Source organism: Bidens hawaiensis, unplaced genomic scaffold, assembly GCF_021521415.1.
Source record: "Bidens hawaiensis isolate Kalapana, Puna unplaced genomic scaffold, B.hawaiensis_p1.1 tig00007469_1, whole genome shotgun sequence".
NCBI lineage: Eukaryota > Viridiplantae > Streptophyta > Magnoliopsida > Asterales > Asteraceae > Bidens > Bidens hawaiensis.
The window spans coordinates 4,822-73,000 of NW_027504971.1; the positions used below are offsets into that span (position 1 = coordinate 4,822).

At 41.8% G+C, this 68,179-nt stretch overlaps 2 pseudogenes across 2 annotated transcripts; one reads left to right on the forward strand and one right to left on the reverse strand.

The window, feature by feature from the left end:
- The first annotated feature begins 47,275 nt into the window (after positions 1-47,275).
- On the forward strand, positions 47,276-51,909 carry LOC143609636 (receptor-like protein kinase FERONIA pseudogene; annotated as a pseudogene). Its single transcript, XR_013149451.1, has 2 exons — positions 47,276-47,364; positions 48,865-51,909. The product of XR_013149451.1 is annotated as a receptor-like protein kinase FERONIA pseudogene (transcript).
- A 4,063-nt stretch (positions 51,910-55,972) lies between these two features.
- LOC143609635 (uncharacterized) lies at positions 55,973-60,498 on the reverse strand (annotated as a pseudogene). Its single transcript, XR_013149450.1, has 4 exons — positions 60,371-60,498; positions 59,108-59,231; positions 57,730-58,653; positions 55,973-56,804 (listed from the first exon to the last, which is right to left on the reverse strand). The product of XR_013149450.1 is annotated as an uncharacterized LOC143609635 (transcript).
- Between the last annotated feature and the right edge of the window lie 7,681 nt (positions 60,499-68,179).

Genomic DNA, 68,179 nt, shown 5'->3' on the forward strand with positions numbered 1-68,179 from the left:
TAAAAAATTCGTTAAATTCAACTATTGAATTAAACAAGTATTAAATGAGGAGATTCAAAGCTTTTCTTTTTCAAAACGTACAATTTTTAACTTTTTCCCACCTACTCATATTTTCCATCCTTTTATCTTGAAGACTTTTAAACTAACTTCATTAGTTCTCTATTTATTCTCTTCATCATTATGGTTTAACCCGAAACCGACCTACCCAAACCGGGACTGACCAAAGCCGAATAAGGTATATATAATATGGTTCTCGGTCTCAATATTTTCATATTTCAGGTTGATCAGCCCTTTAACTTAAAATCACTTTTCTTTAGGTAACTACTTTTGGTTTTTAGCATGAAGATGTGTTTGTATAGGAGCATTTTCTATTACAAGGTCCCATGGCTATTATTTCTCCGATCTTTTTGTTGGAATTTGTGGTCTCGAAATACGGGTATAATAATCTATTTTAGTTTCTTTCGGTCTTAATCACTTTGTATGCATGAAATTTTCTGTTCTCTTTATGAAATTTGGTTCTTTTTCGATAATTCTTTTAACATCTTGTCTTTTTAAAGGTTCTTTTTATTAACTTAGGAGCATTTTCTGTTCATTGAGTTTTATTGGTGATGTTGTGTCGTTGTTTATTGTTTTTAGTGGTTTTGTTTGACATCGATTTGTTTAATACTATGTATGCATGTATGTTTGTAAAATGGTTTTCTTGAATGTTGTTAACTTATTATGTTTGTGGTGTTAGAATTTTGTTTTTAGAACCTTTTTAAATACATTTAGGGGGCATTTGAGATTGCTTATTTTCATCAACTTATAACTTATTAAGTTTTTAAAAAATTAATAAGATGTTTGTGACTTTTTTTAGTGTGTAAGGAAAAAGTTATGAGGAGTTTTTATAAGGAATCCCAAAAGCACCACTGATGTAGTACTTTAAATGTGCACAAATCGGTTTTCAACCCTAAAATTTCTATATAGGGATTTGTAGTCACTTGAGTTGCTGGTGGTAATGTGAAGAGGTAGGTCCCAGCAGAGCCCAGTTGGACCCGCAAGACTCACCTTGAACAGGGACGTCTGCACAACGACCAACTGCTCCAGCAGGACCCACCATGCTCAAAGAACCTTACGCGCAGTACGCCAGCTGTACCCGCAGGGAAAGCCTCCCAATGGTGAAGTACCCCGCCTGTTCCCGCAGCTGCGGATACAAGCCATCAGGGAAGGCTACCCGCACTAATAGCAAGGCTACACGCACAAGGTATTAGCCACTTCAGTAGTCACATGAAGGAATGAGCAAGGCAGGAATACTCCCGCCTAAATGAGCCAGTCCGTATGCTTCTGGAAGATCTTTCGTACCATACCTACTAAGGTATGGGAGGAATAGACAATTTGACCAGAACAGCCCATGAACCAATCACAGGGTGACAGCTCACCGACAACAATACGAGGAGGAGCACCCTCTAGTACTGTTTGTCACTATTAGCCGCTGCCTACTCACCAACCCTTACGATGGGACGTGCGCAGCCTACAGTTGGTGGAACAGTGCGTAGCCGGCAGTAAAGGAACAGTGTACAGCCGACCTTTACTATTGGCCGTAGCCTATCCACCAACCAGCATGGCCTGTGCGTAGTCCACTGTTGGTGGAACAGGAATACTATTCAGCCGGCTGTACCTTCTAGGAAACCTACCTTCGGCTATAAATACTCCAACACCTTGGAATGGTAAGGACATCATCTGATATCTCAATCTTATCTAGCAATCTCTTAATATACACTTATATTCAGAGCAATCTAGTCTGATTCTCACGCCGGAGGGTGGTCACAAGGAGGAACCCCCCCTTCTCAGTGACGAGCTTACGGTGTCTGTTTTGCAGGTCCCCTGAAGAACAACCTTCTCTGCTAGACCTCATCCTCGTGGGAAACATTACTTAACCCCCAAATTATCTATAATCTGCCCGTGGGTTCATCTAGTGTTTCTTCATTGGCGCCATCCGTGCATAAAAGCTAGAACTAATTCTTAGTTTTTTCAAAATTTCTGAAGAAATGGTTAACGTTACTCCGGTCCAAAGGCCAGTAATCGACCAAGAAACCCCGGCAACCACAACCCCAGCAACTGGGGGGAACACCGGTGGTTATACAAATCTTACGAACACTACCCCGACTACCCAAGCCGGGGCAAGTGCAGTAAATATTCCACTGGGGTTCACTGATGCCCAGTTGGAAAAACGAACGAGGGTCCCTCGCCAAACACTAGATCAAGTGAAGGCGTGGGCCGAAGCACGTCAGAGAGAGTTCCAAGCTGAATTGGATGAACGCTTGCGTTCAGTTCAACAGGCTGACGAATTCGGCAGTACTCGCCAACATCTCAATATGAACAGTGAATGCGAGTACTCAGACGACGAGAGGGAAGAATCCGATACCGACGCAAACCCTCGCCATAAGGCAAAAGGGAAGCGTAAGGAAACGGACTTCCAACCGAAAAGGAATTTTGGGGAAGCTTTTAAACCAACAAATGCGGAGAGAAACCCGCGTGACTTCTCCAAAACCTTTAGACCAACTGCTACAAATGCAGGAAAGTCAAAGTTCGCAAGGGACATTGCGGAAGCAATCACCCCGAGAAGTGCCAAACAAATGTCCAACATTGGCACTTATGATGGTCTATCCGACCCAGACGACCACTTGAACAGATTCATTGCGGGGGCAACCGTCAGTAACTGGACGGAACCCACGTGGTGTTATATGTTCCAGATGACTCTGGTTGGAGCGGCCAGGGCGTGGTTCGACCGTTTACCGGTCCACCACATTTATGATTGGGCGGACTTTCAGAACAAGTTCAGCCAGCACTTCAGCCAGCAGAGGAAATATACTGAAGAACAGTGGACGATCCTCAACTGCGTTAGAGAGGAGGATGAATCTTTACTAGACTTCATCACTCGCTTCAACTCCAAAAAGCTAAGTCTCGGCAACATAAGTGAAGATCTGGTTCGCGCCGCTTTCATCCAGGGCGCCGAATACCCAGAGCTTATCCGCACATTGACGGGTAAGGATGGCATGCCATCAACATGGGATGCCATCATGACGGCGGCCAAGCGCTTTGCCGAGACGGAGAAGCAACTGGGAAGAGATCTTCCCCAGAGTACACACCTCTACACGCAGAGGACAAGAGAGAACAATGTTCGGATCGCCCGGCAGAACAAAAAGAGGAAGCTAGGTATCTGGCAGTCAAGGGTAAACTTTGACACCTCATCCAGCTCTCACCCTCTTGTTGGCGGAAGAAATCACACACACCCTTCAAGCCAAAAGCACCGGTGGACGCCACTCACCAAAAGCGTCACGGAGATATTTGCCACTGAAAAGCTACCATGGCCGAAAGCTCCAATGATCCGGCAGCGACCTAATGCGGATCAGAGCAAATCCTGTGACTTCCACGGGACCAAAGGTCATGGTACGGAAGAGTGTACATCCTTGAAGGATATTGTTGAAGCATTCGTCAAGGATGGAAGACTGGCACACCTGGTGGCATCAATCAAGAAGGGAGGACGGAACGACAACCGGTACCGAGGCAACGGACAAAAGCCCGTTGACATCAGCATCAACATGGTTCATGGTAATATCAGAGGAAGAAAAAGGCGAACGACAGAACCATGTGCGTGGAAGGAAGCAGAGGTGCGCTTCCCGCGAGTGCCAGGAGGACCCAGCAAAGAAGGCCCTATCGTCATCAAAAGCCAGCTGGGGCACTACATCACTTCCCGCACTCTTGCTGACAACGGCGCCTCGTCAACGGTGATGTACAGGCAGTTCTTCGACAAGCTAGATGACGAAGACAAGGAACGCCTGGAAACGATCTGCACCTCGATGGAAGGGTTTGATGGCAGCACAAACACCCCCCTGGGTATCATATCTTTCCCCGTCACTCTTACGGATGGGAAACACTCCCGCACAGAAGATGTGGACTTTGTCGTGATGAGGAAGCCACACCACACATACGACATTCTCTTCGGGAGAGACGGGATGGCAAGATTCAACGCCGTGGTATCCTCAGTCCACGGCATGATGGGATGGCCAACAGCTGAGGGTGTAGCGATGATCACCGGCATTCCCCAGGTATGCATCGCATCTGTCTCATCTAAACCCAAACCAAAGATGGCTAAACCAACCATCACCGAACCAGAAAGATGGGCCTTCAACGGCAAGTACCCTGACCAGGCCGTCTCCATTGGCCCAACAATTGTTGATCCCACACGCACCTTACTCAAGCGCTTACTGTAACACCCCGACCAAAGGCGGATTATACATCGGGGCGCCACATATTGTTTCATTACTCGTGACACTATTGGGTGTCAATATTTAATAAATACATTCATTCGCGCAGGCGCAAAGCAAAAATAAGATAACATAAATCATCATAAATCAATATATTATCAATCATAATATTCGAACAGCAATAACTTGTCTTGATACATTTTAATCTAGGTCAAAAATAAAGAAAACTTCCTACGTGTCCACAAGCTCCAAAACAGCTACTGCAAACCTGAACATGTGTTAAAATAAACGTCAAACACTTGCGTGTTGGTGAGAAATCAAGTTTAATACAATACATAGATAACAATAAATCTGCGCGCAACATGTGTATGTCTGGTTTTCAACAAGGGTGTAATCTGATCGGGACCAACTCTAAGATTCATAAGACTGCCAGTGCTCACAATTGAGCTCACAAACAAAACAAACTGTGCATGTGTAAACAAAAGAGAAAATCATAAACGATAGTTCTCCCGTGTTCATCTAATGGTACCATGAAAACTGCGGAATAGACCGACAAGACGGTTAATGATCCACACATACAAATAAACAGCCAAGTCTACGTCCTCAACACATGGGATACTGCGCGACTAAAGTTCATAAACAAGTTTAAGACTCTAAGTTTGTATGAACACATGAACATCCCAAAACATTAAAAGCAAAAAGGGATTAGGTACGAGATTACTCACTTGATAAACGATGCGGTGTAAGATAAAGCAAGAACCAACTTTAAACAAGCACAAGTTAACCTATAAATAAGATTATTGTTTTAATGATTTGTTTTAAGTCTTGATTATAAGTTAGCATAATTAATAAGTAAGTTATTATATATAATATATATTACCGGAAAACAGGGCAGAACAGGGAGGAAGACGGAGGCAGAGAGGGAGGCGGCAGAGAGAGCAAGGAGGAGGACAGGAGAGATTAAGTGTTTTGTGTGTGTAGTGTTAGGAAAATAATACTATTATTTATAGAGAAACCCTAGGGAACACAATCCCTAGAAAAAGGGGAAAAGATCTCAAAAAGTAAAAGATTCCAAAAGCAAAAGATATCAAAAGATATGGCAGCTGCAGAGGCAAGATAAAGCTGTCAGGGAACAGTAAAAAGGCATGGGCGGTTCAGAAAAAGGTACTGGTCAAGCATGGCAAAAGCAGATTCTCAAAAGATTATGTCAGTCACTTTATCTGTCAACCAATGGGGTTGGTGCGCATGCTGCGCCGAAAGTAACTTTTCAGACATAAAGCAGATTAGGTCAACAGCTCAAAAGATAAGACAACACAAAAGCAAATGGCTAGATTTAAACAGAAGAAAACTCGAAGGATTCAGCGCGAGAAGGCTAAGGCGCGAAGGCAGACACAGAAGGTCAAGAGAGCGCGAGCGCGAAGGCAGACAGAACTAACCTTAACGCGTCGCGGAAAGAACTACATTTCTAAGCGCGCCGCGGGAAGAATCACATTTCTTAGCGCGCCGCGGGAGGAACTAAAATTCCTAGCGCGCCGCGGGAAGAACTATAATTCTTCGCGCGTCGAGAGATGAACTACGATTCTTAGCGTGCTGCGAGAAGAGTTCATCTCGCGTATCGCTGAAACAGGTGGTCTTCACGCAGGATTCCTTGTAAGGGATCTGGCGCGTGGAGCTGCGCAGACAACCTTAGGCGGGAAGGAACAAAGGACAAGCAAAGAGTTAGAAGAAAAAAAGGGAAACAAGGCTTAAGGGCGGGACGGCGACAAGAGGGAAAAGAAGGCGGAAAGAGAGAAGGAGAGGGACGGGACGGCGGAAGGAAAAAGAGAGAAAGAGGCGGGAAGGAAAATATATATATTATTATTAAAAGTAAAATATAAGTATAAATAAATATTAAATCATAAAAGAAAGAGATTGGGTCAGAGAAACGGGTACCTGGGTCGGGTCGGATCGGGGCAGATGTCACAGTCTCCCCTACTTTAAGAAATTTCGTCCCGAAATTTATCTCGAAGTAGGTTGCGCAGAGAACAGGTGCGGGTACTTGATCTTCATTTGATCTTCCCTTTCCCATGTAAACTCGGCTCCGCGCTTGGACTCCCAGCGAACTTTCACGATAGGGATGCGACTGCGCTTGGTTTGCTTAACCTCGCGATCCATAATTTCAACAGGCTTCTCAACGAAGTGCATAGTTTCATCAACTTGAACTTCATCAAGTGGAATGTGAAGGTTCTCGTCAGCTAAACACTTCTTGAGATTGGATACATGGAACGTTGGATGCACATTACTGAGCGCGGGCGGCAGGTCAAGTCTGTAGGCAACTTTTCCTACACGCGCGAGAATCTTAAATGGACCAACATAACGAGGAGCAAGCTTACCTTTCTTCCCAAAGCGGACAACACCCTTCCAGGGCGACACTTTGAGGAGAACAAGATCACCAACTTGAAATTCGAGAGGCTTCCGTCTACGATCTGCGTAACTCTTCTGTCGGCTTCTGGCAGTCAGCAGATGATCACGGATCTTGGCGATTTTATCGGTTGTCTCTTGAACAAGTTCGGGTCCTGTGATTTGAGTTTCACCCACTTCGCTCCAACAAATCGGGGAGCGGCACTTACGACCGTAAAGTGCTTCAAATGGGGCCATACCGATACTGGAATGATAGCTGTTATTATAAGAGAACTCAATCAAAGGCAGGTGTGAATCCCAATTACCTCCAAAATCAAGAACACAAGATCGGAGCATATCCTCAAGAGTTTGAATAGTTCGCTCAGACTGTCCGTCGGTCTGAGGATGATATGCCGTACTCATGTCCAAGCGAGTTCCTAGTGCAGATTGGAGAGATTTCCAAAAGCGAGATATAAAACGGCCATCGCGATCGGATATGATGCTCAAAGGGGTACCATGGCGGCAGACAATTTCCTTGACATAAAGCTGCGCGAGTTGCTCAACACGGTAGTTTTCACGAATGGGCAGGAAGTGAGCAGACTTAGTCAAACGATCCACTATTACCCAAATGCTATCATGTTTGCTTGCTGTCAAAGGTAACTTGGTAATAAAGTCCATCGCTACACATTCCCATTTCCACGTAGGAATTCTGGTTGTTCGAGCAAACCAGATGGGCGTTGGTGTTCAGCTTTTACTTTAGAACAAGTCAGGCATCTAGCTACGAACACAGCAATATCCTTCTTCATACCGGGCCACCAATAAGTAATGCGCAAATCCTTGTACATCTTATCAGCGCCGGGATGAATAGAATACCGAGATTTATGCGCTTCACTCAGGATATCAGCGCGAAGATTCTCATCAAAGGGAATCCAGATGCGATTGAGATAGCAGAGAATTCCACTCAGATTAGGGACAAAGTGTGCTTCCGCGCCACACGCTAACTCGGCGCGAAGGTTACCATTACTGATGGATGCGCGCTGCGCGTCACGAATACGCGATTCAAGGTTGCTTTGAATCGGCGCGAAGTGAAGCTGGGTGCGCGGCAAGATACAGTTAAGCTGGCAGGGTTTTCGGCTGAGCGCATCGGCTACCACATTAGCCTTACCAGGATGATACCGGATCTCACAATCGTAATCGCTGATGAGTTCGTTACATCGGCGTTGCCTCATGTTAAGTTCCTTTTGATCAAAGATATGCTGAAGGCTTTTATGGTCAGTGTAAAGGATACACTTAGTACCATAAAGGTAGTGTCTCCAGATCTTTAAGGCATAAACAACTGCACCAAGTTCGAGGTCGTGAGTTGTATAATTCTTTTCATGAACCTTAAGTTGCCTTGATGCGTAAGCGATAACCTTGCCTCGTTGCATAAGAACACAACCGAGACCTTGGTTGGAGGCATCGCAGTACACGACAAAATCATCATTACCCTCAGGTAGCGCAAGGACAGGAGCTTCACACAACAATCGCTTGAGCGTCAGAAAGGCTTCTTCTTGCTTCGAGCCCCAAATATACGGTTTACCTTTGTGCGTTAGAGCTGTTAAAGGCAAAGCGATCTTCGAGAAGTTCGAAATGAAGCGCCGGTAATAACCAGCTAAGCCCAGAAAGGAACGGATCTCAGAAGGAGTGGATGGCGTAATCCAGTTCTTGATTGCTTCAATCTTGGATGGGTCGACATGAATACCCATCTTGTTGACAACATGACCAAGAAACTGTACTTCATCAGACCAGAATTCGCACTTGGAAAGCTTAGCATAGAGTTGCTCAGCTTTAAGCTTTTGCATCACCAACCGAAGATGTTGCTCGTGCTCGGCCTTGGTCTTAGAATACACCAGAACGTCATCGATAAACACAATCACGAATTTATCCAAGAAAGGCCTACACACCCGGTTCATTAGATCCATGAAAACGGCGGGTGCGTTGGTTAAACCGAAGGACATGACCAAGAATTCAAAATGGCCATAACGAGTTCGAAAAGCAGTCTTCGGAACATCTTCATCGCGGATGCGCAACTGGTGATAGCCAGAGCGGAGATCAATCTTCGAGAAACAAGAGGCACCTTGGAGTTGATCAAAGAGGTCGTCAATACGCGGTAAGGGATATCGGTTTTTAATGGTGAGTTTGTTCAACTCGCGGTAATCAATACACATGCGAAACGATCCATCTTTCTTTTTAACGAACAACACCGGAGCACCCCAGGGCGAAGAGCTAGGGCGAATGAATCCTTTAGCGGTCAGCTCTTGAAGTTGGCTTGCCAATTCTTGCATCTCAGCGGGTGCAAGACGATAAGGAGATTTGGCTACGGGGGAAGCACCAGGGACAAGATCAATACGGAACTCGACTTCACGAGCGGGAGGGATACCAGGAAGATCATCAGGAAAAACTTCAGGAAAATCACGCACAACAGGGATATCGCGAAGCTTCTTCTCTTCAGCAGGTTTAACCACATGGGCTAAGAATGCAACACACTTCTTCCGCATGAGCCTTCGGGCTTCGGCGCAAGACATAAGCTTAAGACCACTGGAATGTTTTTCGCCGTAGATATGAAGATCACCATTTTCTCGAGGAATGCGAATCAACTTCTTGGCGCAAATAACTTCGGCGCGATTATGCGAGAGCCAGTCCATACCAATAATAACATCAAAGCTTCCAAGAGGCATGGGGATGAGGTCGATTAGAAAATCGTTTTCGTTAAGGTTAAGCGTACAATCTTTAATCACCGAGTTAATTAAAATAATGTTAGGACATGAAATGTCATGTATATGTCCCCAGTTCTATCAGGATGGTTCGATATGAAAATAACGATCGTGAAACCAAGTTAACGGACTGAAAATGTCAAAAGAAACTGATTCGATCGAATCAGTGACTGATTCGATCGAACCAGGACTCATTCGATCGAATGAGATACTCATTCGATCGAATCAGTATTCGATATATAAGCGAAACTTAGGAAATTTCACGAGAGAGAGCACACATTACACACAGTCACGAACCTGCTACTGCCGAAAAACCTCTCTGCCAATCTTCGTCGTGTCGGCCTTTTCCTCCGTCCCTAGGTGTCAAACCGTCTTAGGAATCGTAACCGTGCGTTGTTGATCACCACCGAATCGCCGTGTTAGAGGATTCCGCACTCTAACACGTTGCCCCGTGAATCGTTGGGAAACCGTGTCCCGCACCGGTCCGACAAAGTGGTATCAGAGCCTTTGGTTCTTGATTCACGTTAGATTCGTGGTGAAATTCGTGTTTTTCTCGCGAAAATCGTAATTTTTGCCGGAAAATTCCGAATTTTTGGTGTTTTTGATCTTGGTGTTCGTCGTGTTCTTGTCAAAAACTGTTAAAATTGTCATATTTTGGTGTTTTGATCTTAGAATTGTGTGTTAAAAGTTCGAGTTTCGTCAAGAACGTTCTTCGCGTTCTTCGTGTTCTTCGTATTTTTGGTGGTTTTGATCCGTTTTTTTTGGTTGGTCTTAAGTTGTTTTTGTGTTAAAAGTCATATTTCGATCTTAATTTGCCTCTGGATCTTTCAAAATTCGTGTTTTTGATTCAAAATTCGAAAATCCGTCAAAATCTTCTAATTTTAGAATTTCCAGAAATTTCGATCGAACCAGTCTATTTTTGGAACTCATTCGATCGAATAGCCTTCCTATTCGATCGAACAAGTTTGAACTTTGACCGAATCAGTTTTTCCCGCCGAGAATTACTCCTAGTTCATTCGATCGAACCAGATTTGTTCATTCGATCGAATTAGTCACTATTCGATCGAATAAGTCTTTTATTCGATCCGTCGATTCGATCTTTGTCTTATTCGACTGTCAGAACCCGTTCGATTGAACCAGAAACTCTTTCGATCGAACTTCTCAACCCATTCGATCGAACCGATTCACATTCGATCGAATAACTTTCGGAAGATCAGATCTGTATTTCAGAGAGACATTCGATCGAACCAGAACACATTCGATCGAATAGGTCACTCATCCGATCGAATCAAACTCATTCGATCAACAGTTCAACGTTAAAGCAAAGAAACAAAGATGGCTACAAGTTCGAGTACCAACAAGAGGATTCAATCGATTCTCGAAAGTGATTCTGAATCGGGAAGCTATAACAAGCCACCAAAGCTAATGACTTTAAACGAATTTACAACCTGGAAGACAAGATTTCAAATTCATATAACAGGTGTAAATCCTGGACTTTGGGAAGCTGTCCAGACAAGTTGGGTGCATCCAACGAATGATGATGGTGAGTCGTTGAGCTACTTTAGGCTATCTGAAGAACAAAAGATAGCCTTCGATGCTGAGAAGAAAGCCTTCTCCTTACTATCACAAGCACTCTCCATTGATCTTTTTCATCAGTTTAACCAGTTTACTACAGCGTCAACTCTTTGGAACGCACTGGTTGACCGATGTGAAGGATCTGATTCCCTTAGAGAAATTCACGCACGGGAGCTCAAGCGTGAATTTGATCTGTTTAGTCCAGAGTCGGGAGAAGATATTGAGTCGTTACTGTCGAGATTTTACCATCTAATGTCAGAACTCAAGTCCTATAACGTCAAAACTACAGGGACTGAGAAAGTTAGATGTCTTGCACAAGGACTTCCACCTAGCTGGAGCACCTTCCTGACAGTAATGAGAAGAAGTCATCAGCTGGAGACTATTCTCCTGTCTGATTTTATTAAAGAAATCAGACACGAAGAGGCTGAACTAAGAGCCTCCTCCAGAAAACCGAGATCAACTTCTGACAAATCACTTTACATGTCAAAACCTCCTATGTCAGATTCAACTGATCATGCTCCGATGAAGACCGCTTTTGTCTCCTCAACGTCAAATCAATCAAAGGGGACTGAAACGAGATCTTCCGTCCCACCATTAACTTCTGGAAACTCAAGTACTAACTCCGGACCCAAGTCAACGGAGAAAGCAACGTTGAATACTGAAGGCTTGGGAACAGTAACAGTGGAGGTTGCCAAAGAACACATGGCAACTCTAGGCACGATAATTGAGTCCTACAGTTTAATGGTGGCGGGTAAGCTAGGAAATAGTCATCTGGACAGCGATGACTATGAACAGCTTGACGAAGATGATATGGAACGCATAGACATTATGTGGGCTCTTGGCAGTGCGTTCCGAAGGGCCAGAAAGTGGACGAAGAAAACAGGTCAGGCCCTCTCAATAAACAACAAATCCAAGTTCGGCTTTGATAAAAACAAAGTAAAATGCTACAACTGTGGCGAACTTGGTCACTTTGCCAAGGAGTGCTCGAAGCCAAGAAGGGAAGGTCACCAATATCCCTTCCGAACCACTTCATCATCATCCACTCCTGCTGCAGCAGCTGCAACTGTCAACCTTGAGAGACAACTGGTCCCTCAAAATCAAACCGCAGCAAACAACGTCGACATCAACAACGAAACTGCTCTTGCAGTTCAAGGGGATGAAGGCGAGACATGGAACTTGAGCATCAACATGGCTGATGTCACAGTAGTAGATGAAAACTCTGAAACAGAGTCTGTTGTTTCCTCGACCAATGAAGAATATATTGTCGATGAACCAGCTGCTGAAGTCCATGAAGGAGAACCTGAGGTTGAAGTGGTATCTTTGGAGATTAAGGAGGATCACGAAAAAGAGTCAAATGTTCCTCAAATATCTCCATGTTCGACAATTCCCGCAGAGGCTGCTAAAGTTGAAGAAGTCAACGAAGTAGAGTCTAAAGCAACTTCTGCATCGTTTCTGGAAAAAGCTGGGAATCTTTGCTTTGCATTCATGGCAGAGACATCAAATGCCAAGGTAAGTTCTAACCCATCAACTCCCAAACCAGAAAATGTTAAATGTTTAAAATGTGAATTGTATGAACAAGAAATTCAATTTCTAAAAGAGAGAATTGAAGATCTCGAGGCTTACAAACAAGCAGCCTCAAGATCTTTAATGGAACTGACTGACGCGCTTGCACAGAATAAGGCTTGGAAGCAGAAAGAGTCTGTTTTTAAAGAAAAGACTGATAGCCTTAAGCGTCAGAACAAGGAACTTGAAATATGTGTTCTGAATCAACAAGACTCTATCAATTTTCACATAAATAAGAATAATGTTTTGAAAAAAGAATTGGAAAACTTGAAAGCTGATTTTGAATCATTGAATTTCAAATTAAAAAGTTACTCAAATTCATCTTATTTATTAGAACACATCATTCCCGAGTTCCGAGGCAAAAAGGAAAGAGGCGTGGGATATAACAATGTCCCACCCCCGATCCTGAATCAATTTTCAAGCACACCAGGAGCTGTGCCGGATGATGAATCAAATGATTATATACCCGAGGACACAAACCAAATTTCTAAGTCTAAGGGTAAAGAAGTCATTGACCCGGCTCCTGAGTCCAAACAAAATGTTGTTGCCACAGACTTAGGTTCCACAACTAAATCGGGCCCACCACCATCTAAGTCAAAGGCAACAACAACAAGAAATTCTCAGAAGAAAAAGTTTAATCCTAAATCTGAGAAAGTCTATGTGGAACATAGTACCCAGTTTGTAAAGGAGGGTAACGTTAATGAAAAACATAATTTCCCAAAACACCCTCCTAGACAAACTACACCCCAAAATGTCAAATCCAGGGGGTACTATGATAACAGACAAAACCAGAGTTATTTCTCTCCACCAAGTCAAAGGGGGAGAAACTACTGTTTTTCGTGTGGAGAGGTAGGGCATATAGCAAGATTTTGCTATAAGTACACGGATCCTAAGCAGTACATATCGACTCCGGATCCGAGGTATGCCAAGTCACCTCCTAGGAGGCAACCGACCATTGACGTTCAAGGTCAAGAACGGTTTCACACACCGAGGTCGGTTTCTCCTCGGAAACCTCAGCCAACCTCACCACACCAATCCCCAAACCCCTCAGATCCAAATGTTTCCACTTCGACAAGTGAAACTCAGTCTTCAACCAGCTATCTCAAACATGTTGAGAAGAAGACTGACTTTTGGAAACCAAAGAAAACTAACACTGTTGATAACAACGTCAAATCTGAAAACAGTGTTAATGAGGGTAAATGGATTGAATTGTTCATTCGTGATGAAGATGGAAAACCCAAGACCGTAAGGGCTTGGGTTTCCAATGATATTTAAACCTTTTGTTTTTGTGTGCAGGTTGCTCTATATGATCCAAGATTCAACATGTGGATCATAGACTCAGGAGCTTCCAGGCACATGACTGGAAACATGAATCTCCTTTCAAGTGTCAGACAAATAAAAGGAGGTGCAGTTTCCTTTGCAGGAAATCAAGGAGGTTATATCACGGCCCAAGGAATTGTGTCTAATGGGCGAATTTCGTTTGAGAAAGTTAATTTCATCAAAGAGTTGGAGAACAACCTGTTGTCGATAAGTCAAATCTGCGACAAAGGTTTCAAAGTTATGTTTGACGACCGAGATTGCCACATCTTGGCTAAGGATTTCAACTTTCCTGAAGACAAGGTTTTAATGTCAGCTGCACGCCAGAGTGATCTCTACATTCTGGATATGGCTAAGGCAGGGTCATCGTCTCCAACGGCGACATGTTTTGTGTCCAAGGCATCCGAACGTGATACTGTCTTATGGCATAGACGGATGGGACACATAAATGTCAGGAACATGAACAAGCTTGTGCACCGCAGACTAGTTGAGGGAGTTAATCTGAGAAGTTTTCGTCTCCCTGATTCGTGTGTGCAGTGCAAAGCCGGAAAGCAAATAAAAAGGTCCCACAAGTCTAAGAGTTTCCACTCAATTGATATTCCGTTGGAACTCCTTCATATGGATCTTTTTGGCCCAATAAGCGTCAAAAGTATCTCTGGGCACTCATACTGTCTAGTGGTTACTGATGAATATTCTAGATTCTCTTGGGTGTTTTTCTTGAAAGTAAAATCAGAAACGTTTGGGTGTATACAACTGCTGGTTACAACTATTGAGTCTCAATACAATCTGAAGGTTCGAAGAATGCGGTCAGATAACGGTACAGAATTTAAAAATGCGAATGTTGAAAATTTCTGCAAAGAAAAAGGGATCGTTCCGGAGTTCAGTGCCCCATATGTTCCACAAATGAACGGGGTTGCTGAAAGGAAAAATCGTACGTTAATCGAGACAGCAAGAACAATGTTAGCCGACTCAGTGTTACCTGTTACGTTTTGGAGTGAGGCAATTGCCAACGCCTGTTTCACATTAAATCGGGTAGGCATCGTCAAGCGCCACGGCAAGACAAGTTTCGAGCTTCTTCAACGACGAAGGCCTAACTTAGAGCACCTGGAACCATTCGGGGCTCTTTGCACGTTACTTAAAAGGCAAGTCGATAATAAGTTCGAGGAGAAGATCATCAACGGCTATTTTCTGGGTTACAGCATACCTCTCAAAAGGGTCTTCAACAGAACAACAAAATTAGTTGAAGAATGGTACCATGTCGATGTTCAACGCTACACAGAACCAGCCAAGGGGACAGGAGAAGACTGGTTGTTTGATTATGACAAATTGTTCAAGTCATTCAATCTGTATGAGATTGCTATTCAAATGATGTATGAGGCGCAAAATGCACCTCCTGATGAATCTTTGCAATCTTCAACTCATCCTGGTCCGTCATCATCTTCCTCCACAGAGTCTAGCGATCAAGTTCAAGAATCTTCCGAATCTGAATCTGAAGATGAATCTCCAGCAGATGATGTACAATCGGCACCAACTCAGGTTACTTCACAACCTTCATCGTCAAATCAAGAAGTGCCGAATGCAGATCAGCCTCTAACGTCTACTTCAGAGGCACCACAATCCGCTCCAGTTCCTGAGCCGAACTTAACTAACTTGGAACAAAATGTTGTCGTTCCTGACAATCCGGTTGTTAGGACTGAACGTGATCATCCACAAGACAACATTATAGGGGACATTCAACAGGGTGTCAAAACTCGTCGACAGCTGAATTTTGGTCTCTACACAGAAATGATGGAGTCAGGATCAGTTGCTCTTAATGCCCATGAATGCTTCTTAGCACAAGAAGAACCACACAGCACCACCGATGCGCTGAAAGATCACAACTGGGTCTCAGCCATGCAAGAGGAATTATTGCAGTTTAAAAGACTTGGTGTGTGGAAGTTGGTGGATCTCCCCAAAGGACAGAAGAAAATTGGCACTAAGTGGGTACTAAAATGTAAACGTGACGATCGTGGAGTGATTGTTCGCAACAAAGCCCGCCTGGTGGTCCAAGGGTTTAGGCAAATCGAAGGCCTAGACTACAATGAGGTATATGCTCCGGTTGCTCGTTTGGAGGCAATCCGGATGTTCTTGGCGTATGCATCTTTCAAGAATTTCAAAGTATATCAGATGGACGTCAAGAGTGCCTTTTTGTACGGTCACATCGAAGAGACCGTATATGTGGCACAACCTCCAGGTTTTGAAGACCCATATCACAAGGACAAAGCCTATTTGCTCAACAAGGCTTTGTACGGTCTTCACCAAGCCCCGAGAGCTTGGTATAAAGAACTATCCAAACACCTTCTGAACAACGGGTTTAGAAGGGGAACCATTGACTGCACGCTATTCTCAAAAGAAAAAGAAGGAGATCTAATTATGGTACAAGTGTACGTGGACGACATCATCTTCGGGTCCACGAATAAAACACTTTGTAAGGAGTTCGAACAAGTGATGAAAGAAAAATTTGAAATGAGCTCCATGGGTGAGATGAAGTTCTTCTTAGGACTTCAAGTTGATCAAAAAGATTCCGGTATCTTCATTCACCAGACAAAATACGTCAATGACATCTTGAAACGGTTTGAGATGTTGAGTTCTTCTTCACAGGGAACTCCTTTAGAGGTTAATCACGGGATTAATCCTGACGAGAAGGGTGAATTGATCAATCCAACTCACTATAGAGGGATCATCGGATCTCTAATGTACCTGACTGCTTCCCGGCCAGACATAATGTTTGCTACGTGTCTCTGTGCACGTTACCAGTCAAAGCCGAAGGTCTCCCATCTGATTGCAGTCAAAAGAATTTTGCGTTATCTGAAGGGTACTCCAGATTGGGGTCTTTGGTATCCTTATGATGACAACTTCGATCTTCATGCGTATAGTGATTCGGATTATGGTGGTTGTAAACTCGATTACAAATCAACAACAGCAGGATGTCAGTTCTTTGGAAGTCGTTTAGTAACGTGGCAATGCAAAAAGCAGACGTCAGTCTCCACTTCAACAGCTGAGGCGGAATATATTGCGGCTGCCAGTTGCTGTTCTCAAGTTATTTGGATTCAGCAACAAATGCGTGACTACGGTATTGAATGTTCTACTACTCCCATATATATTGATAATTCTGCTGCAATTTCAATTACCAAAAATCCGGTCCATTTTAGCAAAACGAAGCACATCGAAATTCGATATCACTTCCTTCGTGACTGCTACGAAAAGAAGTTAATCGATGTGATAAAAATCCCCACTCAGGAACAACGCGCTGATCTCTTCACTAAAGCATTTGATAAACCACGGTTTTTATATTTACTAGAGATCAACGGCGTTAAACGAATATCAGATGATGTTCCTGAAGATATCATTTAAATTGTTTTCATTTTTCCTTTTCTTAAAAATTTGAAAAATCCAAAAAGATTTTGTTTTTTATAAATTCTAGGGGGAGAAAGGTTTCAAGAAAAACCAAAAACAATATAAAATACAAAAACCCAAAAACATTAAAAAAAAAAAAAAAAAATTTTTGAGAAGTTGATCTTGTTACAAGAAAGGTGATAGTACACAGACGCTATCATACTGAGACATCAAAAAGATTTGTTATTTCTGTACAGCTTATTTTCATTTTTCTTATATTAAATTTTTATACATCACTATCGCTTAAAATTATGTCGGTTACCTCAGTTTGATGGACACATTTTCGGATGTGTTTTGGTCCTTACTTCTACTAGTAGATTATGAGGATAGCCATTAACCAGATGACTGAAAGTGATCGGGGCGGGTTTTGATGGGTTTTTATTCTTTCGCTGAAAAATAGTCGGTTATACTTAGTTAGAAGGACACATACTCGTATGTGGTCGGTCCAGTTGATCCATTGGATCTTCAGGATAGCCGTTTACCTGAAGACTTTGACTTGATCGGGGCGAAATAATTTAAACGTTATTTTTTTTTAAAAAAGACATTCATATATATTCAGAAAATGAGAAATTGATCCAACCTTGGAAAATGATAGATACACTGATTCTGTGTGCTTAACTAGTGAAGTTATTAGGCTTAAAAGGCTTTAGAACGGTCATTGTGTGTCATGGTAGCTTTTTATGGTGCGTAAAAGTAGATGTGATACAAACTAAATCTACTCGATTTTAAGTGGAAACTCCTTAAGAGTTTTGTATGTCTTCATATATATCTTTCCGAATGATAGGCAGAAAAGCGATTACCCAGTCATACACGAGCCCATAAGTGTTCTGATTCCCGTAAAGATAGTGTGTGAAGAAACTGCAGTGATCCAGATTCGGGACTTGCAATTGTTTACTACTCTGAAGTCTATGTAAAAAAAAAAAAAAAAAAAAAAAAAAAAAAAAAAATTACCTTATGAGTGATTGAAACATTCTAGAGTTAACAATGTCAAGACTTCTCAATCATGGAGTAAGAAAGAAAACGGGAAGCAGATGAAGACACTTACAACCTTAATCAGACACTATGGGTCAAGGTCAATTCGGGGTGACTTGGGGAAAGCCAAATACGCTTTGAGAATGGATAGGAGGCATCATAATCTCTGAGTTGTTACCCACTTAAATTTTGAGACATAATTGAACCTAACTCGTATCACAGAAACGATGAAAACCATTTTAAGTTATTTACATGCTCACAACCTGTTTCTTTATGTCATAATACAGCTAAACACGGATCTGTGTGACAGTCACGTAATTAGTATGATTCCTGTTCGGATCTTTCTCACAAAAAGAATATTCATTAAAAAAAAAAAAAAAAAAAAAAAAAAAAAAACATACAAAAAGATTTTTATTCTTAATCTTATTCTGCTTTAATGTTGATGAGAAATCATCGTGACAGGTAGTCTGATCCCTGTCCCACCCTGTAAATATTTTGATAAAAACCAAAAAGATTTTATTTCTATTTATTTTTCATTTTATCTATTTCTGTTTGTCTGAGAATCGATGAGAAATCATCGTGACAGGTAGTCTGATCCCTGTCTGTTCCTACTAAATGTTTATCCAGTGTGTAGGAATGAAAGAAAACTTCATGCAGGTTGCTAAATGTTCATCTGTGCAACAGGCTGTGCATGAAAGAAAGAATGAAGTGACAAGAAAACCCAAAGATGTTTGAGCCTGATATTTTTCCATTTGTTACTAATGTATTATGATCTATATGTTCTGTAGGAACGAAGCTCTCAGGATTGGAAAATGTCTAAGAAAACTAACCAAGTGTCAAAAGTTTATGTTTTCGTGCAGGTTCAAAGGCATCACGATCGATGGACGGGAAATGAGAAATTTATAAAATTTATTTTTCAAATGTTTTCCCTCATTCGATCGAATAGGTTGCTATTCGAATGAATAACTCGATCGAATGAACTGATTCGATCGAATCAGTGTGTGAGAGAATGCGAACAGTTGTGAAGAGACTCATTCGATCGAATAGAATCTCATTCGATCGAATGATCCAAACGAACAAGTCCATTCGATCGAATAAGTCCAAAAACAGTATAAATATTCAAACTTATTCGATCGGACAGAATTATTCGGAAAAATATTACGGATTCTCTCTCAAATTTGTTTTTCTCAAACCCTCTTTTTGATCCGATCATTTTATCCAGTTTTTCACGTAGATTACAAAAATGTAAGTTTTACTTGTTTTTAACCGTGTTTTGATCGGGTTTTTGGTCGTTTTGGTTCGGGTGTTCTTCATTTCCGGGTTTCTGCTTGAATGAGTCGAATCAGTCTATTCGATCGAACGAGTTTCTTATTCGATCGAATGTGACTTATTCGATTAGTAGTTCGATCGAATCAGAAGTAAATGATAAGATCTATCTCATTCGATTGTCTGTTATCGAACCAGATCTCATTCGATCGAATGAATAGCTCACCCGATCGAATGTGTTGCTCGTTCGATCGAACTAGTCCAGAAAATTTGAAAAATTTAAACGCATTCAGTCGTTTCGATATATGTTCGTTCTAACACGTTTAAGTTTACAGATTCAATGGCTGAAGTTGCAGAAGTGGTTGCTCCATTCAAAACGTCTATCAAGCACAATATCGTGGCTTTCCTGGACGAAAAGTCTAGCCACGGGAAGGATTTTGCAACAATTATCAAATTTCTGAAGAGGTCGAGGATTTCTGGACCTATCTCGAGGATCGTTGAACCTATAATGTCAATTCAACAAGAGTTCTGGAGGAATGCCACGCACGACAAAACAGTCATGCCGTCGGTTATTCGCTCCACGGTCAGAGGGCATGCCATCGTAGTATCTGCCCAGGTAATCCGAGAAGTCTGCGGTTTTGAAGACTTAGAATCAGATCCTACATCCTTACATCCTGCGGCAACTAGAGGATGTTTTGCAAGAATGAAGTATGACGGCGATCTCAATGCCGGTCTGCTTCACAAAGCCAACCTGTGCCCCGAATTCAAGTATCTGGCACACGTGGTGATGCATTGCTTGGGGCCTCAACGAACTAGCTTTGACAAGCTGAGGGAAAGCATGCAGTTCACCGTAGCTGCTCTGGTGATGAACCGCCCCTACAACTTCTCTCAAATGACGTTTGGTCATATGGTGGAAAACATCACGTTGAAACAAGGGAAGAGCGAGAAGTTTCTTCAGTACCCGAGGTTCGTTCAGATGATAGTTGATACTCAAGCACCGGGTCTACTGAAAGAAAATGAAGGTGATGTGGTGAAACTGGACCACATGAAGAATGAGACTCTCAACCGTCTCAAATCCTACAAAGAACGTCCCACCAGGCCACCACTCAAACGATGCTTCGGGCATATTGTCAATCCGTCCTACAGGGCCCCTCCGAAGAGGAAGTGGAGAAATGCTGCCAGTGATTCAGACGTCGAGAATTTACCGTATCAGGAATCCAGCGACGATTCTGACACTGAGGAGGTGGCGGTCACGGAAGACACAAGGACAGAAGCTGAAAAACAGGCTGATTGGTATTTAAATGTTGAGGATCTGGAGGCAGGTGAAGAAGTTAGAGCCGAGAAACAACCGGCTGAGGTAGATGCGAGTGAAGAAAGGCCTGCAAAGAGGCAGAAGAAGAAGGTTACAAGAAAGTATCGGAGTTTATTTTCCGATCAACCACGTCCTTCAGTTGGGACTTCTGCTGCCCCTCCTGCTCAACCAGCACAGCCACCAACACCGCAGTCAGCACCACAACCTACTCCTCAACCTCAACCGGAAATGGCTATACCTCAAAAGGTTGCATCTGAAATTGCTGATCTTCACAAGGCTATGATGAAGATGTTATTGTTCAAGACAGAGCAAGAAGAACAGAATCGACTCAGAGATGAGCAGATTGCTAAACTTCAAGCTGAGAACGAAATGCTCAGGCTTGAAAACAGTCAGCTAAATGCTACTGTCGCTGAACAAGGATCTTCGATCAACGAGCTGAAAGAGTCAAATCTAAGCCTTGAAGCAAAGATCACCGAGCTGAAAGGAGATGTTCTTCGTCTGGAAGGTCCAACCAATGTCGATGTGGACACAGACGAACTGGACTCTTCTGATGATGGAGGTGAAGGTATTTAAGAGTATTTTGAGTGAATGTAGTGAGGACTTAAATGTTAAATCTTTTTAATTAATGATTTGTGTGTAAATTTAGTTTCATATGTAATGGTATTGTATTTCATGTTTATGATATTACATATGTTTATTTAAAATTTGTGTTACATTGTGGTTTTTAATCAACCAGGTGATGCTGATCCGTTTAATGTCCAACCGCTGCAATCAAAAACAGCAGCGGAATATTTCACGTTTTTACTGGACAATCCATATGAGCAGCAAAACTTCGCAAGTGGAGACTTGGAAGAAGGTGAAATTTCACACAATTTCACAGAAGAAGAACTGGAACAAATGTTTGAGCTATACAATGAAGAAACAGGCAAGTATCTGGCTTTGCCTTCAACAGAACAAACATCTTCTTCGGCTGCTACACCTGACTCAACATCATCTACGGCCGCTGATCCCTCTCAATTTGATGAAGTTGAAATGGAAGACTTGACACAGGAAGAATATCCAGAATACTACACGTCTCAAACTGACAATCTTCCTAACTCTGCAAGTTTCTTCCAAAATGTAACAGAGGAGGAAATACAGAAGAAGGCTGACAAAAGGTCAAACACAATGAAACAGCCTTCTGAAGCAGATCAAGCCGAATTCGTTGAAAAAACAGAAGAATGCAAGAAAGCTTTCAACGCTATTCTTGAGAAGATAAGGTCCAGACGACAAGCAAAGCCGACCATTCCTCACACAACGTCTTATAAGATGAAGGGTCGTAGAACTTCAGGAGAGATTATTGCTTGGGCGTGTCTGAAGGATCTTAATTGCATTGCTATCAAGAGAGAAAAAGGGGTTGAGTACTTTCAACGTATCACTGACTTGAAGACTCTTCCTACTTATGATCTAAACCGTCTGAACTATCTTGATATGCTTTACGCCAGTTCATCTCCATTTGCCACGTACTATCAGAGTGTATTGCGAAAGGAATACAACTCAAAATGGAAGATGATCACTCCACAGAGGCCAAAGAGATATACAAGTAAAAAGGAGATCGATCCGATCACCAACAGGCCAAAGATTATCTTGAAGTACATGCCACCACTCACGATGAAGAAGATTCCTCTAAGAAAGATGAAGCAGGACTTCTACAAAGCATTCAGGCATTGGTACTATGATGGAAGACTGCATGAAGCAGTTATCGTGCTCAACGACAATGGAAATTGGAGCACAATTCGCATTTTTGATCCTATGTGGCTCACAAACTTGTCACGGGAGGATGTCTATACGCTATACAAGACAGAGATTCTTTATGCCCCCGAAGACAGAGAGCAAGCATTAACGTATAGAAATGTCATTAGGATTTGCTTTGCCTATGACATACATGCAGGATCAAACTGGAAAGAGCAACAGAAGAAGTATGCACAAGAAACTGAAGCTTAATTGTCATGTTTATTTTGTTTCTTGTTGTAATTCAAGGTTTAATCTTCTGATTGTAATTGTTCTTGAGTTGAATGTAATTTGTTTTGGAACATTGGGATAGATTGTGCTTAAATGTTTATCTAAAATTCCAATTGACAGCTTCTCAGGATATGCGGAACCTATGGTAAGTCTGACTGACTGAACCATTTGATCTTGAGAGAACTTCATGAAGAAAGGAGTTCGTGGATGCAACGTGCGCACCACTAGCTTTGAGAAAATAGAGAGTGAGATAACTCCAAGGGGGAGTTACGATCGAGCAAGAGAACTCGATTGATTATAAGTAAATAGAACTGGCTCCAAGGGGGAGTTTGTTAGGACATGAAATGTCATGTATATGTCCCCAGTTCTATCAGGATGGTTCGATATGAAAATAACGATCGTGAAACCAAGTTAACGGACTGAAAATGTCAAAAGAAACTGATTCGATCGAATCAGTGACTGATTCGATCGAACCAGGACTCATTCGATCGAATGAGATACTCATTCGATCGAATCAGTATTCGATATATAAGCGAAACTTAGGAAATTTCACGAGAGAGAGCACACATTACACACAGTCACGAACCTGCTACTGCCGAAAAACCTCTCTGCCAATCTTCGTCGTGTCGGCCTTTTCCTCCGTCCCTAAGTGTCAAACCGTCTTAGGAATCGTAACCGTGCGTTGTTGATCACCACCGAATCGCCGTGTTAGAGGATTCCGCACTCTAACACGTTGCCCCGTGAATCGTTGGGAAACCGTGTCCCGCACCGGTCCGACAAATAATTTCACCATTAGCCAATTCAACTGAAAAATCTTCTTTTAAGTTATCGCGCGGTCGCGCAAGCTTCAGCTCAAAGGCGCGAGAGATAAAACTTCGATCGGCGCCAGTATCAAAAAGTACAGAAGCATAAAATCCGTTAAGCAAAAATGTACCATTAACTACGTCATTATTCGCTTGCGCTTGGTGCGCGGTTATGTTAAAAGCTCGTCCACGCGTCACTTGGTTTGAAATCTGGTTCACCGGATTCGCTTGTGTGATTTGCACTTGTAGTCTCGGGCACGCGTTCCGGAAATGACTGGGATCACCGCAGTTAAAGCACGATCTGGGTCGTGGGTTTTGGTAGGTTGGTTGTGGGTTCTGCGGGTAGACTGGTGGTGTTGGCGCAATTGGATTGGCGAGAAGGACTCTACAGTTTTCTGCAAGGTGACCAGTACGGCCACATCGGGTACAAAGTCGACACGGGGTTTGGGTTGGGTGGTGAAATCTACAGGTTGGGCAAAAGGGATGGTTTCCTGTGTAAGGTTTCTTAGTTGGTGGGGCAGGGAGTGCTGGATTGGTTAAGGCATAGTTGTGGACTATAGGGGGAGTTGGGTAGGCTGATAGTGGGTTAGGCGTGTAAACTGGAGGTTGGTATGCGGGTTGCTGGACAATGGGCGGGTTGGTAAGCGCATAGGCCTTGCGCCTGCGCTTGAGGTTGTTACGGTTTGAGGGTTCAGGTTTGGTTTCTGTTGGTTCAGGGGCAGTCTTGGTGAGTTTGGTCTTCTCAGCTCCCCGCAGGAACAGGGTTCCTGCTCTGACATGGTTGTCGCTGAGCACAGCGGCCAACTCAATGGCGTCAGAGAGGGTTACTGGGTTCCTGGCCCATACAGAATCTTGAATTTCCATGGGGAGACCCCCAAGGAATTTCTCTATGGCTCGGCGGGAAGGGGTAACAAGGTGAGGGACAAGCAGGCTTAGTTCATGGAAGCGCGTCGCGTACTCGCGCGCTTCACCGCTGTATTGCTTCAAGTTCCAGAATTCCTCCTCTAGGCGCTTAATTTCGTTGGGAGGGCAGAATTCTCGCGTCAGAATTTCCTTGAATTCCTCCCATGTCATGCTAGAAGCAGCCTCTGCGCCACGCGCATGAGCTACTCCATTCCACCATGTAAGCGCTCTAGATTCCAGGACACTGGAAGCATACAGGGTTCGTCTGTCTGAGGGGCATTGGGTATGGAGGAAAGTGTTTTCGATTTTCTCAAGCCATTGGAGCATCACGGTGGCTCCTTCAAGACCTGTGAACTTTGGAGGGTTACCCGCGTTAAAGGACTTAATGTTATAACTGGAGGTGTTGGTATTGTTTTGGCTCAAAGCTTGGGCTATTGCGGCGGCCATTTCCTGGGAACGTTGCTGTCTACGCATGCGCGAGGCTTCTCTTTTCTGAAATCGGCGAGATAGCGGAGGCATTCTATAAAAATTTTAATTTTAGTTAATATCTTGGTTTTAGCGCAAAGTTTTAATCTTATAAAGCTTGGTTTCACGGAGTCAGTTACAGTCAAAAGTTAAAGTAAAATAAATGACCCTAAATGCAGACTTAATAAAGGTAACAAATTCGAATCAAGAATCGACAATTCATGTATCACCATGACTTTCCGAATTCCCAATTTAAAATATACGAGCAAACGAGTATTGGAGATTGACGATTCATGTATCACCATGACTTTTCAATCTTCAATATAAAATATACAAGAAAATGAGTATTGGAGGTTGACAATTCATGTATCACAATGACTTTTCAAGTCTCCAACCTCAGAACATAATCGTAAATGAAAATTGAAAATCAACTATTCATGTATCACCATGACTTTTCGGATTTTCAAATCCAACAAACGAATATGTAGGTAAAATCAGTAAAAATCGAAATTCAGCAAAAATCGAAATATCGCGAAATAAAACATAAAATCATATACTGCGCAAGCGCGAGCATATTTATAAATAACGAGTAATTAACAATAAGCGCGCAAACATGAGATTTCTCTCATGCGCGAGAGGGGACTCTTAGGTATTCTAGGCCGTTACGTCTAACCACCTATCCTAAAGTCAACGAGCTCTGATACCAATCTGTAACACCCCGACCAAAGGCGGATTATACATCGGGGCGCCACATATTGTTTCATTACTCGTGACACTATTGGGTGTCAATATTTAATAAATACATTCATTCGCGCAGGCGCAAAGCAAAAATAAGATAACATAAATCATCATAAATCAATATATTATAAATCATAATATTCGAACAGCAATAACTTGTCTTGATACATTTTAATCTAGGTCAAAAATAAAGAAAACTTCCTACGTGTCCACAAGCTCCAAAACAGCTACTGCAAACCTGAACATGTGTTAAAATAAACGTCAAACACTTGCGTGTTGGTGAGAAATCAAGTTTAATACAATACATAGATAACAATAAATCTGCGCGCAACATGTGTATGTCTGGTTTTCAACAAGGGTGTAATCTGATCGGGACCAACTCTAAGATTCATAAGACTGCCAGTGCTCACAATTGAGCTCACAAACAAAACAAACTGTGCATGTGTAAACAAAAGAGAAAATCATAAACGATAGTTCTCCCGTGTTCATCTAATGGTACCATGAAAACTGCGGAATAGACCGACAAGACGGTTAATGATCCACACATACAAATAAACAGCCAAGTCTACGTCCTCAACACATGGGATACTGCGCGACTAAAGTTCATAAACAAGTTTAAGACTCTAAGTTTGTATGAACACATGAACATCCCAAAACATTAAAAGCAAAAAGGGATTAGGTACGAGATTACTCACTTGATAAACGATGCGGTGTAAGATAAAGCAAGAACCAACTTTAAACAAGCACAAGTTAACCTATAAATAAGATTATTGTTTTAATGATTTGTTTTAAGTCTTGATTATAAGTTAGCATAATTAATAAGTAAGTTATTATATATAATATATATTACCGGAAAACAGGGCAGAACAGGGAGGAAGACGGAGGCAGAGAGGGAGGCGGCAGAGAGAGCAAGGAGGAGGACAGGAGAGATTAATTGTTTTGTGTGTGTAGTGTTAGGAAAATAATACTATTATTTATAGAGAAACCCTAGGGAACACAATCCCTAGAAAAAGGGGAAAAGATCTCAAAAAGTAAAAGATTCCAAAAGCAAAAGATATCAAAAGATATGGCAGCTGCAGAGGCAAGATAAAGCTGTCAGGGAACAGTAAAAAGGCATGGGCGGTTCAGAAAAAGGTACTGGTCAAGCATGGCAAAAGCAGATTCTCAAAAGATTATGTCAGTCACTTTATCTGTCAACCAATGGGGTTGGTGCGCATGCTGCGCCGAAAGTAACTTTTCAGACATAAAGCAGATTAGGTCAACAGCTCAAAAGATAAGACAACACAAAAGCAAATGGCTAGATTTAAACAGAAGAAAACTCGAAGGATTCAGCGCGAGAAGGCTAAGGCGCGAAGGCAGACACAGAAGGTCAAGAGAGCGCGAGCGCGAAGGCAGACAGAACTAACCTTAACGCGTCGCGGAAAGAACTACATTTCTAAGCGCGCCGCGGGAAGAATCACATTTCTTAGCGCGCCGCGGGAGGAACTAAAATTCCTAGCGCGCCGCGGGAAGAACTATAATTCTTCGCGCGTCGAGGGATGAACTACGATTCTTAGCGTGCTGCGAGAAGAGTTCATCTCGCGTATCGCTGAAACAGGTGGTCTTCACGCAGGATTCCTTGTAAGGGATCTGGCGCGTGGAGCTGCGCAGACAACCTTAGGCGGGAAGGAACAAAGGACAAGCAAAGAGTTAGAAGAAAAAGAGGGAAACAAGGCTTAAGGGCGGGACGGCGACAAGAGGGAAAAGAAGGCGGAAAGAGAGAAGGAGAGGGACGGGACGGCGGAAGGAAAAAGAGAGAAAGAGGCGGGAAGGAAAATATATATATTATTATTAAAAGTAAAATATAAGTATAAATAAATATTAAATCATAAAAGAAAGAGATTGGGTCAGAGAAACGGGTACCTGGGTCGGGTCGGATCGGGGCAGATGTCACACTTATTACAAAAAAACGCTGACATCTTCGCGTGGACACCAGCTGACATGACTGGTGTACCCCGAAGTAAGGCAGAGCATAAGCTCAAATGCGATCCGGCTGTTACGCCGATCGTACAAAAGCGCAGAGTAATGGGGCCAGAACAAACTAACGCGTGTAGAACCCAAGTTAAGGAACTCCTTGACGCAGGCATCGTACGCGTTAGTAGATATCAAACTTGGGTTGCAAATCCCGTTATAGTACCGAAGAATAACAAACAATGGCGCATGTGCATAGATTTCAAAGACTTGAACAAAGCATGCCTCAAAGATTGTTATCCGTTACCTGAAATTGATCTTAAGGTGGACTCGTTGGCACCATTCCGCCTTAAATGCTTCCTGGACGCGTATAAGGGGTACCATCAAATCCACATGGCCGTTGATGATCAGGAAAAAACCGCTTTTCGGACGCCCGATGGCACATTTTGTTACCAAATGATGCCATTCGGACTTAAGAATGCCGGGTCCACATACCAACGCCTGATGGACAACCAGTTTCATACCCAAATTGGGAGGAACTTGGAAGTCTACATGGATGACTTGGTCATCAAAAGCCCTGACCCAGAAGCGATGTTGAAAGACATCGAAGAGACTTTCAACACGCTCAGGAAGATAAACATGAAGCTCAACCCGAGCAAGTGTGCCTTTGGAATGGAAGAAGGGAAGTTCTTGGGGGTCATCGTCACTAAAGATGGCTTCAGAGCGAACCCCGAAAAGGTCGAAGCCATTATCAGAATGGAATCACCTACTACCATCAAACAGGCTCAGACACTGAATGGACGACTAGTGGCACTTAATCGCTTTTTGGCAAACCACGCGGATAAGTCGTTTCCCTTCGTGTCAACGTTGAGAAACTGTTTAAAGAAAACGCACTTCCGCTGGACACCAGAAGCGGAAGTAGCTTTTCAGGAGATTCGGTCACGCTTGATCGAACTCCCAACGCTCACAGCACCAAAAGCGGGAGAGGAGTTAATCCTATACCTTTCCGCAACAGATAGAGCAACCGGGGCAGTCTTGCTAGTAGAGCGAAAAGGCATCCAGATGCCAATCTATTATGTCAGCCGTATCCTAACAGACGTAGAAACCCGGTACTCTACCCTCGAAAAATTAGTCTTAGCACTTATACACGCTTCACGCAGGTTAAGATGATATTTCCAGGGTCACCCAATCACCATTCTCTCCAACTTCAAACTTGCAAACGTTCTAGGCAAACCCGAGTTATCGGGACGCCTAGCCAAATGGGCAATTGAGTTGGGGGAATACGCGATAAAGTATAGGCCAAGACCAGCCATAAAAGGCCAGGTTCTGGCCGACTTTATTGCAGAAGTGCCTGCATCGCGGGAAAAAGAGTGCCAGGAAGAGGCTCAACCCTCTCCAGCACAAGACATCAATGATGTCTGGCGACTCTACACTGATGGAGCAGCCAGTAACGAGGGTTCAGGCGCAGGGCTGAAACTAACCAACCCAGCAGGCCAAGAATACACTTACGCTATTCGACTGGATTTTCCAAGTACGAATAACGAAGCCGAGTATGAGGCATTCTTGGCTGGGCTGAGAATTGCGCGTAAGATGGGAGTGAAAAACTTGGAAGCCCACGTGGATTCCATGTTAGTAGCCAATCAAATCAACGGGACGTACACGGCCGTGAACGACACAATGGCCCTGTACCTCGCACAAGCAAAATCCCTTATGCGCGATTTCAACGACTGCAAAGTCATACACGTCAAGCGAAGTGAAAACAAATCTACGGATGCGTTAAGCAAGCTTGCATCGTTAGCCTTCACCCACTTAGGAAACGACAGCCGCATTGAACTCCTCGAGACACCTTCGGTCCCGCACAAGGAAATTTGTGTCATCCAAACCGGCACAGAAACATGGATGACACCAATAATAAAATACCTTGCGGCAGGTACACTACCAGAGTCAAAAACACAGGCAAGAAAACTACGCTGTAAAGCACTGAATTATCAACTCATCGATGACATCCTTTACAGACGTAACTTTCTTGGCCCACTCTTAAGATGCGTGGACAACCAAGATGCTGACTACCTCCTAAGGGAGGTACACGAAGGCATCTGTGGAGTACACGCAGGTCCTCGCGCTGTTGTAGCTAAGCTAAACAACGCGGGATACTTTTGGCCGGGGATGCATACGGATGCGCTGGCATACATCAGAAAATGCAGGTCTTGCCAGCTTTACGCACCCAACACGCACCGCCCGAAGAATGAACTTGTTCCAGTCACCTCTTCATGGCCATTTCAGAAGTGGGCCATCGATGTGACAGGCCCATTTCCTACAGCAGCAGGAAATGTTCAGTTCCTAGTGGTAGCCATCGACTACTTCACCAAGTGGATAGAAGTAAAACCCTTAGCCCAAACAACCGCAAAACATATCAAAAAATTTATTTGGGAATTTATTATTTGTCGTTTTGGACTTCCACAGAATTTGGTGAGCGATAACGGCACCAACTTTGCTGACAAGAAGCTACAACAGTGGCTGAAAGAACTTCAAATCACCCACACCTTTACCTCAGTGGCACACCCGCAAGGTAATGGTGAGGTGGAAAGAGCAAATAAGAGCATCGTCGAAGGCATCAAGAAGAGACTCTTGGAACACAGATCCGGCTGGGTGGACGAGCTTCCGCACGTCCTTTGGGCAAACAGAACGCTGAAGAAGGCCAGTACGGGAGAAACCCCGTTCAGCCTCACTTATGGCACTGAAGCCATGGTCCCGGTCGAAATTGGTTTACCCTCACCAAGGGTCTTGATTCAGCCAGAAGACAATGATGCGGAAAGACGGTTGGACCTTATGCTAACCGAGGAACGCAGAGATTTAGCCGCAGTGCGTGAAGAAAACTACAAGCGACAAATGCAAAAGTACTACAACACGCGGGTAAAACTCTGCAACTTCAAAGTAGGAGACTACATACTGCGTAACAACGAGGCTTCGAACCAAGAACGCCCAGGAAAGCTGGCCCCGGTCTGGGAAGGGCCATACATTATCAAAGAGGTCCTGGGAAAGGGCGCATACACGCTCGAAAGGCTCGATGGCACTCCCATCCCAAGAACATGGAATGGAGCTCAATTACGCAAATGTTATATGTAGATCAATTCCAAACTTGTAAAGAAAGGGCCTAGAGCCACTTCTAATGGAAATGATTCTCCTTTCACAATGTGTTGATAGCCTTACCTTTATACTTACGAACTTCCCACACTAATGTGCCGGTATTCACCGCATAAATGGGGGAAGAAGTAAGTCGTTACGTGTGGAAGGCGGCAAAACCCGCATAAACACAACGCTAGAAATCTCAAGTTTTAAGGAAAACCTACACGCAGGTCAGATGTAAGTAAAGTTTAGCCATCCTTGTAAGTGCAAGTGACGGTCTTACCCGCACAATCACGAGCAAGGAAGCAAAACTTCAACCTATCATCTACCACGTTCAAAGGTTAACTTATTCTGAACACTTAGAAAATTTCAAAGGAAAAGATGAGGAAAACTTCCACGCGGGTCAGATATAAGTAAGGTTAAGCCATCCTACTAAGTGTAAGTGACGGTCATACCCGCACAACCATGAAGGAGGAAGCGAAACAAACTTATAATTTACCACGTTAAAAAGTTTGCTGCTGGATTGGCTGTAAGGCTTGCTTCTATTGGACCTGGAGTTGGTCAAGGTACTGCTGCGGGTCAAGCTGTAGAAGGTATCGCGAGACAGCCCGAGGCGGAAGGAAAAATACGAGGTACTTTATTGCTTAGTCTAGCTTTTATGGAAGCTTTAACAATTTATGGCCTGGTTGTAGCATTAGCACTTTTATTTGCTAACTTATCTAAGTACTAAAGAAATTACTAAGTTAGATCAAAACATGCGTAAAATAAACAAGGCAAAAAACAAACACAATCTTTATTTCATCAAATTCAAATATTACAAAGATAGCTGTACAAAAGCAAAAATCTACGCTAATGGTGGAAAGGGATCTTCAGAATCAAGCTTCAGGACCACTTCCACTTGGACCCGCTCCATCAGTAGAGCGTGGTGGTCCAAGGAAGGCTTTAAGAATAGCTAGCCCATCATCAGCAGCAGCGACTTCGTTCACCTTCTCCACCACAGGATGCGGGAAGGCGGCATACTGGTTCACTGCTTGGTCGTAAATAGCTTCAGTATCCACATCATACAAAGGGAAGTTGGAAGGCGGGATGCCTTTCTCAACGAACCCTAGACCAAGCAGGAAGCCGGCCTTTTCCCCATCCTCATGAGAAGCGTTGAGGGCTGCGCTCATAGCATCGTCATAAGACGTCTCTGAGAAGACCCGATGCACAACCTACAAAGAAAAAATACAAGTATCAGAACCTTTTCTTATTACAAAGAAAAGCGTGAAGACATGAAGCTAAACATACCTGAGACAACGCTTCTCGAAGAAGCCATTCCTTGGCAACCAGAGCTTCTTGGAGGGCAGCTTGAGCTTCGTTACGAGCGCGTTCGGCTTCACTCTTGTTGAGGTTGGCAAGCAACACATCTTTAGCCGCAGCCTCTTCGACGCCCTTTAGCTTATGCTCGGTATGGTCAAGCACCCCCCTCTGGTCCAGGATTTCTTGAAGCTTCTTAGCGTCCTCCATCGCCAAGGCATCATGAGCCTGCTGGAGAGCCTCTAATTTGGCTTTAAGCTCTTCATTCTCCAGGCGTAGAGGCTCAGCAACAGCTTCAGCCTTGTTGGCCCTTTCAGTTGCGTTCCTAGCAGTCTCCTTAGCCAGCCGAAGCTGTTCATTAACAGCTTGGGCAGCCTTGGAGCGAGCCTCGAGACGGGACTGAACCTCAACTTCAAGGGCCTTGAACGCCTTCTCCTTCTCCGCAGCCGCGGCGGAGAGCCTCCTATTCTCCTCCCGGACAGCCCGCGCCTGAGCTACTTCCTGAATGCGAGCTGCTTTTAACTTGTCGTTTTCACGACAAAGCAGCTCGACGCGCGGCTGCATCCGGGCCAGGAGAACCCGAAGCTCATTGCTTAGCCTACCCTCCTGGTAGCTAGCCATGGCTTCCCCCAACGCACCACTAGGAGCAGCGTGACGAGCCCACTCTACGCACTCCACAGGGGTGCGAAGGGTTGTTCCTCGGCGAATGTTCCATCGTGGAACATACACTTCATTGGAATCCGACACTGCAAAAAACAAAGAGCAGTTAGGAAAAGATGATTGAAAAATATAAAATAGGCCAAAAGAACCCTACGCACCTGTAGGGTCAATAACAGGCCGATAGCCGCCGAACCCATCACCTGAACCCAAGGGAAATCCATCCAAGAGGTCAGGCAGATGGGAAGGTGGCAGAGGTTGGCGATACGCCCCATGCATACCTGAAGGATCGGCCGTCGTTGCCGATGACGGAGGAGGCATGGTAGCGGCCGCCGCGGTCGCGGCTGTGGAATCCGCAGCAATAGTAACCGCCGGCTCGGTGAAAGATGCTGTAAAAATAGCACTCACAGCCGGCGGTGACGTCATCACAGCTGGAACAGTCGGCTCAAATGAGTGAGCAACTGAACCAGCGGAAGCAGGCGCAGGCGCCTGGGTCGTCGCCTCAGGTAGGCTGACCAAGCCTACCGTCATTGGCGGAGAAGTACTCCTCTGCGCTCCACCCTGGAATGCGTCAACATCCACGCCTGCGTAAAGAAGATAAGTGTTAATGATAAAGCTATGAAGTTAAAGAAAGGAAGTTTGTACTTACGGGTTTTCTTGAGCCTAAAGGTACGGAGAGGCGGGGACGAACCCGATGGAGCCAGCCTCTTTGCGCCGATCACCGTCGTCTTCTTGGGCTCTCCGGAGGTGACAGTCGCAGCCTCCGGAAAGGTGGTCTTATCACCACCGGGATTCCCCGCCACCTCTTCGCTCTCGGTCTCCGAGTCAGACCGAGGCGCCGGATCGGCAGTGGAGGCCACCTTCTCCTTCCCCTTCCCGCCGGCAGCCTTCTTCTTCCGCACCAACGGAGGACCATCTTCATTTCCTCATCAGAACATACGATTAAAGGAATTCCAGCAGAGGTTTCAACATTGAGGGGTCGAGGGTCGAATAGCGCCTTACCTGGCCGCCTGGCGCTAAGGATCTCGTGGCCTAGCGGATAGACCTCCACGAACCGATCCGCCGTTTGTTCTAGGATGGGCAACTCGTTCTCGTCTAGAGCGCGAGTACCCATCCGAGCGGGACCGTCAGCCTCCCGCGGGTTCAGGAGCGACTTCAAGTCGTTCCCCTCTGAAATAAACAGGAAAAAAGTTAGAAGAAATTCAGAATCAACAAAAAGAAACAAAGCATACCGTAAGGGACAGAGTTCGAACCGTATTCGAGGACGATCGGAATCTTTCGCGCATCCGCCTCCTTCCACACCCGGCTCATCCCCAGCATCACCATCCCGGACTCCGCAAACCGGTAAACCGGAGATTGGACTCGGGATATCTTCGAAAACCAATCCGCCTCCTCGTAGTTGGAGGCGTGAAGGCTGGGAAGTGCTTGCCCGTTCTTGAATTTCATGGCAATGGGGATTGGGGATGGCGCGAGCGGATATGAAGAAGAACTCCCGCTTCCACGAGCGAAGACTGCGCTCGGTCGCGCAGATCTTTAAACCCTTAATCCGGGTTATCAATGTATACCACCCCTGGATGCACCTCCAAGTGTAGAAGGTCATCAGGCGGTCAACATAGGGCTCAATGCCCAGAATCCGGCACACCCACTCGAAGTGCCGAACCTTGGCAATCGCCATCGGGTGCACCTCGGTCAGGTGCACACCATGCCTCTCAAGGACACGGTAAACAAACTTTGTCAATGGGAACCTAAGATTCCCATAGACAAAGAATGCAGCATAAACCCCGATCTTGCCTCTGGGGGCATCATACACCGTCTGGTGGGGTTCAGGAAACTCAGGCTCGAGAGACTCGAGCATGAACTTCCTGACGATGTACTGATACAGATCGCCAGGCAGAGCACACTGGCACTCGCCAGCAGTACTCTTGTCATCGACTGTAGATTCGAGATCACGAGACATCTTGCAAAAAGAGAGAAGAAAACGATTTCAAGAGAATGCTCGACTGAAAGATGAGTATTCGCCGGAAATCGTTCTTAAGATGAAGAGAAGAAGTGAAAGTGTGGATTACAAAGAACCCTCTCCCCCTTTATATACTAATCGCAATTAATGCGATGAATTTAATGCGGAGGAGAGAGAAATCGAAGGTGCAATGAAACTATGATACGTGGCAAAAAGCAAGCTGGCAACAGCTGTTGAAAGGACGCGTACCATTAATTTCGCGGCCACGCGCCCGAAAACTCGCGCCCACGCGCCTGAAAAAGCGTCTGGAATGACCATGTACTGTCACGTCACCATAACTTCCTGCACGTCCTGACACAGTCAGAAGAAACCGTCGCACGACGTTTCAGAGGTTTGGACTGTTCTTATCCTTTCACCAACTCTTCAAATTTCAAAAAAATTCAAAAAACAGATTCAAAAGTAGGCGGGAAAATACCCCTTACCTTGGTAACCAAGTAACCATAAGACGGGTGCGGGTACAGTGTCAAGGCAAAACCCTTCACATACTTAGCACCCGCAGGGAATTGGCACCAGGAATACCTTGGGAATAAAGTAACCGTAAGACGAGTGCGGGTACAGTGTCAAGGCAAAACCCTTCACATACTTAGCACTCTGCAGGGAATTCAAACCAAGAAGGATCTTCTGGGCCATGCTTGCGGAAACATGAATAACATCCCCGCATGACGGGAACGTCGAGAACTATATTGTTTGAAACTCCAAGATGGAATTGGTGGTTTTAGCATAATTGATCACTATGTTGAAAACTATCAAAACCCCATGGAGAATCCACACAAGTGGGACTCAACGCTCCTGACTTGCGAGAAGGTTACAAACCTACCCGCTTCATACCCTAAGATCAAGCAGAAAAGTCGGGAATTTCTGCGTGACATCAGGAAAACCGCGGGGAGAATCACCACGGAAAACCTAAGATCTAAACCCTTTTCAAAACCCCTTGCTAAGTCCAAAAGTTCACCTCACTTATTGATAATTCATGAGAAGAACATTGGACTGGGGGGACTTGAAGAGGTAGGTCCCAGCAGAGCCCAGTTGGACCCGCAAGACTCACCTTGAACAGGGACGTCTGCGCAACGACCAACTGCTCCAGCAGGACCCACCATGCTCAAAGAACCTTACGCGCAGTACGCCAGCTGTACCCGCAGGGAAAGCCTCCCAATGGTGAAGTACCCCGCCTGTTCCCGCAGCTGCGGATACAAGCCATCAGGGAAGGCTACCCGCACTAATAGCAAGGCTACACGCACAAGGTATTAGCCACTTCAGTAGTCACATGAAGGAATGAGCAAGGCAGGAATACTCCCGCCTAAATGAGCCAGTCCGTATGCTTCTGGAAGATCTTTCGTACCATACCTACTAAGGTATGGGAGGAATAGACAATTTGACCAGAACAGCCCATGAACCAATCACAGGGTGACAGCTCACCGACAACAATACGAGGAGGAGCACCCTCTAGTACTGTTTGTCACTATTAGCCGCTGCCTACTCACCAACCCTTACGATGGGACGTGCGCAGCCTACAGTTGGTGGAACAGTGCGTAGCCGGCAGTAAAGGAACAGTGTACAGCCGACCTTTACTATTGGCCGTAGCCTATCCACCAACCAGCATGGCCTGTGCGTAGTCCACTGTTGGTGGAACAAGAATACTATTCAGCCGGCTGTACCTTCTAGGAAACCTACCTTCGGCTATAAATACTCCAACACCTTGGAATGGTAAGGACATCATCTGATATCTCAATCTTATCTAGCAATCTCTTAATATACACTTATATTCAGAGCAATCTAGTCTGATTCTCACGCCGGAGGGTGGTCACAAGGAGGAAACCCCCCCCCCCCCTTCTCAGTGACGAGCTTACGGTGTCTGTTTTGCAGGTCCCCTGAAGAACAACCTTCTCTGCTAGACCTCATCCTCGTGGGAAACATTACTTAACCCCCAGATTATCTATAATCTGCCCGTGGGTTCATCTAGTGTTTCTTCATAATGTAAACATTTTGATGTTGGTAAGTAGTAAGTGTTATATTTGTGTATTTTCTAAGAATTATGTTTTACAAATTTTAATATGTCATGTATTTGATATATGTAACAAGCTGGATAGTATACATGCGTGATGCATTTGATTTTGTTGTTGAAGATGTATTTAATTAAAACGATGATTATGTTTGAGTGCTTGACTTGCATCGATTATTTTCTAAGCTTAATGTTATCCATGTATTCTAAATACCTTGCATCATGTTGAAAGTTGGTGCTCTAGTTTGATTGTTGAACATGTAGATTTGTTCAATCAGATTAGGTTTTTGTTTTCTCGTTAATAATTGTAACGGTATCATTTTGCAACATCAGATCTGTTTACATATATGATTTTTTGATGGTTTATATACATCCCAGGTGTATGGCTTAATGTGGAAAGTGCTTAAGTTTTGTGAGAGTTGGAGTTTGAGAAGATTTGGATTAGAAATCTTTATCCCAAGAGAAGTGGATCATCAGAATCTACATTCAAGGGTGCAAGATCAAGGCTCTCTCCCAAACATGTTGGTCGTTCGGACCTCTAGCCGCCATATAGGTCGCTTATTGCATGATCACAGGAAAAGTTATAAAATTTTCCGAACAAGAAATAATTGACTCTTATTGGGCAAAGGCTGGACGAGTTTGGAATTTGGAAAAATGCTAGTCGATCCATTGATGCGTGGCTACCTACAAATACCAAATGATGAGTTTGCCCTTAAGTTGGCGGTGGCAACTCAGCCTGTGATGGTTGTTTTAACTGTTGATGATGAGTTTGAAACTTATGATGGAACGATATGTTATTCTACATGTATTTAATTATACATCTAATTGAGTTTGACTTTTTTTTATAAATTTTATATGATGTTTTTACGCGTGAGTTGGTGGGTGAACAATATTATCATGCGGTCTACATGGTTTTGCGAATAGATATAAAGCCCGAATTTTTGCAAAGGGATTTTATTAGACTGAAATAACAAGCGTAATATTATACATGATGTATAATTATATAACAAGAAATATTATAATTTAAAAATATTGCATATTTAATACAAGCACATTATAAACAATTTTAATTTGAAATATAAATCATTACTATTTTGAGAAATTAATCGACATCACGACTATAATATTATAAAACAAAAACGTATAATAATATTATCATAAAAGAATTTAGCCGGCTCGATTCATGACTCTTAATATTTCATATTAAGTTTTCTACAAAATCTTCCTATTTTAACCATAGACTGCAAAATCTTCCCAGAACTCTTCACGGTCTCCACTGTATTTCAAAACAAGCTCAGCGGTTTCTCCACCATGAAATAGTGTTTGATCAGAGCTCAAAAGCTCTTTTTTATTCACCAAATCGGTGAAGTACTTTACGTCAAATGAGCTTGGTGTTGGGTCAAGTGGTGCGACCATGAAATAGTGTTTGATCAGAGCTCAAAAGCTCTTTTTTATTCACCAAATCGGTGAAGTACTTTACGTCAAATGAGCTTGGTGTTGGGTCAAGTGGTGCGAGCATTGAGTCTCCCCCTACTTGTGGGAAAATGGTCCGAAGATGGCTTGCAAAAACTGGATCTATGTTGGTATCGTTGTAAATACGAGATCTAAAGGTAAAACACTAAGCTAAACCTAGGGTGTGTGCTCCTGAAACTTCATTACGCAATGTGTCAGGGTTCGTTACATGGTGTGTTAGCCTTTAATGTTCCATAACCCGGATATACAATGTTGAGCCGTGTAGAGGTGCGCAACCAAGTCGGATCCAGATCTAGAATTGATCTTGATTTTATTTGACGTTCTAGATTAAAATGGGCGTATATAATTGGAATCTTTTTAAGAATCTTTTTTTGAAACCGACAGAAGGCGGTTTTTGAATGCTTACAAGGTCCGCATGCCCAAGATTTTCTGACCGTTATCTCGATTGATGGCTTGGGCCAAAGCATGTCTGCGGTCGAGTATAGGGCCATTCTTAAGTAGCGTTTGACGGTCCCAATGTACCCAGAAGACGAAACATGTCCGATCTGCCGTAAGGCCTGCCTGGATAAATTCGGAGAGCATGCGGTTCATTGCAAGGAGATGCCTGGGTTCAAATACCGACATGATTGGGTGCGGGACGTTCTTTGGGACATCTTAAGGCGAGCTGGGATATCAGCTAAAAAGGAAGCCCCCGTAAACTTCCTTACAGACCCCACGGAAGGGAGATCCACTCTACGACCGGCAGATTTGCTCGTCTTTGGTTGGGCCGGGGGAAAACACGCTTGTGTTGACCTCACAGGGGTATCTCCCTTAGCTGGTTTGAGGGATAATGGGTTTGTAGCTGGGCAAGCAATGAAAAGAGCTGAAACGAAGAAGGTGGAGAAACATGCTAAAGCCTGCGAAGAGAACCAACATGTTTTTGTCCCTCTGGCTTTTGATACATTTGGCTCTTTGGCACCGGAAGCTATCCGTTTTCTAACCAGGGTCCAACAGGTTATGCATAGCAATGTGTCGACTTCAAAGGGGCAGGGGTATGTCTTTATCAGGTTAGGGTTTGCAATTCAGAAAGGGGTGGCGGCGCAGCTTGTTGCCCGCCTACCTGCTATATTGATGTAATATCTATGTTTCTACATATTGGAACCCAATTTTTGACACATCTAAATAAAGAAAATTGCTCGATCAGGGGATGAAACCAATTTTGACTTTGTTTGACTTAATCTGAACCAACTTTCAAACCAAATTAGTTTGGCCCAAAAACCATTTTCATGCATCACTAGACAAATAAAACAATTATAACTTAAAACAACTTTCATCAAGTTCCTTCGATAGATAAAGGAACTAAACGTTCCTTTCATACAACTAAACTCGCCAAATAAATTAAGGGTGTGTTGGGGATTTCTTATTTTCCTCTCCTTATGATAGATAAAGGTTGAATAAGTCATTTTTATGTTTATGAAGTTTTTGGGGACACATAAGACCTTTTAGGTTTCTTCTTATCATCAAGGCTAAAAGATGGGTTTTTAATGAGTTAGGATTTGGTAACTTATCTCTTATATGTTTAAAATACCAATTCCACCATTCCATTCCACCCAAACACTTTTAAAAATAACTTATTCACTTATACAAAAATGTCATTTTTGGTCATTTACATCACTAAGTTAAAGCAAACACGTTTTAAAATACAACTTATTGACTTATGTTAATCCAAACATTTTTTTTTGAAAACTCCTTATTAGAAAATCATAAGTTATTTTTCATTTATCACAAGAAGATCTTTTCAACTTAAATAAAGAATCCCAAACACACCCTAAAATCTCATTTCTGGCCACCACTAGTCCACCACCATGTGTAATGCCCCCACCAAACACCACCTGTTGCCTTTGTCTCTGCCACTACCGCCACCCGTGCTTTCTAGCTTATGTATAAACTATGGTGAACACTTAAAGCTATTATTATTTGTATACATGTTTTTAACAACATTTGACTTCAAGACTATCACCACATTGTTGGGCCACGGACCTGATCCAAGGACACCGTGATTGAGACAGTCAAAATCTATATTTCGATGTCCTTATCAAAGAAAACGCACAAGAAAAATATTGTGTTAATATATAAGTAAAATAATGTTTTTACTCAACACGTATATATTGGGAGGCCATAAAGTAATATTAATTATTTTGGTGGGCCGAAAATCCATTAAATAGAACTATAGAAGTCCAAAACTTAGGCCAGCTAATAGTTTGAAAATGCTACAACAAGATTTGTTATTTGTATGTCCTTACATTATTTAAACTAAAAATGCTAAAACAAGATTACATAATTTATTTATTTTTAACGACCAACTAAGTAACGTCGAGAACTCCGTATACGGCCAATGAGGTAGCCCGAGAAATATTTTAACTTTGTACCATTTTCAAAGTATAATAATACCCTATATTTTTTATGTAAACTACCAATTATTTTTATAATAATACCAATTATTTTCAAGATTACATTATTTTTATTTGGAATCATATAAGTAGACTTAAAAAATCAAGCTTGATTGGTTCGTGTATTGTTATTACTTATTACCTGTTTATTTTTTTATTTTAAAAAATGCTACAATTGTGCAACTAATTCTCTTACAAGTTTGATTGTTAATGAAATTATGTCGTTATAAATTCATTTTATATTGATTTTAAGTAGCTAATTTCTTATTTAACATATATAGAATACATATACAGTTGGATCTGAGTGTGGGTAAAGTTAAAATACAAAGGACAATAAAAATGAGAAGGGTGAGAATGAATCTAATCCATTGATCTTAGATTTGGATGGTAGAGATTAATTTAAGAATAAAACTTAAATAGAAATAAATGAGAAGGGCATGAAGGTAATAACTCACTTATGAAGACTTTCTCTCTCCACATGCAAGACACATGTCAATTCTCCGATCATTTTAAAACGTCTATAACTTTTTCACACAACATTTTTTTAGAAATTTTTTTTATCATAATAACAAGCCTTTTTTTATGTTTAATATGAATATCATATTGTTATATAAAAATAAAAAAAAGTTGATGGGTTTTTTATATTGTGTTATTTGGTTGTCCATTGTGTTTTTAATTGGGTTTTTCTATACATTGTGTTATAAATTTTGGTCATTGTGTTTTTCAATTGATACTCATATTAAAGATAAAAATTAACACAAATATTACGCCATTGTGTCTTTCGTGCGTCATTGTGTCTTTGTGCTCAACATTTGTCTTTATACTTATCTTTGTGTCTTAGTCATTGTGTTCAATATTCACTTAATTTGAGAAAAATAATATTATGTTGTTTGTGTATTACGTTCAAGGCATTGTGTAATATATAGATTCCATTGTGTTTTACATTTCAGGTCATGGTGTTATATGTATTTACCATTGTGTCTTGCGTTTCAGGCCATTGTGTTATATTATTTACCATTGTGTCTTACGTTTCTGGCCATTGTGTTATATTATTTACCATTGTGTCTTACGTTTCTGGTCATTGTGTTATATGTATTTACCATTGTGTCTTACGTTTCAGGCCATTGTGTTATATTATTTACCATTGTGTCTTACGTTTCAGGCCATTGTGTTATATGTATTTACCATTGAGTCTTACGTTTCAAGCCATTGTGTTATATGTATTTACCATTGTGTCTTACGTTTCATGCCATTGTGTTGTTATATGTTTCATTATTGTGTTTTACGTTTCAGGTTATTGTGTAATATGCATTCATCATTGTGTTTTATGTATTAGATAATGTGTTGGTATTTTTCATTATACACACACAGACACACACACACACTATTACACAACGGTGTTATTAATATTTAAAAAAAACATAATGATTAGATGAAAGACACAATGGCGAAAAAACACAATAATGAACAGATTGACACAATGACGAAAAAAGACACAATGGTACGCAAAAGACAAAATGACGTAATTTTTTTTATTACTATATAACAAAATTATACTCATATTAAAGGTAAAAAAACACTTGTTATTATGGTGGATTTTATTTTTTAAAAAAATATCATATGAAAAAGTTATAGACGTTTAAAAATGATGGAGGAATTAACATGTGACTTGCATGTGGAGAGAGAAAATGTGTAATATTACCTTTATACCCTTTTTCCTTTTGTCCCTACTTAATACATGTCAATTAGTTATGGCTTCTCATCTGTCTCATTTTTATTCCCTTTGTAGAATAACTTGACCCTCTAAGTGTTACTATAAAACTTCATAACATATAAAACATAAACTAAGGCTTGAGGCCTACATATTTAAGGGGACCTTTTTTTAGGATTTGGCCACGTTTGATTTGCATTTGGTTTTTTGTTTCCGATCACAACTTTCTCGACTCTCAATCTCTCCTATAGAAACTGGTTTTATAATTTGTTTTAACCAAAGGCAATTCGCACGATTAATCTGGAAAATTTCAATTGGTCAAATCCTGTAATGTCATGATATAAGCCGTCTTTCGTCATTTGAATCGGGTTCTCTATGGGGCTCAACATATATTATTATTTTTTTAATTTCAATACAAGATTTTGTTTATGCTTGTGTCTTGTTGCACGAGACTACCTACTATCAAAATCAATATATCTAGTTGTAGCTTATGGTAAAAGAACTAAAGGTTATGTTTAACTGATGATAGCAAATAATAAAGAATGAAGAACACGACGAACACAAAGAATGAATTAAGAACACAATGAAAACGAAAAACACAATAATAAAGCTAGTGTTTCAAGGTTTTTATTTTATAAACGATTTAACGGTTATTTGGTTTAATGAAACACATTTGTGAGGTCCATTCTTCATAATTTTGTTGCTATTTAGCATGAAGAATACGATGATTACAAAGAAACACAACGTAATTCGATTGTTTTATTATGATTTATGAATTCGTTAATGTTCTTATTAATGGTTTAAATATAACTAATTTAGAAAAATTTTAGTGTCAAGTGTTTGGTTACATCTCTTAATGGCTCATTTATCATCTTAATGGGTAAGTTTCAGTACACTGTTAGTCCCGCTTAGTGAAAACATAAGTGACACTTTTCAAACTACCAAATAGAAGCCCAAACGAACAAATAGAAACCACGACGAGTTAAAGATGACTAGAATAAAGGAATCACTTCCTTAATCATCACACGAGTCTCTAATAATGTCGTTTAATACAAACAAAAGCCCACCACTCGTATCTAGCCTTGTTAAGGAAAACAGAAGCGAAACTTTTCTAACGAACAAATGTAAACCCCAACGAGCTAAGTTGACTAGAATGAGAGGCTGACCTTCTTAATCACCCCACGAGTCCCTGATAGCCCTGTTGAGTGAATACAAAAGCCCACCAGTCACTGCAATGCCCGTTTAGTGAATCCAAAAGCGACACTTTTCAAACGAACAAATGGAAACCCAACCGAACAAATAAAAACCCCAACTAGTAAAAGTAGATTAGAATGATGGAATCACCTTCGGGTCTCTGATAGCGCTATTTAGTTAAAACAAAAGACCAACAGTTATTTCTAACGCCGTTTAAGGAAAACATAAGCGACTTATTTCAAACAAGCAAATGAAAGTCCAAACGAACAAATGGAAACTACAACGAGTAAAGTAAACTAGAATGATTCAATCACCTCGTTAATCACCCTATGAGTCTTTGATATCCCGTTCAGTGAACACATAAGATCACTAGTCGTTGTTCGTCCCGCTTATTCAAAATATAAATGACACTTTTCAAATGAACAAATGAAAGTTCAATCGAACAAATGGAAACCACAACGAATAAAAGTATACTAGAATGAGAGACTCACCTCCTTAATAATCTCACGAGTCTTTGATAAGTGAATACAAAAGACCACTAGTCGCTGCAAGGCCTAATTAGTGGATACAGAAGCGACATTTTCAAACGAACAAATGAAAACCCAAATGAACAAATGTAAACCCCAACGAGTAAAAGTAGATTGGAATGAGGGCCTGACCTCTTTAATCATCCCATGAGTCCCTGCTAGGCTGCTAGCCCTGTTTAGTGAATACAGAAGCTCACCAGTCGTTGCAATGCCCGTGTAGTGAATTCAGATGTAATCACTACTTTTTAAAAAGATTATGGATTAAACACCCTTTTGTATTATGTTTTAAACGAATGAACATGAATACAAAAATTCGTTCGATTGTATCATCATTTTCGGTTAAAATCAAATAAATGAACACGAACACGCCCCCATCAAATATCCATGTTCTTTTTGTTTGGTTACGGGCCTACAAATATTCATAGAGCATTAGGGGTCAAAATGGTATAGTATTATAGTTTTAAAAGACAAAACGAATATTTGTTTAGTGCATTTATGATCTGTCGAAATGTTGCCCTTCGTTTTCACGCGTTATTCAATTTGACCCCTTATCTGTGTTACTGGAATTCAAGTGTTTTCTTCTGTTTTCCTATGTTTATTTGACTTTTATCTATTGGTTTTATATTTTAATATTTTATTTAAGAATAAATAATACAGTATGCCTGATTCATTTTAAATATTGATACACGTCTTAAATTATTTTCTACTTATACATAATATTAATGATTAATAGTGTTATGATAATATATAAACAGATTTAGTGCTAAACATATAAATAGTTAGAGTTATTATATTAATACTATAGTAATTTTTATTACTCTATAATTTTTGAACTAAAATAATTATTATTACTCTGCTTTATTTTTATAGCACAGTTACTCTAGTTTAAAACTGTAAAATAATAATTAGCACTCTAGCTAACATTTCTTTTATTATAACCCGTATAATATGAATTATATTGTTTTTATTATAGACATTTAGAAATTGTGAGTCATATTGTTTTTGTTATCCAACTCGTATAATGCACGAAACTAAAACCTAGTTTATCATATTTTATGTCTACATTTATTTATGGTTAATTTGACTCGGTCTAATTTAACTTTATGAACAACCATACGTGTAATATAACTTATATGGTAAGTTGATATTTATATACAAACCCATAAATTGTATTTATATAGTGTTGACCATTTAGAAATTAACTAAGTGGGTGTGGAGATATAGAGTGGAGGCTTGGGTGTATTAAAATAATTAGAAGAATGGAGGCTTGGGTTTGAAGAGATTGAATATAAGTAACAGTGCGTTGCTACTTAAGTGGGTGTGGAGATATAGAGTGGAGGCAGGCGCGCTATGGAGGAAAATTATTGACTCTATTCATTACAAAAAGAGGAAATGGGGAGTGATGCCTCTTAATAATCGCTTAACAGGAACGTGGAAAAACTTAGTGAGGCATGGGAATATTACTAAGGTTGAAGGCCGAAGTATGAACGATTTGATGAAAGGTAAGTTGGGAGATGGGAGAAGCATTCGGTTTTGGATTGATGTTTGGCTTGGCGAAAAAGCGCTTAAAGATAGATTCCCTAGTTTATTTAAAATAGAAGAGAACAAGTTGGTCATGGTCGCTGAGCAATGTGTTGCGCTAGCTAATGGGTCAAGTTAGTGTTTCTAGGAGTGCTAATGTGCGGGTTAAGAAGGTATCATGTCTGGATATTATTGCCAATATTTCTCTTTCAGATGCTCTAGATTCTTGGAATTGGTTAGTGGATGATTCGGGGGTGTTTTCAGTGAAGTCAGCTAAGCATTGGGTTTAGAAGGAGGATCAACATAGACCGGTGTTTGTATTGGAGTGGTGTAAATGGGTTTCGAATAAGGTAAACATTTTTGTTTGGCGAGCTGAGATGGATAGAATTGATACGTCCTTAGCCTTAGAAAGAAGGAATATTCATGTAACAAGAAAAAAATGTGTTTTTTGTGATCATATCGTGGAAACGGCAGAACATTTGTTTTCGGGAGTGTATTTGCAACCGGAATTTGGGCGGCAATAACTTCTTAGTGTGGTATATCAGACATCTTCGTGTTTTCTGTGCGAGATATTGTAACCATGCATCAATTAGTGGGGCTGAAAGGAGTTAAGAAGATAGCATTTCAGGGGATCATGTTCATCTCGTTGTGGATTATTTGGAAAGCTAGAAATGATCGCATATTATCGGATAAAAAGTTGAAGGTTACGGAAGTGGTGGCGGAGATAAAATTTCTGAGCTTTCTTTGGTTTAGATGTAGATATAAAAAAGGTTGTGTAGATTGAAATTCGTGGTGTAAATTTGACGTGATATATTAGGTTTTGCTTTGCCTCGGCTCTTTCTCCTTCTTGGAGTCAGAGTTGATGACCGGTTGTTTATAAAAGTTATATTTCAAAAAAAAATATAATGTTGACCATCATATCACGTCATTTTACCTAATGCCAAATTTAACTATAATATTTGTCAATAATCATAGAAAGTATTATTATTCACACTCATGAATAGTCAACCATTGATATTATTGCCATGTCAAAGAAAAGCTTATTTTCAAACTCATAACACCAAATGGTGGCCCGATAATTTTACACGTATTTTACATTGATGATGTAATTTTTTTGAGTGAACGGTTTCTATAAATGTCATAACATAGTCTAAATTATGAGGTGAACATAACAAGTAGAATAATCATAGAACTTGAAACCAATGGAATGTCAGTTAAAGAATCGAACGAATCTGTAATGGAATACTAAACAAATAAACAAGCACTAATATTCAAGTGATTACGTATCCTACAAAATCAATTATAACCCGCAACAGATGCACTTATCAGAGTATAAAACAGAAAAAGGTTTTTCGACTTGACTTGAACTGAATTAGAACAGTTCAAATTCAAGTAGTTTGAATTGTGTCCCAAGAATACGATAATTTTGAATTTTTTTCCACAGTTTCTCAGGTCGGGTTTCGAGTTACGGATACAAGGCTACTCTCGTAATTTGATAATAATATCTCCGCCTCTTTTACCAATGTCCCATTACATCAACCACGTTCTCACCAACTTATAATAATAATAATAATAATAATAATAATATAGGTATAAACTGGCCAGCCAGCCAGCTAATATTATACTACAGCTAATAATAATACTCTCTCTCTCTGATCATCATACAACCAATTCATTCATATCAATCAATTACTCTTTCTATTCAACAATCAATGGATTAAACCTAACAATACTACTGAATAACTTGTTATTCACTGTTCAATACTTCATTTCACAGGTAACACTTTGTAGATCTGTTTAACTGTATGCGTATAAGCTTCGTGTATGTTACTGAGTTCAATCTGCTGTCAATTGACTATAATCGGCGAATATTGAGACCCTAGGCTGTTCGTTATACTGTTAATTTGTGATTACTGTTGATAATTAGCTTCGTGTATGTTATTGAGTTTGAGTCCGTTGTAAAACGATTAAAATCGTTGAATATTGAAACCCTAGGTGTTCTATATACTGTTAATTGTTATAGATATGCTAGTTTGTTGTGATTACTGTTTATTATTAGCTTCGTGTATGTTATTGAGTTCACATCTGTTGTAAAATGATTAAAATCGGTGAATATTGAAACCCTAGGTGTTCTATGTACTGTTAATTGCTATTTATTTTGCTAGTTTGTTGTGATTACTGTTTATTATTAGCTTCGTGTATGTTATTGAGTTCTAATCTGTTGTTAAATGACTATAATCGGTGAATATTGAAACCCTAGGTTGTTCGGTATACTGTTAATTGTTATAGATTATGCTAGTTTGTTGTGATTACTGTTGATTATTAGCTTCGTGTATGTTATTGAGTTTGAGTGCGTTGTAAAATGAGTAAATGATTAAAATCGGCGAATATTGAAGCCCTAGGTTGTTCGGTGTACTGTTAATTTGTTGCCGACTCGCGATCAGTGTTGATAGTTAGTTTTGCATATGTTATTGAGTTAAAATCTGTTGTAAAATGACTAAAATCGGCGAATATTGAAATCTTAGGTTGTTTGGTGGACTGTTAACTGTTATAGATTATGCTAGCTTTTGCGATTACTGTTGAGTATTACGCGTTTAGTGACTGTTCATTGTATTTAAAGTTGATCTGATTTGATGTTTTGTGTGGATGTCACTTTTAGTTAATAGGTAAAACCTAATTTGTGTTTCCTGTGTGTTCGTATAGTAGCGATTTAATTTTCCGATAATCGAGAATTGATACGGAGCATACGTTTAGTTTGAATCTATCAACTATTCATTGTATTTTAAGTTGATTTGATTTTTTGTGTAGATATCGCTTTCAGTTAATATTAATTTTGTTTTTTGTATGTTCATGTGCGCAGAGCTTTGATTTTTTGATAACTGAGAGTTAATTTGAATATTTTTATTTTAATTTTTTGTCATTTTTATATGATTCATGTTTGAAGTTGTTATATTATAATGAGAAACTTTAATAGGCATCACCTGTTGAATTTGTCAACTGTTCATACTATTTAAAGTTGATTTGATTTTTTGTGTATATATCACTTTCAGTTATTATCAGTTGTGTTTTCTGTATGCTCATATACGTGTCGCTTTAGATTTTTGATTATCAAGAGTTGATTTGATTTTTTGTGTATATATCACTTTCAGTTATTATCAGTTGTGTTTTCTGTATGCTCATATACATATCACTTTAGATTTTTGATAATCAAGAGTTGATTTGAGTTTTTGGTCACTTTTCTCTGTTGCAGGTTTAAATTTGTGGAATTATAATGAGAAACCCTTATAAGCATCACCAGCTTGATTTCTTCCTTTGTTTTCTATTTGTCTGCGCAATTCATTCAATTCTAGCTGCTAATTACGCCCCTACTGATAGTATATATCTAGACTGTGGTACAAGTTCTGATTTATCTGATCAAGATGGTAGAAAGTGGACCGGCGATGGACAGAAAAAATTCGCACCTTCTGAAAATTCCGTATCTGCTGATGCAACCGTTCAAAAACCTGATGTTCCAACAGTTCCTTACATGACAGCTCGTATTTTTACATCTGAATTCACCTACAGTTTCCCTGTAGGTCGTGGAAGAAAATTTGTTCGTCTTTACTTCTATCCAGCAGTTTATGCTAATATTAATGATACCTCCAAAGGTGTCTTCTCTGTTGTGTCTGGATCATATACTCTTTTAAAAAACTTCAGTGCATATGAAACCGCTAAGAATCTGAACTATGATTACATCGTGAAGGAATATTCTTTTAATGTTGATTCCGGGAGTTTGAATCTAACATTCACTCCTGCTCCGGGAACTCCTGGCTCATATGCATTTGTAAACGGGATTGAAATCGTTTCACATCCCGACATTTACGCGTCTAATGGAAACACCATGCTGGTAGGTTTTGACACGAGTATTGATATCGACAACGCCACGGTTCTCGAAAATGTTTATCGGTTAAACGTTGGCGGTCAGACTATTTCACCATCGGGTGATACCGGGCTTTATAGACAGTGGATAGGTGATGTACCTTATATATTTGGGGCGTCTGCCGGGGTTTCTGTGGCTCCTGATTCAAACATCACAATCAGTTACCCTTCAGGTATGCCCGATTACGTGGCACCGGTTGACGTGTACAAAACAGCCCGGTCAATGGGCCTGACACCGGAAGTCAACTTGGGTTACAATCTAAGTTGGTACTTTGATGTTGACACAGGCTTTTCGTATCTGGTTAGGCTCCATTTCTGTGAAGTTGCTCCATATATAACCAAGCCTAACCAACGGGTGTTTGAAGTTTTCATCAATAATCAAACTGCAGAGACCGAAGCTGATGTGATGCTTTGGGCAACGAAGAAAGAGGTTCCCGTGATTAAAGATTATGTTGTCGTTTTTTCTGGCAAGACTCCAAGACAAGATCTATGGCTAGCATTGCATCCGAACACTGCAATGAAACCGCAACATTATGATGCAATCTTGAACGGTGTTGAGATATTCAAAATAAATGCGAGTGACGGTAATCTTGCAGGGTCACTCCCGCAACCAGTACCAGTACAGCCAATCATTGACCCTAGTAGGGTATTAATAAGAAAGTCAAGTAAGTCAAGCAAAACTGGGGTGATCGGTGGAGGTATTGGTGGCGGTATTGCAGCTGTTCTTATTATCGGTTTGCTTGTTTGCTTTTTGACTCGTAAAAGGAAGCAACGAAAGGATCCGAGCTCGAGTGATGGCCCGTCGGGCTGGCTCCCCCTCTCCTTATATGGAAACTCACACTCTTCGGGCTCTACCGCCAAAACAGCCACCACTGGAAGCTATGCTTCTTCCCTACCGTCAAATTTATGCCGCCACTTTTCGTTTTCCGATATCAAATCCGCCACCAATAACTTCGATGAATCTCTACTTCTCGGTGTGGGTGGATTCGGTAAAGTTTACAAAGGCGAAATAGATGGTGGAGCCACTAAAGTCGCTATAAAACGGGGCAACCCGTTATCCGACCAAGGTGTAAATGAGTTCCAAACGGAAATCGAGATGCTTTCAAAGCTTCGTCACCGCCATCTTGTGTCGTTAATCGGTTACTGCGAAGATAATAACGAGATGATTTTGGTGTATGATTACATGGCTCACGGGACCCTTCGTGAACATCTTTACAAAACCCAAAACCAACCGTTACCGTGGAAGCAACGCCTCGAGATCTGTATCGGGGCGGCCCGCGGGCTTCATTACCTCCACACAGGCGCGAAACACACGATCATCCACCGTGATGTCAAAACAACCAACATTCTGCTAGATGAGAAATGGGTTGCTAAAGTTTCTGATTTCGGGCTGTCCAAAACCGGGCCTGCTTTGGATCATACCCACGTCAGCACCGTGGTGAAGGGTAGTTTCGGATATTTAGATCCTGAATACTTTAGAAGACAACAGTTGACCGATAAGTCCGATGTTTACTCGTTTGGGGTGGTGCTTTTTGAGATATTATGTGCCCGACCCGCTTTGAACCCGACACTACCTAAAGAGCAAGTGAGTCTAGCCGAATGGGCTCAGCACTGTCACAAAAAGGGTATTCTCGACCAAATCGTTGACCCAGCTTTGAAAGGTAAAATCTCGCCCGAGTGTTTTAAGAAAGTAGCAGAGACCGCTGTAAAGTGTGTGGCGGATCAGGGTATCGATAGGCCGTCAATGGGCGATGTGTTGTGGAACCTTGAGTTTGCTTTGCAGCTTCAAGAGAGTGCCGAGGATAGTGGCGGTAAAGGGGCGTTGGATTTGGAATCCGGTGGTAGTGGTTTCGAGGAACTGCCACTAAAGGGTAAAGCTGCAGATAGTGGCGGTGATTATGACGAGAACGTGACCGATTCTCGAAGCACAGGGAAGTCTATGAGCATTGGTGGCCGGAGTTTCGCTAGTGAGGATTCAGATGGGTTAACCCCGAGTGCAGTTTTCTCGCAAATTATGAACCCGAAAGGCCGTTGAGACGGGTAATTTTAATGTCTTATGGTTTATAAATTGGTATGTTATTCTTTTCTTTTTACACACAAGTTTGATCATCTTGAAGGCTTTTTGTTTCTATTATTTTAATTTTTTTTCCACTTTTGGGATATAATATAATATGATATGATATCTAATTAATATAAATATAAATTGTATTTATAAGTTTATGAGATGAGATGAGATGAGATGAGATGAGATGAGATGTTTACATGTGTGTGTATTAATATTAATGGTTGGCATGTAACATAAGTCAAAGGCTTCCAATTGTTGCTAGTTGGATTAAGGTTGTAAAGTATAATAATAATACTAGCTGTAGATTCGGTGGTTTAAATAATTAGATTGACGAAATGTCCCTCACCATGTTAGTGGTGGTCCATACACCATATATTATCCACCAGTTGTTGATATACACTATTTATATATATTTGATTATGGGGTTAATCAAACTTTTAATATTAGTGCGGTACAGTGATAAGAAGGCTTAGGTTTTCGGGTCGAGACTCAAGTTTGATCCCCGCTTGTGTCTTTGAATGGATATTGGCAATGAAGGATTTGAGTTAGGCCTTACGAGGTTGTCAGTTTGAATTTTGAGCCAACTTGGGTTTTAGTTCCATCGTTTGTTATGCTAAAGAGTTGTGCTCTTGTGTCGGCATGTCTGTCAAGTGGTAGCTGACGGTATGTTTTCCTAGGGGAACGCCAAGCCAAACTCTGAAACCAACGTAGTTGCGGTTTAGACAACATAGTCTGGTCACAATTGGGCAACAAAGCTCTCCAAATTGGAGAGCTCGATGGCCTAAACGCAAAATATAAAAAGTCGTCATTTGAAAAAAAATCGTATTTACAGGATGGCGCAGTCAAGCATGTGTCTTAAATTTGGTATTTTTTTGTATACATCATGCCATGTTGTAGACATACTGACGTCTAGTTAAAGCATCATGTAATGCCATATAGGCGGTAGGCTTTAACTGGTCAACCCTTACAAGCGCATTGTGAGTTAATTTTTAAAAGTAGATTTGATACCATAGGTCTTTAAGATATAAACAAAGGTTATACAAGTCTACGTTACATGTGTTGAATTAAGAAAAAGTTATATATTTAAGAGTTAAGAAGTCTTGATTGAGAGTTACAAAGAGAATTGCCGAAAAACCAAAAGACAAAAGTAATGCATATGTGGAAACGGTTATTCGAGATCAACACAACAATCAAATAACAAATGAACATATTGAGCAAATTGACAAAGTGTGATTGGGACCACCATGCTTGATTTGCGGTTCAATCGTTTGGTCGTTCAACATGTGTTTGAACTTTAAAACAAGCGTATAAGATTATTCCTAGCATTCTGTCTTTGTCTTCACTTAGTTCTCTTTTTTCGTCTTTATCTTGAGTCTTGACCAATGAATATTAGGGTACTGGAGGCACCCTTTGGGTTCCCGATCAGTTTCATCACCAACATCTTAAAATGTGCTCCTAGCTAAGCAGTTAATGCGGAAAAATATCGGATACCGGTCAAGGATCGATCTTTGAGATATCGATTATCGCGGTGACGGTGCGATATCGGTAATTTTAATATCATGCAAAATTTATATATATCACACTTTAACACTAACAAATCAGTATACTCTCATATTATTAACAAATTATCCTTTTGTAAGTTGCAAAACACTAACATTGTAGCAAGTAGGAACTGATAAAGACTCAAACCACCAACATTAAACACTAAAAGCTGAAAATTAAGACTTAAACAATGATATCGGGGATATCGGTAAATTATCGGTCAATATCACCGATAATATCGGTACCGATACTCTGACCGATATTTTCCATAAGGACCAATAACCGAGATACCAACGATATACCACCGAGATTGACTACATAGGCTCCTAGCAAATCGGTAAAGGACATCTCCAAAAGATGAATGAATAATTGTGTGTGCATTTGATTGGTTGGAACACATTCAGGTAGTTTGATATAAATGGAACACCACCCTTACCAACTCAGCAAAACTTTTGGGTATTTTGGTTAAAAGAAATAAGGTGTTCTCATTTAATTAGATAATTAGACAATGTGAATCAAGTAGTTTGTGCCCATAGTAACAGTTAAAAATCACCTCAAAACAATAGAATTGCTAGAACAAATACTAGGAATTTGTCTTGATAATTTAATTATCATCCAAGATTATAAGATATTTAATCATTCACTAAAGAGAAGTGTTTAGAATAGAAGGCAGATGGAAATAGATGCGTCACTAGCCTTTTTAAACAGCAAAACCAAGACGTTAAAAGCTACACTCATAGATCCGGTAGTAATAATGCTAATATTCATGACCCGTAGGACATGTGTATGTCACTTTGTTCCCATGATTTAGAAGTCAAATAATGCTTTTGATTTTATTACTGACGGCCTTATAATATGTATTGACCCATTTTTAACTCGTTCCACGAAAAGATAATCGTATATATAAAATCAAAGTCATTAATTAATGCCCATAAGTTACTTATTATTTTTTTCTTCTAATTTCATGTTTCCACTTACCATTTCAACAATCAACAACGGACAACGATTCGTTGTGTGTTGTTTTTTTATTTGATCAATTGTCACCCATTGATACACGTCTTTTGCGACCCTATTTAAATATTGGGTTCACTTAAAAGAAACATCACTTACATACTATCTAAACACTACTAACATATCATACCAGTCATGGCCTAGAGGTGCACAAATCGGGTTTTTCAAATACCCGGGTTCGGGTATGGAAGCGGGTTCGGGTATGACCGGGTATTCAAAAATCGGGTATTGCTAAAAACCGGGTCAGGTTCGGGTCCGGGTATTGCCTCTAAAAACCATACCCTATGCATCGGGTTCGGGTCGGGTATAGAACCGGGTATTCAAAAATCGGGTATTTGAATACCCTATTTTCGGGTATTGAAAAACCTATTAGTTGGTTTTTCCGGGCTTTTTTCCGGGTATTTTTCGGGTATAAATTGGATTTTTTTAAAAGTTTACACTTTTTAGGGGCATTTTCGGGTATTCTTAAGGTATTTTTCGAGTATACATCGGGTATTTGAAAAACCCGGTTTCGGGTATTGAAAAAACCCGGTTTCGGGTATTGAAAAAACCCGGTTCCGGGTATGGAACCGGTTCGGGTTTTCAGGTATTACCGGGTACAAATCGGGTTCGGTTCGGGTTCGGGTTTTAGTACCGAAATGCATACCCTATCCGTACTCTACAGGTAGGGTCGGGTACGAGTTCGGGTATTAAAAACCCGGGTATTAAAAAAACCGGTTCCGGGTTTTTAATTAAGGTCCGGTTCCGGGTTTTTTTGCACCTCTAACTGTCATGCTACATGCAAGAATGATCACATTGGTCATATTAAAGCCCATGTGAGGTGGTGTTCACCAAATCATATGGCTCAAATGACATGTTTGACTGACACGGAAATCTTTTATGTGACCATCATACGAAGGTAAAGAATTTTAATCATTATAAGAAATAAAGTTTTTTATCGAAATATGAATCAAACATAGACCTGATAATAAAATGAATCACACTTTTACACTAAACTATGCCTGCTACACGACAATTATTGTATATAAATGAGCCTTTTGTTGATGCACTTATTATGTATATAAGATATTAAGATATACTTATAATCTCATTTAAGAATTTAACGAACAAAATCCATTTTTTTACTCGGTGATAGGGACCAATTTCTAGTAGCATAGTTTCATACTAATTATATAAAGCTACCACATGATTTCCTTCCGATTGAGTCGACAAACGTTACGATCATCCTTCAATTCAAAGAAACGTTACGATCATCCTTCAATTCAAAGAATCATCGTTAGTTACAGAACCGTACACATGATTTCCATCATGGCTCCCATACAATTTTGGGACATACATTATGATGTACAAATTTAATGACTATAGATTCAGAGATTTTAAAAAAATGTTATTTTGTTTAATGATCATGAACAGGCTTTATTATTTTAGTAGCTGTAACAAAAACTAGAATTTTAATTTGTGAAAGTTAATGATAAGAGCTTGACAAACCGACAAAACTAGATTACCGTCAACTGGTAAAACCAAAAGTGCAAACAAACTGAGTGTGTCGCGAGCTACTCAAGCTCAGATTGGCAAAAAGCTCAAAATGAGCCGATTTTTCGAGATCAAGCTCGAGCCTTGTGTAGTTTTAAGTTTCACCTCTCTTAGACTACAATCAAGCTCGAGCTGAGATTAGGCTCCTATAAGATTTTTCTCAAAATATATACTAAGTAATTAAAAACATAAATATATTAATTAATTAATAAAAAATAAAAGAGCCGAGCCCGAGCTCTCATAAGTTGAAACAAGCCGAGGTCAAGCTCTCGTAAATCAAGACTAGCAGAGCTCGGGCTTGTCTCGTTTACACCCCTAGGTAAAACCGGAAGTTCCAGCCAACCTATCCGACCAGCCCAGTTTGACTTGCCGTTCCCTAGTTAAGGGTTTGGCACAAAATTCTCGTCAAAACCAGCTCCACTCAACCGGACCATGAACACCAATAAATATCCTAATTACTTAACCGAACATAACCAAAGCACATACACGTACACAAATAGTTCATGGCAGGTTCACATCACCACCAAACTATAAAACTCGACATAAATATTTAAACGCGTATAAAAATACACAACAAAACCACCCTCTTTTTAATGTTTTTTTTTGTTAACACATTCTCTTCGTTTTTCTTTTCTTATACTAAACGGCCTTTTTTAACTACTAATTAAATGAATATTAAGCACAAATTTAGTAAAACCGATAAACGAAACAAACCATTTTCCAAACGTCACAACGGCCCAAACGGTTCAGGGAGTGACTCGAACCCGTTATCAAACAACGGGCCTTCGTCAATCTTGTCATCTGCACCATGCAACCAGCTCGTGTTCTTCAAATCTTCTTTTAATAAAATCGCATCGTACCTTGAGCTTTCATAAATGTCGACTTCTGACGATAATTTAGAAGAACGTGGACTTTGGTCTTCTATCGGTTGGCCTCGGTTCCATAGATACCCGTTACCAAAGTTTCCGTTTTCAGACCCGAGACCGTTGTTGGTCGAACCGTCTATGGACCCTGGTGCACTTGAGGTGCGTCCTGGTGGTGCTGGACCTAATGCTTTGAGGAAAGAGTGTTGACCCTGAAAGTGGGCGAGAGCCGTTTCTTATATCCTGTAAGGAAAACAACGGAACCGTGTTCATGAACATTTAAAGACAATTTTTTTCAATAGTTAATATTGGCAAGAAAAATAGATTTGGAAATGCATTTTGATATCGAATAATTAAAACTAGATAACCGGTTATAATAAAAGGTGTCACGCATAGTGTTTTCAGGTTGACGAAACAGGATAATAAGAGGATTAAGGTTTAAGTATGGGTGTAAACGAGCCAAGCCGCTCGTGAATGGCTCAAGATCCACCCGCTGCTAAAAGCATGAATCGAGCAGAGCTTAAACAAGCCATGGCCTAATTTGAATCTCATTTAATAAAAAAAACCTAAATGAGATTATTACTCCCACAATTATAAACCTTTATTTTTCATATAATAAATATATAAATTTGGTAAAAATAGTACATACTATACATTAGGTATTATGTATAAAATTAAAAATATACATAAAAATAATTATATTGTGTATATATAAAGTAATTAACACTTAACAAATAAAACGAGCGAAGCACAAGTTTTATACAAGCTCTGATAAGTTACACGAACCAAACTCGAGCTTAAATGTGCCCGCTTCAGCTCGTTTACACCCATATATTAAAGTAAATAAATAATTAACAAAGAAAAATGAGTGGAGAGCGATCTTCAAAAGAGAAGGTCCTATGCTGTTATAAGTTAAACGGACCGAACTCGAGCTTGGGTGAGCCCGCTCGGCTCGTTTACAGTTTACACCCATATACTTGAGTGTTCGATAAATCCTGGTTATTTGAAAATTTAATAGATAAAAATGACCAAAGAGGACACACTTATATACATATTGCTGAAACATTTAATTTCAATATATGAAGAGCTAATTTCTATATGTAACTTCAAGTTTCTTCAAATATAAAACCAAGATATAAAAAGAAAAAGAGTTGTCATAGTTTCATACCATATGCTTAATTGCCATATCTAGTGACTTCTTCGATATATTCCTCCCGAATCCTGTACCACTCTCAGGATTTACTGACTTCACGGGTTTTCTAGTAAGTGATTCAGGCAGATGTGAAGTTCTTCTAGGCTCTACATTCTCCAACACATGCCCATTACCGTGGGCCCGCCCCTGTCCAGTGGGGTCCACAACCCGTCCCCTAGAAACAATAGGTGAAGAATGTCTTCTTGTAATATTAGCACTTGTATTTGAAGGTTCTAGATTCCCCTTCACAGTAGTGGACCCACTCGGGCGGGACCTGCCAGCCGACAATGGCCGGTCGGGCAAAGTCGTTCTAAGATTAGGTGGCGTCTCGTGTGAGAAATCAGGTAAGTTGATAGGCTGAGGTGGGGGGCGTACGCGTGGACTAGGCGAGCTTGGTCTAGACCCAGGCCCACCGCTTCGGGCATTTGAAGACAGCCCACGTGTACTAGAAGCCGATGACGTGACGGATTGGGAAAGAGATGGTGTTAGGGTTCTACGGGTCGGGGTGGACTTTCGGGAAGCGGGTCGAACCATGGGTGAGTTTAAGGATCCGGGTGTTTGTGGTCGGGAGCTAGAACTCGGTGTTGAAGGCCATGTGGTTTGTGAAGGTCTTGTTGTTCGATCAGCGGTGGGAGTTGGACGGGTTCTAGAAGGGGTGGACCCGCGTGACGGGGTTGTACGGGTGGCAGACGGGGTGGATGCTCTAGCTGACGTGGACGAGCGGTTAGTTGGGGTGGATGGTCTTATGTAAGAGGAAACGGAAGCAGAGCTTGTGTTTAAAATGTTGGTGTTTCGGTTGGAGTAATTTGTATATTGGTTGGTTGAGATTGAAGAACGCGTAACCGAACTGCTTCTTGTTGGTCTTGAAGTATAAGTGCTTTCAGATTGAGATACAGAAAGCTGCAATTCACACATGAAATTAAGTTCAGTCCTTTATTTTAGTAAACAAAATTAAATTAGGTGCAAAATAGAGATCAAGCTACAACTTATTACCCATTTTAGCAACCAGACCACAAATTAACTGTAAATTGCTGACGGTTTTTGCGATGCAAAAGTTGCTTATGCGTAAAAATTAACAAGTTTTAGATGATCTTTTGTAGAATTTATAAGATGCCACGTGGAATATACATATACACTAAGATGACATATAAGATGCCACGTCAACAACTTTGAACAATTACGCAAACGTTAGTGGTTTCAGTTTTGCAATTTAAATTTGGTTGCTAAAATCAGGAAAGGAAAAGTGTAAAGTTTGTTTCTTTAATGCAGTTGGCCTAAGGATCAGATGCAAAACATGCTGTATGAGCAAAAATGTAATTACGCATCAGAAAAAAGAAAAGGAAAAAACACGAACCCTAGATGTCTTGCTTATAGAACTTGATCTAACTGAAGACCTGCTTCTTGCAGCGACAGGTTTTGGTTGAGGTTCTTTTGCATCCATAGAAGATACAAGTGGGGTTCCTGGAGGTGTGAGAAGCCTGTAAACAGTCAATGAGGTGAATCATTATTCTCGGTTCAAACATGATATTTTCATAGATTAGAGAATAAAAAGAAATAAAATCTAGTATTAGTATGTCCTTAAGTGTACGTGTGACATCTACCTTAAGCAATTATTCATTTCAGTGTCATCAAATGGTATCAGTTATTGAAGATCACTTGAAATAGATGAGTATCAATGTGATTTGAAGAATGTTATACAACAAAGTTGATTCTTAGCCCAACAATTAATAGGTAACAATCCAATTCTACTTGAAATTAGGTCATATTTACAGTTAAAAGTTAGTAACCTTAGAGGATGAACTTTAAACAAACAGTAGTGAAATGATGATCATTCATAAATATCCCACAATCTATCTTACTAACAGAGTTATCATATCTTACAATAAAATTCTTGCAAACATTTAATAATCAGCAACACTCTAAAACTAGAAATGTTAGATGATATCAGTTAATAATTTAAAAACATATTGTAACAACAATCAACACAGACCTAAATTAAAACTAGTAGTTAAGTAGTCTGTCACTCTGACACCCTGTGCAGTTCAACTAACCTATTAAAAAGATATAAAGTTCAATAATTCTGTCATCAGATACAATTATACAAATGATTCTGCTAACCGAAAGCATACCGGATCTGAATCAAAGTTACTAGAAAACTTACCAATCGTCATCATTCTTTGCACAACAACTAAGAGGTGGCTAAAACCCTAAAAACAATCCAATTCCACTTAAAAGTTAAAAAGGTAGCAACCTATAGAAGATGAACTTTCAAGCAAACGGTTGTAAAACAATTTTCGTTCACAGATATCCTACAATCTATCTTACTAACAGTTACCATATCCTACAAGAAAATTCTTTCAAACATTTAATAATCAATAATACTCTAAAACTTGAAAGTTAAATGATATCAGTTAATAATCAACAAACATCTTGGAACAACAATCAACACAAACCTAAATCATTACTAGTAGTTCAACTAACCTATTAAAAAGATATAAAATTCAATAATTCTGTCAGACACAACTATACAAATAATTCATTTATTCTACTAATTAAAAACATGCTGGATCTGAATCACAGGTAAGCTCAGAGTTCAAGTAAGTTACGGAAAACTCACCAATCGTAATCATTCTTTCCGCCTTCATTAGACGAGAGCAGATCATCTAATATGCTTTTAGCAGGTTTCGCTGATCCAACCGAAAGCCTCGCTAATCTCGCTTGCACTAAATAAATACAAATTAAAACCTAATTAATTACACATATACTCTAATCTAAAAATTAACTTAACTATCAATAATAAATATTAAACAATTAGATAACAACTGAAACTCTAGCAACAAGGCTAGCATACATCCAAAGCAGAAGCATAATAATAATAATATTATTATCATCATACATACAATACAAACTGAAGAAACACTAAGTGACCCCGGGCAGATTATAGGTAATCTGGGGGCTAAGTAATGTTTCCCACGAAGGTTAGGCCCAGCAGAGTAAGTTGTACTTCAGGGAACCTGCAAAACAGACACCGTAAGCTCGTCACTGAGAAGGGGGGGGGTTCCTCCTTGTGACCACCCTCCGGCGTGAGAATCAGTCTATATTGCTCTTTGAATATAAAAGTATATGAATACTATTAGAGCAGTTATCAAGTAAGTTATACGAGATAGTAGATGATGAAATGATAATACCATTTGCTGTCTTTTATAGCCGAAGGTAGGTTTCCCAGGGGTTTAGCCGGCCCAACACGCTACCAACTGTAACCTATGCACGTGCCCTACCTGTGAGTGGTGGATAGGTAGCGGCTGACACAGAGCAGGCGTGCCGTGCACTCTTCGTCTTCTACCAACTGCAGGCTAGGCACGTGGTCTGGCAGGAGTTGGTGGGCAGGCGGCGGCTATTGGTCACAGTGCTGTGGCATGCTGTCTGCCACGCTGCTGTCAGTGAGCTGTCGCATTCCTGGTCAGATCTTTTGTCTTTACCTCGTCAGGTATCACGCAAAAGATCCTCCATCATACGGACTGGCCCATTTTGGCGGGAGTTTTCCCCCTCCCGCCTTTGCTCATTCTTTCAGGTGACACTGAATATTTGTAAGTGTTAAGCCTTATGCGTGTAGCTATGCTGTGCGGGTAGCCTTCCCTGATGGCTTGTATCCGCAACTGCGGGAACAGGCGGGTTACTTTACCATTGGGAGGCTTTTCCCTGCGTATGCAGCTTGCATACTGCGCGTAGGCTTCTCTGAGCATGGTGGGTCCTGCGGGAGTAGATGGTCTTTGCGCAGACATCCCTGTTCAAGGTGAGTCATGCGGGACCAACTGAGCCCTGCTGGGACCTACCTCTTCAAGTCCCCCCAGTCCAATGTTCTTCTCACGAATGTCTAATAAAGTGAGGTGAATTTTTGGACTTAAGCAAAGGGTTTTGAAAAGGGGTTTTTGTAAGGTTTTCCATGGGGGTTCTTCCCGCGGAAGTCCTTGTCACTTGCAGAAATTCCCGAGTTTCCTGCTTGGTCTTTGGGTATGATGCGGGTAGGTCTGTAACCTCCTCGCAAGTCAGGAGCATTGAGTCTTAGTTGTGCGGATTCTCCCTGTGGTTCTGGTAGTTTTTGAACATAGTGATCAATTATGTTTAAACCACCAATTCCATCTTGGAGCCTCAAACAACGTAGTACTCGATGTTCCCGCAATGCGGGGATATTACTTCCGTTTTCACAAGCATTGCCCAGAAGATCCTTCCTGGTTTCAATTCTCAGCGGGTGCTAGGTATGTGAAGGGTTTTGCCTTTACACTGTACCTGCGTCCGTCTTACGGTTACTTTACTTCCAAGGTATTCCTGGCGTCCATTCCCTGCGGGTGCTAGGTATGTGAAGGGTTTTGCCTTTACACTGTACCCGCACCCGTCTTATGGTTACTTGGTTGCCAAATATTTTGGCTTCAATTCCCTGCGGGTGTTAGGTATGTGAAGGGTTTTACCTTTACACTGTACCCACACCCGGCTTATGGTTACTTGTTTGCCAAGGTAAGGGATATTTTCCCGCTTACTTTTTTGAACCTTAGTCTTCAAATTTTTAAATTTTGAAATTTGAAGAGTTGGATGGATAACAACCCAATACCTCAAACGTCGTGCGACGGTTTCTTCTGACTGTGTCAGGACGTGCCAGAAGTTATGGCGACATGACATTGTGGTCATTCCAGTTGCTTTTTCAGGCGCGTGGGCACGGGATTTCGGGCGCGTAGCCGCGAAATCTCTGGCACACGTCCTTTTTGACAGCTGTTGCCAGTTTGCTTTTGCCACGCGTCATAGTTTCATTGCACCTTTGATTTCTCTCTCTTCCGTATTAAATTCATCGCATTAATTGCGATTGCTATATAAAGGGGGAGAAGGTTATTTGCAATTCACACTTTCCACTTTCATCTCTTCTTCTCCAGTAATTTCCGGCGAATTTCTCTTTTTCAGTAAAGCATTGCTCTGAAATCTCTTCTTTCTTCCACCATGTCTTCTCACGATGCTGATGATCAGAAGACTGCTGGCGAATGCCAGTGTTATCTTCCTGTCGAGCTGTACCAGTATATCGTCAGGAAGTTCATGCTCGAGTCTCTCGAGCCTGAGTTTCCTGAGCCCCACCATACTGTGTACGATGCCCCTAGTGGCAAGATCGGGGTTTATGCTGCATTCTTTGTCTACGGGAACCTTAGGTTTCCGTTGACAAAGTTTGTGTACCGTGTCCTAGAGAGGCACGGTGTGCACCTGACAGAGGTGCACCCCATGGCCATTGCCAAGGTCCGGCACTTTGAGTGGGTGTGCCGGATACTGGGCCTTGAGCCCCTTGTTGACCGCCTGATGACCTTCTATACTTGGAGGTGCATCCAAGGGTGGTACACTCTTACAACCCGTATCAAGGGTTTAAAGATTTGTACCACCGAGCGGAGTCTTCGCTCATGGAGAAGAGAGTTCTTCTTTATATCCGCTCGAGCCATCCCCATTGCCATGAAGTTCAAGAATGGCCAGCCGCTTCCGAACCTTCCCGCCATCAACTACGAGGAGGCGGAATGGTTCGCGAAGATATCCCGGGTCCAGTCCCCGGTTTTCCGTTTTCCGGAGTCGGCGATGGTGATGCTGGGGATGAGCCGGGTGTGGAAGGCGGCGAATGCGGATAAGGTTCCGATCGTCCTTGAATATGGTTCGAACTCTACACCTTATGGTATGTCTTGTTTCTTTTTTGCTGACTACGATTTTTTCTAACTCTTGTTGATTTCAGAGGGTAACGATCTTCAGTCGCTCCTGAATCCGCGGGAGGAAGATGGTCCTGCGCGGATGGGTACTCGTGCTCTGGACGAGAACGAGTTGCCCATCTTAGAGCAGACTGCGGGTCGGTTCGTGGAGGTTTACCCGCCAGGCCAAGAGATCCTGAGCCACCGACGGCCAGGTAAGCCTATCTTCTACCCTGAACCTCTCAATGCTGTGCCTGCTGCTGGAGTTCATGACATTTCTTCTTCTGAGGAATCCGCAGAAGGTCCTCCACTGGTGCGGAAGAAAAAGGCTGCCGTCGGGAAAGGCAAGGAGAAGGTGGCCTCTACGGCCGACCCGGTAGTCCTATCTGACTCGGAGTCAGATAATGCAGAGGTGGCGGGGAAGCCCGGTGGTGAGGAGACCACCGCTCCGGAGGCTGCAGGTGTTACCTCCGGGGAGGCAGCGACGACGACGGTTACCGGTGTCAAGAGGCCGGCTCCATCGGGTTCGCCCCCGCTCGTCCGTGCGTTCAAGCTCAAGAAACCCCGTAAGTACCCCCATAATTCTTGTCTAGATTTGTTGTTTCAAATAAATTTTTCTAACACTTTTGCTTGTGCAGGTGTGGATGTTGACGCATTCCAGGGTGGAGTTGGAGTAAGTATTCCCCCGCCAATGACGGTAGGCTCGGTCAGCCTTCCCGAGGCGTCGACCCAGGCGTCTACGCTTGCTTCCGCTGGTTCCAGCCTTCCTGAGGCTGTTCCAGCTGAGAAGGTGTCTCCGCCGGCCGTGAGTGCAATTTTTACAGCATCTTTCACGGAGCCGGCGGTTACTGTTGCTGAGGAGACGGCGCCAACAATGGCTACCACGGCGGCTGCCACTATACCTGCGCCACCGGCACCGACGGCCGGACCATCAGGTACGCGCCGGGCTTCCCGCCGATCTACGCCACCTTCCCGTCTGCCTGACCTGTTGGATGGATTTCCTTTAGGTTCAGGTGATGGGTTTGGCGGCTATCGGCCTGTTATTGACCCTACAGGTACGTAGGGTTCTTTTTTCTTTGTATATTTTTGTCATCTTTTCCTAACTGCCTTTGTTTCTTTTGCAGTGTCGGATTCCAATGAAGTGTATGTTCCAAGATGGAACATACGCCGAGGAACAACCCTTCGCACCCCTGTGGAGTGCGTGGACTGGGCTCGCCACGCTGCTCCTCATGGTGCGTTGGGGGAAGCCATGGCTAGCTACCAAGAGGGTAGGCTAACCAATGAGCTTCGGGTTCTCCAGGCCCGAACGCAGCCCCGCGTCGAGCTGCTTTGTCGTGAAAACGACAAGTTAAAAGCGGCTCGCGCCAAAGATGTATCTGAAGCGCGGGCTCTTCGGGAGGAGAACCGGCAGTTGGCCGCTGCCGCAGCCGAGAAGGAGAAGGCATTCAAGGCCCTCGAGGTTGAAGTCCAGGCGCGACTCGAGGCCCGCTCCAAGGCTGCCCAAGCTGTGAATGAACAGCTTCGGCTGGCCAAGGAGACTGCGCGAAACTCAACTGAGAGGGCTGCCAAGGCTGAAGCTGTTGCTGAGCCACTTCGCGAAGAGAATGAGCAGCTTAAATGCAAATTAAAGGCTCTTCAGCATGCTCATGACGCCTTGGCAATGGAAGATGCCAAGAAGCTGCAGGAGATCCTTGACCAGAGGGGGATGCTTGACCGTACTGAGAGGAAACTCAAAAGCGTCGAAGAAGCTGCCGCCAAGGAAGTTCAACTTGCCAACCTTGATAAAAGCGGAGCTGAACATGCTTACAAAGAAAGTCAAGCTACCCTCCAATGGCTGCTTCGAGAAGCGTTGCCTGAGGTATCTTTATCTTTTTCTTTACGCTTTCCGCTCGTAATTAGAAAATGTTAACTTGTAATTTTCTTTTGTAGGTTGTGCGTCGGGTCCTTTCAGAGACCTCTTACGACGATGCAATGAGCGCAGCCCTCAACGCTTCTCATGAGGATGGGCAGAAGACTGGCTTCCTGCTTGGTCTAGGGTTTGCTGAGAGAGGCTTTCCGCCCTCCAACTTCCCTTTATTCAATGTTAATACTGAAGCTGCTTATGACCAAGCTGTGAATCAGTACGCTGCCTTCCCGCATCCAGTGGTGGAGAAGGTGAATGAAGCTGCTGCTGCTGATGATGGGCTAAGCATCCTTAAGGCATTCCTTGGGCAGCCGCGCTCTGACGGTGCTGGTCCAAGCGGAGGTGGCCCTGAAGCCTGATCCTGAAGATCCCTTCACACTGCTAGGATAGACTTAGCCTTGTATAGATTTCTTTTAGGCGGGTAGTTACCCAGCCATTCTTGTAATTGATTGTGAAATATTAATCTCTTTGCGTATAAGATTGTTATTTCCTTCCTTGGGTTCTTTGCTTTATAAACTTATGACTTGCATACTTAGTTTAAATTAGCAATTTCCCAAGTGTTTAGAATAAGAACCTTTGAACGTGGTTGATGATGGGTTAAAGTTTCGCCTCCTCCTTCGTGATTGTGCGGGTAAAACCGTCACTTGCACTTGGTAGGATGGCTAATCTTTACCCTCTATCTGACCTGCGTGTAGGTTTTCCTTTTCGAAATTTCTACGGCATTAAGTTAAACCTTTGAACGTGGTTGATAATGGACTAAAGTTTTCGCTCCCTCTTTCGTGATTGTGCGGGTGTAACCGTCACTTGCACTTAGTAGGATGGCTTTAACTTTAGACCTATATCTGACCTGCGTGTAGGTTTTTCTTATCCTTTTTTAAGTGTTCATAAGTTAACCTTTTAACGTGGTAGACGGTAAGTTAAGTTTGGCTTCCTTGTTCGTGATTGTGCGGGTAAGACCGTCACTTGCACTTACAAGGATGGCTAAACTTTACCTACATCTGACCTGCGTGTAGGTTTTCCTTAGAACTTTTTAACATTTTGGCGTTGTGTTTATGCGGGTATTGCCGCCTTCCACACGCAACTACTTCTTCCCGTAAGGGAAGTTCATAGGTTACAAGCTATTAATACATCATGAAAGGAGAATCATTTCCATTAGAAGTGGCTCTAGGCCTTTTCTTTACAAGTTGGAATTGATCTACATATAACATTTGCGTAATTGAGCTCCATTCCATGTTCTAGGGATGGGAGTGCCATCGAGCCTTTCGAGCCGGTATGCGCCCTTTCCCAGAACTTCTTTGATAATGTATGGCCCTTCCCAAATCGGGGCCAACTTTCCTGGGCGTTGTTGGTTCGAAGCCTCGTTGTTACGCAGTATGTAGTCTCCTTCCTTGAAGTTGCAGAGTTTTACCCGCGTGTTGTAGTATTTTTGCATTTGTCGTTTGTAGTTTTCTTCACGCACGGCGGCTAAGTCTCTGCGCTCTTCGGTTAGCATAAGGTCTAACCGTCTTTCCGCATCATTGTCTTCTGGTTGGATTAAGACCCTTGGTGAGGGTAAACCGATTTCGACTGGGATCATGGCTTCAGTGCCATAAGTGAGACTGAACGGGGTTTCTCCCGTACTGGTCTTCTTCAGCGTTCTGTTTGCCCAAAGGACGTGCGGAAGCTCGTCCACCCAACCGGATCTATGTTCCAAGAGTCTTCTCTTTATGCCTTCGACGATGCTCTTATTTGCTCTTTCCACCTCACCGTTACCTTGCGGGTGTGCCACTGAGGTAAAGGTGTGGGTGATTTGAAGTTCTTTCAGCCACTGCTGTAGCTTCTTGTCAGCAAAGTTGGTGCCATTGTCGCTTACCAAATTCTGTGGAAGTCCAAAACGACAAATAATAAATTCCCAAATAAATTTTTTGATATGCTTTGCGGTTGTTTGGGCTAAAGGTTTCGCTTCTATCCATTTGGTGAAGTAGTCAATGGCTACCACTAGGAACTGAACATTCCCAGCTGCTGTTGGAAATGGGCCTGTCACGTCAATGGCCCACTTCTGAAATGGCCACGAGGAAGTGACAGGAACAAGTTCATTTTTCGGGCGATGCGTGTTGGGTGCGTAAAGCTGGCAAGATCTGCATTTTCTGATGTATGCCAACGCGTCCATATGCATCCCCGGCCAGAAGTATCCCGCGTTGTTTAGCTTGGCTACCACAGCGCGGGGGCCTGCGTGTACTCCACAGATGCCTTCGTGAACCTCCCTTAGGAGGTAGTCAGCATCTTGGTTGTCCACGCATCTTAACAATGGGCCAAGAAAGTTACGTCTGTAAAGGGTGTCATTGACCAGCTGATAATTCAGTGCTTTACAGCGTAGTTTTCTTGCCTGTGACTTCGACTCTGGTAACGTTCCTGCTTCAAGGTATTTTATTATTGGGGTCATCCATGTTTCTGTACCGGTTTGGATGACACAAATTTCCTTGTGCGGGACTGATGGTGTTTCGAGGAGTTCCACGCGGATGTCCTTTCCCAAGTGGGTGAAGGCCAGTGATGCAAGCTTGCTTAACGCATCCGCAGATTTGTTTTCGCTGCGCTTGACGTGTATCACTTTACAATCATTAAAATCGCGCATGATGGCTTTGGCTTGGGCAAGGTACAGGGCCATTGTGTCGTTCACAGCCGTGTACGTCCCGTTTATTTGGTTTGCCACTAGCATGGAATCTACGTGGGCTTCCAAATTTTTTACACCCATCTTTCGCGCAATCCTCAATCCGGCCAGGAATGCTTCATATTCAGCTTCGTTATTCGTACTTGGAAAATCCAGCCGAATAGCATAAGT